At 32.7% G+C, this 72,089-nt stretch overlaps 1 pseudogene; it reads right to left on the bottom strand.

Annotated features, from left to right (window-relative positions):
- Window positions 1-24,400: 24,400 nt before the first annotated feature.
- Window positions 24,401-49,432, bottom strand: LOC121391423 (annotated as a pseudogene).
- Between the last annotated feature and the right edge of the window lie 22,657 nt (window positions 49,433-72,089).

The raw sequence follows: 72,089 nt of genomic DNA, 5'->3' as shown, positions 1-72,089 counted from the left end.
TAACTATGTCAAATTATTCCTATTTTGTCTTCATAAAATTTTAATGTCATTTTACAAAACTTCATTAGGTGAAAGATATAACAACAAAAAATTTAATGTTAATCATAAATGCATTGAAAATATTTATTATTATTGACAGCAGCAACCTAGCATTTATAAAAATCAGCATTGTTATAATGTAATATATATATGACAATAACAGATACGTTGTTAAAAATGTAAGAAATATTTTTGAAAGTTTGGTCTTTACACAATTTCTTTCCTTGTATCTTCTTGACCATCAATATTATGATCATTAACAGATCCTACTGTTATCTCGTTAGACAGTTGGTCTTCACCCTCAGTCCCTGTCTTCACATAAATATTCTCTCCGTTATTGGATATGAGGCTTGTAAAAGAAATACTTTTGTGAGAGAAAGAAAGTATGTGTGCTTCTACGGCTACATTTTTTTCTAAGAGATCTGTAGCAAAGATTTAAACACGAATATCATTATTAACTTACAAGAATACTACTATTACTGAGACTATTAGGGCAGCAGAAACAATACATACTATAACCAGTAGCCAGCACAGCTATGTCACAAGAATCATTGCCTGTGTTTTAATAGTTGTATTATTTAATTATAATGTAATCAACTTACCTGCTGGAATAGGTGTGCTTGTAGTCAGTGCAGTGACCAAGAGGTGGTTGTGTATGTGATATTGTTGTAGTGAACTTACCTGCAATAAAGCTGGAATAGAAGGGTGTGCTGGTGAGTCAGTGCAGTGACCAGAGAGGTGGTTGATGTAGTTGTAGTGAACTTGCCTACAACACAGTTGGTATAGGTTTTTGTGTTTGTAGTCAGTGAGGCGATCACAGAGGTGGTTGGTGTATATGACACTGTTGTATTATCAACAAGGTGACAACCAATACTAGCAAATGTCACTACAGCAATCTCCTTGGATATAACACTGCCTATCACAGTAGCAGCCATTATCACTACACTTAAATCTAAATAAATTGTCACAACATCCATGATATCCAAGATGTAACAAAACACATGAACCTGAATGTTTAACAACACATTTTAAATATGCAAAGAAGGTATTGTTTAACTGACCATTAGAAATGCTAAAAAAAGTCTTTAAAAGTATCAGCAGAAGTAAATTTGATGACTTCATTATAGAGGTCTAATAATGAATATATTAAGATGTATCAACTATTGGTACATTTAATATATATATAAACCTTCTTGCCTTCTTTCTTGATACCTAAGTAGAATCCCACTCACTTTGCTTCTTGTCAATCAAAGCTAGACAACAAAATATGTTGTTTGAATGTATGTATGTACAGTAATTGTACCAACAGTCCTTCTTAGTTTAATGGATCCCAAACAAACTACACTGTCAAAACTGTAAAAATTGATTGGGTTTATTTAACCATAATTTTGGTTATACAGGTTGCAATTACAAACTTATTTTTGTTAGAAAAGTAAGCATAATACTGTTTTCATTACTAATATCCTACTGTTTATGTAGCTACATAACCAAATAATTACATAATACAGTAGTAATCAAAGTAGTATTAAGGTTACTTTTACATATGCAACCCACATAAACATGTATTGGTTAAATTAACTAATCAATTTTTACAGTGAAAACTGATTGGTTAATTTAACTGATACATTGTTATACAGTAGTGTGGATGCAAACAAGAAGATAAACATATTACAGTTTTTTGAATACTATTGCTCAATGGATTTTAATTGTTTGCAATATGATAATGTTTTCACTTTATTATTAGTTCTTACATTGTGTAAACAGTAAAGCCATCTATATTGGTAAAATCAACCAATCAGTTTTTACAGCAATATATGGAGGGTGCAATGATAACAATATAGTATATATTGCCGCCAACACTAACGTATAGTGTAGATGAAGTATTAGAAAAACATAAGTAATTATACTGCAATTTTACTTTTACATTGTACTCATTAGGTATAATGTGTTTTAGTTATATATTCAACAATAGAACAAACCTTAGAAGTGTTCATCAGAGTCATAAAGTCAGTTACATACCTCAAATACAAATATCATATGATGATCATTATTATATATATATAGTATCTATTGTGAATATTATCATGTCAATGCATCTTGTCTAAATAAATCACAGCACAATAACTCCTCATTATATCATGATCCATTTTCTTATCATCATCAATGTTTTCATTAGATCTACTATATCTATGAGTTCCTATCAACTCTTTTTACATCATGACTCTAAGAATGAAGTGACCTTAAAGAAAAGCAACTACATGACTTCTAGAAAAATTAATGTCAATACAGTCAATGGCTGTAGATGATGCTAAGTCTGTCTCTAAAGCTACATTATTAAAAGGAGTGTTATAAAGAGCATATGTCAAGTACTTTACAAACTCAACAATGATCTCTCTAATACTTGTGATGCCATCAGCTCACTATACTACAATCTTTTGGAGACTATATAGTAATTAATCTTGGAGGAGTATATACTTATTAAACTGTAGTGATACCAGTAACTACTTGAGACATATATCTTTAAGGATTCTATATAGCTATGTCAATTTCTTCCTATTTTGTCTTCATTTGAAAAATTTTTAAATATCATTTTATAAAACTTCATTAGGTGAAAGATATAACAACAGGAAATTTAATGTTAATCATAAATGCATTGAAAATAATTCAATGATATTGACAGCAGCAGCCTAGCATTTTAAAAAACAGCATTATTATAATTATAATATAATATATGACAATAACAGATATATTGTTAAGAATGTAAGAAATATTTTTGAAAGTTTGGTCTTTACATAATTTCTTTCCTTATATCTTCTTGACCATCCATATTATGATCATTAACAGATCCTACTGTTATCTCCCTAGACGGTGGGTCTTCGGTCTCAGTCCCTGTAATGGCACAAATATTCTCTTCTTGATTGGTTATGAATTGAGGTTTGTAAGAGAAATACTTCGTGAGTGAAAAGAATAAGTACATCTATGGCCACATTTTTTTTTCTAGGAGATTGTAGCAAAGACTTAATTATGAATATCATCTTAAGGTACTTACAAGAAGAATACAACTGTCACTGAGATTATGAGGGCAACAGAGACAATAGATATTATACCAATAACCACTGCAACTATGCCAATAGAATCATTGCCTGTATTTTTAGTAGCTGTTGTTGGTTGATCAAATCAAGTACTGTAACATTATTAAAACCAGCACTTCTATAAATACCTTGTGTTATGCCACTCTGTATATAAAAAGAATGATTAATTCAAGTAGTATTCACTTAAAGTATACTTTAATGGCTTCTTTTAGTGCATTAACAGACAGAACTGAAGTTTCTGTTAGTTGTACATAAAGTGAAATGTTGATTCCACCATTAATTGCATTATTGACACTTAGTATAATTGCATTATCAGCTGTAAGCAATGTCCATGTGCTTCTAAAAGGGTAGAGTGTGATGTGAAATATTGTATTATAGTTGGTTTTTTTTAACTTACTCTTTTTCTACTAATAGAGATACCAATACATATGTCAGTATGTGAGTGACAGTAAAAACATTGCAGGAGTTAATTATAGCTTGTTTAAAGTTTAACAGAACATCTGCTATAAACTGTATATACAAAGAAGACAAACCCTGTAATCAATAATAAATTAATACTTACTGTCTCCTCAGTATAGTCATTTACATTGACTACAAGTGTATTATCAGTTATTGCTTTAGGAAGAGTGGTAGGCTCCACTTCAAATGTAGTTCCTATTGATGTGGTCATGTCAGCTCTCTTTGTAGTAGATGATGGTATACTTGATGATAATGATGATGGTATACTTAATGATAATGATGATGGTATACTTGATGATAATGATGACGGTATACTTGATGATAATGATGGTATACTTAAAATAATTGATGTACTAATGAAAAATGGATGACATTACAATAGATGTAGTATGATAGATACGATGACGTTGAAGTTGAACCTGATGGAACAAGAGAAACAAAGATGATATTAGGTTGATGTACTTTTGAAGTACAGTGAAGTGATCAGAGTAGGATTAAGAGGGGAGTAATTAACAAACAATTTCGATAACAACCGATACTAAGCAATGTCACTGCAAACAGTTTCCGAAACTTGTGACAACTCTGATCACAATAGCAACCATTATTGTTACATTAGTTGATGTTGTGTGAAATGAATCACAACAACCAGAATAATTGAGGATCAGTGAAAAGGCATGAACCTAACATCACAAAAACATGTTGATACAAGACAGTCATTAAATATAATAGTGAACTTGCCTGCAGAAACAGTTGGAGTAGGTAAGATAGTACCCATTGAAGTGATCAGAGAGGTGATTGGTGTATATGACACTGTTGTAATACCAACAGGGTGACAACCAATACTAGTAATGTCACTGCAACAGTCTCCTTGGATATAACACAGCCTATCACAGTAGCAGCCACTTGACAACTACACATAGCAATCATCATACATTGTTACAAACAACCAGAATAGTCAGATTCAATGAAAGACAAGAGCCTAGAATGATAAGAAATGATATATATATTTCTCTAAATATATAGTGAACTCGCCTGCAGTAACAGTTGAAACAGGTGTGTTTGTAGCCATTGAAGTGACAATATGAGCTGGTTGGTATAATAGGTGACATTGTTGTAGTCAATTTGCTGGCAGAAACAGTTCTCCAATAGAACAGCCTATAGGTGTGCAGCCATTATACTCATAGTCAATGAAGTGACCATGAGAGCAGTGAAAGACAAATATAAATGAGACATATATTCAACTATATGAAACGTGCTAGCAGTAACAGTTGGAGTAGTGTGCTTATAGTAGGTGCAGTGACCAGAGAGGTGGTTAATATTGATGTATATGATATAGTCGCAGTGAATTTGCCTACAGTAATAGTTGGAATAGGTGTGGTAGTAACTGTTGAAGTGACCAGAGAAGTGATTGGTGTATATGACAATGTTGTATTATCAACAGGTTGACAACCAATACTAGCAATGTCACTGCAACAGTCACCATGGATATGACACAGCCTATCACAGAAGCAGCCATTATCACTACATATAAACATCAATGAATAATCACAACATCCATGATAGCTGAGATTAAGTGAAAGGCATGACCCTAAGTTTGTAAAAATGAGTAAGTACCTGTATCATTAATCATAATAAGCATACAATGACTTTACCTGATGGTAAAGGAGTTGGTGAAGAGGCAGTAAAGCAACTGATATTACTAATATCACTGCAACAGTCTCCAAAAGTGTGACAACTCTGATCACAATAGCAACCATTATTGCTACATGTTGATGTCTGTGAATAATTACAACAACCAGAATAATTGAGGTTCAGTGAAAGGCATGAACCTAAACAATAGCAGTAGCATGTATTAACTACTACAGTTAAATCCTCAATAAATTGTTACAACATCCAGGATATCCATTGTTGTATGTGAATTGCCTACAGAACACATGAAATAGGTATGGTAACAACTGTTTAAATATGCAAAGAAGGTATTGTTTAACTGACACATTAGAATGTTAAAAAAAGTCTTTAAAAATAGTAGCAATGTCACTGCAGAAGTAAATTTGATGACTTCATTATAGAGGTCTAATAATGAATATATTAAGGATGTATCAACTATTGGGATACTTTTAAGGAAATACATGATAAACCTTCTTGCTTCTTTCTGTGCATACCTAGGTATAAATCCACTCACTTAGAAAAAGTCTTGTCAATCAAAGCTAGACAAGAAAATATATGGTGTTGAATGTACGTATGTACAATAATTGTACCAACAGTCTTCTTAACTAATGGATCCAAAACAACCTACACTGTCAAAACTGATTGGTTGATTTAACTAATACATGGTTATACAGTAGTGTGATGCAAACAGAAGATAAACATATTACAGTTTTGAATACTATTGCTCAAAGTATTTAATTGCTTACAATGCTTATGATGATAATGTTTTCCACTTTATTATTAGTTCTTACATTGTGTAAACAGTAAAGCCATCTATATTGGTAAAATCAACCAATCAGTTTTTACAGCAATATATGGAGGTACAATGATAATATAGTATAGTATATATTGCCTAAAGCCAACACTAACATATAGTGTAGATGAAGTATTAGAGAAAAAAATAAGTAATTATACTGCAATTTTTTTACTTTTTACATTGTATCACATTAGGTATAATGTGTTTAGTTATATATTCAACAATAGAACAAACCTTAGAATGTTGTCAAAGTCATAATCAGTTACATACCTCAAATACAAATACCATGTGATCATATTTATATATATAGTATCTATTGTGAATATTATCGTCAATGCATCTTGTCTAAATAAATCACAGCATGATAATCAACTCCTCATTATATCATGATCCATTTTCTTATCATCATCAATGTTTTCATTAGATCTACTATATCTATGAGTTCCTATAAACTCTTTTTACATGATGACTCTAAGAATGAAGTGATCTTAAAGAAAAACAACTACATGACTTCTAGAAAAATAATGTCCAATACAGTCAATGGCTGTAGATGATGCTAAGTCTGTCTCTAAAGCTACATTATTAAAAGGAGTGTTATAAAGAGCATATGTCAAGTACTTTACAAATTCAACGATGATCTCTCTAATACTTGTGATATCATCAGCTCACTATACTATAATGTACAAAGTTGCAGTTTCTATGTTTTAATGTTTATATGTCTAATTTTAATCTTTTGGAGACTATATAGTATTACTTATAACTGTAGTGATATGGTAACTACTTGAAACATATATCTTTAAGGATTCTATATAGTTATGTCAAATTCTTCCTATTTTGTCTTCATTTGACTTCATAAAATTTTTTAATATCATTTTATAAAACTTCATTAGGTGAAAGATATAACAACAGAAATTTAATGTTAATCATAAAATGCATTGAAAATAATTTAATGATATTGACAACAGCAACCTAGCATTTATAAAAAACAGCATTGTTATAATTATAATATAATATATCACAATAACAGATATATTGTTAAGAATGTAAGAAATATTTTTGAAAGTTTGGTCTTTACGTAATTTCTTTCCTTATATCTTCTTCTTGACCATCTATATTATGATCATTAACAGATCCTACTGTTATCTCCCTAGACAGTGGGTCTTCGGCTCAGTCCCTGTAATCACATAAATATTCTCTTCTTGATTGGTTATGAGATCAAGGTTTGTAAGAGAAATACTTCGTGAGTGAAAAGAATAAGTACGTCTATGGCCACATTTTTTTCTAGGAGATTGTAGCAAAGACTTAATTATGAATATCATCTTAAGGTACTTACAAGAAGAATACAACTGTCACTGAAATTATGAGGGCAACAGAGACAATAGCTACTATACCAATAACCACTGCAACTATGCCAATAGAATCATTGCCTGTATTTTTAGTAGCTGTTGTTGGTTGATCCAAATCAAGTACTGTAACATTATTAAAACCAGCACTTCTATAAATACCTTGTGTTATGCCACTCTGTATGTAAAAAAGAATGATTAATTCAAGTAGTATTCACTTAAAATATACTTTAATGGCTTCTTTTAGTGCATTAACAGACAGAACTGAAGTTTCTGTTAGTTGTACATAAAGTGAAATGTTGATTCCACCATTAATTGCATTATTCACACTTAGTATAATTGCATTATCAGCTGTAAGCAATGTCCATGTGCTTCTATGAGTAGAGTGTGATGTGAAATATTGTGTTTTTTTTAACTTACTGTCTTTTTCTACTAATAGAGATACCAATACATATATCAATATGTGAGTGACAGTAAACATTGCAGGAGTTAATTATAGCTTGTTTAAAGTTTAACAGAACATCTACTATAAACTGTATATACAAAGAAGACAAACCCTGTAATCAATAATAAATTAATACTTACTGTCTCCTCAGTATAGTCATTTACATTGACCACAAGTGTATTATCAGTTATTGCTTTAGGAAGAGTGGTAGGCTCCACTTCAAATGTAGTTCCTATTGATGTGGTCATGTCAGCTCTCTTTGTAATAGATGACGGTTATACTTGATGATAATGATGATGGTATATTTGATGACGGTATACTTGATGATAATGATGACGGTATACTTGATGATAATGATGACGGTATACTTGATGATAATGATGACGATATATTTGATGATAATGATGGTATACTTAATGATAATGATGACGGTATACTTGATGATAATGATGACGGTATATTTGATGATAATGATGACGGTATATTTGATGATAATGATGACGGTATACTTGATGATAATGATGACGGTATTCTTGATGATAATGATGACGGTATATTTGATGACGGTATACTGATGTTAATGATGACGGTATACTTGATGATAATGATGACGGTATACTTGATGATAATGATGACGATATATTTGATGATAATGATGGTATACTTAATGATAATGATGACGGTATACTTAATGATAATGATGACGGTATACTTGATGATAATGATGATGGTATACTTAATGATAATGATGATGGTATACTTGATGATAATGATGTATACTTGATGATAATGATGATGGTATACTTGATGATAATGATGATGGTATACTTGATGATAATGATGACGGTATACTTGATGATAATGATGATGGTATACTTGATGATAATGATGGTATACTTAATGATAATGATGATGGTATATTTGATGATAATGATGATGGTATACTTGATGATAATGATGATGGTATACTTAATGATAATGATGATGGTATACTTAATGATGATGATGGTATACTTGATGATGATGATGGTATACTTGATGATAATGATGATGGTATACTTAATGATAATGATGATGGTATACTTGATGATAATGATGATGGTATACTTAATGATGATGATGGTATACTTGATGATAATGATGATGGTATACTTAATGATAATGATGATGGTATACTTGATGATAATGATGATGGTATACTTAATGATGATGATGGTATACTTAATGATAATGATGGTATACTTAATGATAATGATGGTATACTTAATGATAATAATGGTATACTTAATGATAATGATGGTATACTTAATGATAATAATGATGGTATACTTGATACAGTTGTAACAATGGTAGATAACACAGGTAGTGATGTTGAATGTGTAAAAATGTTTTGAACTTGATACAGCAATAACATTGGATTTGGAACTGGTTGTAAGAGTGATGGAATTATTGTATTTTGTAGCAATGAGTATACTTGAAATAGGTGATTTTGTAGTTAAAGTGCTTGTACTAATTTTTGGAGCAACAGATGTTACAATCTGATTTGATGACACATAACTGATCATAGTAGCACTTGAAAGAGACGACATTGTAGTAGAAGTAGTAGAAGTACTCAAAATAGATGGTGTTAATGTAGCAATGCTTGAAGACATAGATGTTACAACAAGTATGGTTGATAATACATTACTGCTTGCATTAATAGGAATGACAAAAGTACTTACAATTAATACAGTAATTGAAGGGGTTAAGGAAATAGAACTCTTTTCAGGAGTAACAGAGTACACTTGACATGGCTATGGATGTACTTGAGAATATAGGTGTAATTGATGTTGAAATAATGGATGATGGATTTGAGGATATCAGTATATCAGAGGTTGACAGGATGATATTTGATATCGCATATCTAGAGCTTGAAAAAATAAACACTGCTTGTAGCAGTAAAAATGGATGACATTACAATAGATGTAGTAACTCTAGATATGATTGAAAGAGAAGTTTGTGCAGTGGATGGAATAAGAGAAGTACTCAAAAAAGATGATATTATACTTTGACTTAAAACTTTTGGAGTACTTGCAGTAGGAATAAGTGTAATTGATTTTGCAATGGATGGAGTAATTGAAAGAGACAATTTTGATGTTGTAGATATTGCTACCATTGAGGAGGCAATGGACATAGGTCTGGTTGAATAAGCAGGTGTACTAAAAATTGATGATCGTGAAAGAAAAGGACTTAAAGATGTAGAAACAATATGTGTGCTTGACATTAGTGTGACCATGTTTGATGATATATCATAGAATGAGTATTTGAAATAGAAGACAATACTGTGAATTGACTTGAGGATATAATACTTGATATAAGAACACTGGAAGAAAAAACATCCAATACTGGCAATATCACTACAACAGTCACCATGGATATGACACAGCCTATCACAGAAGCAGCCATTATCACTACATGTAAATGTCAAGGAATAGTCACAACATCCAGGATAGCTGAGATTAAGTGAAAGGCATGACCCTAAGTTTGTAAAAATGAGTAAGTACCTCTATCATTCATCATAATCAGCATATAATGACTTTACCTGGTGGCAAAGGAGTTGGTGAAGAGGCAGGAAAGCAACTGATATTACCAACATCACTGCAACAGTCTCCAAAACTGTGACAACTCTGATCACAATAGCAACCATTATTGCTACATGTTGATGTCTGTGAATAATCACAACAACCAGAATAATTGAGGTTTAGTGAAAGGCATGAACCTAAACATGACAAAAATGATATATTCATTAAATATGATAGTGAACGTGCCTGCAGTAACAGTTGGAGTAGGTAAGATAGTACCCATTGAAGTGACCAGAGAGGTGACTGGTGTATATGACACTGTTGTAATACCAACAGGGTGACAACCAATACTAGTAATGTCACTACAACAATCTCCCATGATATGACACAGCCTATCACAAAAGCAGCCATTATCACTACATATAAATGTCAATGAATAATCACAACATCCATGATAGTCAAGATTCAATGAAAGACAAGAGCCTAGAAATGAGAAAATAATATATATATTTCACTATAATATAGTGAACTTGCCTGCAGTAACAGTTGGAATAGGTGTGGTCATAGCTGTTGAAGTGACTGGAGAGCTGGTTGGTGTATGTGACATTGTTGTAGTCAACTTGCTAGCAGCAAACAGTGTAATAGGTGTGCTCATAGTCAGTGAAGTGACAAGAGAGCTAGTTGGTATATAAGACATTATTGTTATAAACATGCCAGCAGTAATAGTTGAAATAGGTGTGGTAGTAACTGTTGAAGTGACTAGAGAACTGGTTGGTGTATGTGGCATTGTTGTAGTGAACCTGCCTCCAGTAACAGTTGAAATAGGGGATGTACTTGTAGTCAGTGAAGTGATCAAAGAGGTTATTGGTGTAATACCAAAAGGATGACAACCAATACTAGCAATATCACTGCAACAGTCTCCAAAAAATATGACAAGTTTGATCACAATAGCAACCATTATTGCTACATGTTGATGTCTGTGAATAATCACAACAACCAGAATAATTGAGGTTCAATGAAAGGCATGAACCTAAACATAACAAAAATGATATATGCATTGAATATGATAGTGAACTTGCCTGCAGTAATAGTTGGAGTAGGTGTGCTTGTCAGTGCAGTGACCAGAGAGGTAGTTAACAGTGATGCATATGATATAGTTGTAGTGAACCTGCCTGCAGTAACAGCTGGAGTAAGTGTGCTTATAGTTGGTGCAGTGACCGGAGAGGTGGTTAACATTGATGTATACGATATAGTTGTAGTGAACATGCTTACAGGAACAGTTGGAGTAGGTAAGATAGTAACTGTTGAAGTGACCAGAGAGGTGATTGGTGTATATGACAATGTTGTAATATCAACAGGGTGACAACCAATACTAGCAATGTCACTGCAACAGTCTCCATGGATATGACACAGCCTATCACAAAAGCAGCCATTATCACTACATATAAATGTCAATGAATAATCACAACATCCATGATAGCCAAGATTCAATGAAAGACAAGAACCTAGAAATGAGTAATGATATATATATTTCACTATAATATAGTGAACTTGCCTGCAGTAACAGTTGGAATAGGTGTGGTCATAGCTGTTGAAGTGACTGGAGAGCTGGTTGGTGTATGTGACATTGTAGTAGTCAACTTGCCAGCAGCAACAGTTGTAATAGGTGTACTCATAGTCAGTGAAGTGACAAGAGAGCTAGTTGGTATATAAGACATTATGTAATGAACTTGCTAGCAACAACAGTTGAAATTGATGTGGTAATAACTGTTGAAGTGACCAGAGAACTGGTTGGTGTATGTGACATTGTTGTAGTGAACCTGCTAGCAAAAACAGCTGAAATAGGTGATGTGCTTAAAGTCAGTGAAGTGATCAAAGAGGTTATTGATGTAATACCAAAAGGATGACAACCAATACTAGCAATATCACTGCAACAGTCTCCAAAACTGTGACAACTCTGATCACAATAGCAACCATTATTGCTACATGTTGATGTCTGTGAATAATCACAACAACCAGAATAATTGAGGTTCAATGAAAGGCATGAACCTAAATATGACAAAAATGATATATTCATTAAATATGATAGTGAACGTGCCTGCAGAAACAGTTGGAGTAGGTAAGATAGTAACTGTTGAAGTGACCAGAGAGGTAATTGATGTATATGACATGTGTATTATCAACAGGGTGACAACCAATACTAGTAATGTCACTGCAACAATCTCCATGGATATGACACAGCCTATCACAGAAGCAGCCATTATCACTACATATAAATGTCAATGAATAATCACAACATCCATGATAGTCAAGATTCAATGAAAGACAAGAGCCTAGAAATGAGAAATGATATATATATTTCACTATAATATAGTGAACTTGCCTGCAGTAACAGTTGGAATAGGTGTGGTCATAGCTGTTGAAATGACTGGAGAGGCGGTTGGTATATGTGACATTGTTGTAGTCAACTTACTGGCAGCAACAGTTGTAATAGGTGTGCTCATATTCAGTGAAGTGAGCAGAGAACTGGTTAGTGTATGTGACATTGTTGTAGTGAATCTAACAGTTGAAATAGGTGATGTCTTTGAAGTCAGTGAAGTGATCAAAGAGGTTATTGGTGTAATACCAAAAAAAAACAACCAATACTAGTAATATCACTGCAACAGTCTCCAAAAATATGACAAGTTTGATCACAATAGCAGCCGTGACTATTACATATTAAGTCTGTGAATAATCACAACACCCAGAGTAGCCAAGATTCAGTGAAAGGCATGAGCCTATACAAATGAGAAATAATAATATATTTAACTATAATATAGTGAACTTGCCTGCTGTAACAGTTGAAACAGGTGTGTTTGTAGCCATTGAAGTGACAAGAGAGCTGGTTGGTATATGTGACATTGTTGTAGTCAATTTGCTAGCAGCAACAGTGTAATAGGTGTGCTCACAGTCAGTGAAGTGACCAGAGAGCTAGTTGGTGTATAAGACATTATTGTTATAAACATGCCAGCAGTAATAGTTGAAATAGGTGTAGTAGTAACTGTTGAAGTGACCAGAGAAACTGGTTGGTGTATGTGACATTGTTGTAGTGAACCTGCCTGCAGTAACAGTTGAAATAGGTGATGTACTTGTAGTCAGTGAAGTGATCAAAGAGGTTTGGTGTAATACCTAAAGGATAACAACCAATACTAGCAATGTCACTGCAAACAGTCTCTGAAACTGTGACAACTCTGATCACAATAGCAACCATTATTGCTACATGTTGATGTCTGTGAATAATCACAACAACCAGAATAATTGAGGTTCAATGAAAGGCATGAACCTAAACATGACAAAAATGATACATGCATTAAATATAATAGTGAACGTGCCTGCAGTAAACAGTTGGAGTAGGTAAGATAGTAGCTGTGAAGTGACCAGAGAGGTGATTGGTGTATATGACACTGTTGTAATACCAACAGGGTGACAACCAATACTAGCAATGTCACTGCAACAGTCTCCATGGATATGACACAGCCTATCACAGAAGCAGCCATTATCACTACATATAAATGTCAATGAATAATCACAACATCCATGATAGTCAAGATTCAATGAAAGACAAGAGCCTAGAAATGAGAAATAATATATATATTTCACTATAATATAGTGAACTTGCCTGCAGTAACAGTTGGAATAGGTGTGGTCATAGCTGTTGAAGTGACTGGAGAGCTGGTTGGTGTATGTGACATTGTTGTAGTCAACTTGCTAGCAGCAACAGTTGTAATAGGTGTGCTCATAGTCAGTGAAGTGACAAGAGAGCTAGTTGGTATATATGACATTATTGTAATGAACTTGCTAGCAGCAACAGTTGAAATTGGTGTGGTAGTAACTGTTGAAGTGACAGAGAACTGGTTGGTGTATGCGGCATTGCTGTAGTGAACTTGCCTGCAGTAACAGTTGAAATAGGTGATATACTTGTAGTCAGTGAAGTGATCAAAGAGGTTTATTGGTGTAATACCAAAAGGATGACAACCAATACTAGCAATGTCACTGCAACAGTCTCCAAAAATATGACAAGTTTGATCACAATAGCAGCCATTACTATTACATATTACTGTCAGTGAATAATCACAACACCCAGAGTAGCCAAGATTCAGTGAAAGACATGAGCCTATACAAATGAGAAATAATAATGTATTTAACTATAATATAGTGAACTTGCCTGCAGTAATAGTTGGAGTAGGTGTGCTTATAGTAGGTGCAGTGACCAAAGAAGTGGTTAACATTGATGTATATGATATAGTTGTAGTGAATTTGCCTACAGTAATAGTTGGAATAGGTGTGATAGTAACTGTTGAAGTGACCAGAGAGGTGATGGTGTATATGACACTGTTGTAATACCAACAGGTTGACAACCAATACTAGCAATGTCACTGCAACAGTCTCCGTGGATATAACACAGCCTATCACAGAGGCAGCCATTATAACTACATATAAATGTCAAGGAATAGTCACAACATCCAGGATAGCCAAGATTTAAGGAAACACATGAGCCTGAATGTTTAAGAACATTTTTTAAATGTGCAAAGAATTGTATTGTTTTAACTAACTATTAGAAAAGTTAAAAGAAGTCTTTAGAAGTATCAGCAGAAGTAAACTTGATGACTTCATACTTCAGGTACAATAAAGAACATATTAAAGACATATTAACTATTAGGACATTATAATACCTTTTTTCCTTCTTCACTAGATATGTGTGAGTAGAAATCCACTTACTCTAGCTTCCTGTCCATCACAGCTAGACAATGTGTGGAATGTACACATGTATGGTAACTATATCAATGGTTTTACTATGAACAAATCACAGAAGTACAATAATAACAATATAGTGCTTATAATATGATAATGTTTTTACTTTTTATAAATAAGCATTATTAGTTCTTACATTGTGTAAAAAGTAAAGCCATCTATATTGGTAAAATCAACCAATAAGTTTTACAGTGATATACGGAAGTGCAATAACAACAATAATAGTATATTGCTATGTAACTCAATTCTAAAGCCAACACTAACATATAGTGTAGATGAAGTATTAGAAATCAAAAAAACAAGTAATTATACTACAATTTAATGGTTTACATTGCAAGTACAGATTACATTGTATCACATCAGGTATAATGTGTTTAGTTATATATTAAACAATAGAACAAACCTTAGAATGCTGTCAAAGTCATAATCAGTTACATACCCCAAATACAAATATCATGTGATCATATTATATATATATAGTATCTATTGTGAATATTATCATGTCAATGCATCTTGTCTAATAAATAAATCACAGCATGATAAATCAATAACTCTTCATTATATCATGATCCATTTTCTTATCATTATTTTCAATGTTTTCATTAGATCTACTATATCTATGAGTTCCTATCAACTCTTTTTACATCATGACTCTAAGAATGAAGTGGCCTTGAAGCCAAACAACCACATGACTTCTTAGAAAAATTAATGCCAATACAGTCAATGGCTGCAGATGATGCGAAGTCTGTCTCTAAAGCTACATTATTAACAGTAGCATTATAAAGAGCAATTTCAAGTACTTTACAAATTCAATGATGATCTCTCTGATACTTGTGATGCCATTAGCTCAATATACTATATTATACACGGTTATTAGTGTATTTTGTGTTTTAGTGTATTATGTCTAATTTAATCTTTGGAGACTATATAGTATTACTTATAACTGTAGTGATATGATAACTACTTAAGACATATATCTTTAAGAATTCTATATATTATGTCAAATTCTTCCTATTTTATTTACATTTGACTTCATAAATGTTAATATCATTTTCTAAAACTTCATAGGTGAAAGATATAACAACAGAAATTTAATGTTAATCATAAAAAGGCATTGAAAATAATTTATTTTTATTGACAGTAGCAGCCTATCATTTAAAAAAAGGAGCATTATAATATAATATATGACAATAACAGATATATTGTTAAGAATGTAAGAAATATTTTTGAAAGTTTGGTCTTTACGTAATTCTTTCCTTATATCTTCTTCTTGACCATCTATATTATGATCATTAACAGATCCTACTGTTATCTCCCTAGACAGTGGGTCTTCGGCCTCAGTCCTGTAATCACATAAATATTCTCTTCTTGATTGGTTATGAGATCAAGGTTTGTAAGAGAAATACTTCGTGAGTGAAAAGAATAAGTACGTCTATGACCACATTGTTTTCTAGGAGATGTAGCAAAGACTTAATTATGAATATCATCTTAAGGTACTTACAAGAAGAATACAACTGTCACTGAGATTACGAGGGCAACAGAGACAATAGCTACTATACCAATAACCACTGCAACTATGCCAATAGAATCATTGCCTGTATTTTTAGTAGCTGTTGTTGGTTAATCCAAACCAAGTACTGTAACATTATTGAAACCAGCACTTCTATAAATACCTTGTGCTATACCACTCTGTATGTAAAAAGAATGATTAATTCAAGTAGTATTCACTTAAAGTATACTTTAATGGCTTCTTTTAGTGCATTAATGGACAGAACTGAAGTCTTTTGTTAGTTGTACATAAAGTGAAATGTTGATTCCACATTAATTGCATTATTGACACTTAGGTATAATTGCATTATCAGCTGTAAGCAATGTCCATGTGCTTCTAAAGAGTAGAGTGTGATGTGAAATATTGTATTATAATTGGTTTTGTAACTTACTGTCTTTTTCTACTAATAGAGATACCAATACATATATCAGTATGTGAGGGACAGTAAACATTGCAGGAGTTAATTATAGCTTGTTTAAAGTTTAACAGAACATCTACTATAAACCTGTATATACAAAGAAGACAAACCCTGTAATCAATAATAAATTAATACTTACTTCTCCTCAGTATAGTCATTACATTGACCCACAAGTGTATTATCAGTTATTGCTTTAGGAAGGGTGTAGGCTCCACTTCAAATGTAGTTCCTATTGAGTGGGTCATGTCAGCTCTCTTTGTAGTAGATGATGGTATACTTAATGATAATGATGATGGTATACTTAATAATAATGATGATGGTATACTTGATGATAATGATGACGGTATACTTGATACAGTTGTAACTATGAAGAGAGCACAGGTAGTGTTGAATGAGTAAACATTTGAACTGAGATACAGCAATAACATTGGATTTGGAACTGGTGTGTAAGAGCAATAGAATTATATGATGTTATAGATAGACTCGAAGATATGGAATTGCCTCTAATAACAGTGAATATAATTGAAATAGATGATTTTGCAGTTAAAGTGCTTGTACTAGTTGTTGGAGCAACAGATGTTACAATCTGATTTGATGTACATAACTGTTAATAGTAGCACTTGAAGGAGGTGACATTGTAATGGCAGAAGTAGTAGAAAGTACTCAAATAGAAGATGTTAATGTAGTAATGCTTGAAGATATAGATGTTACAACAAATATAGTTGATGATACACTACTGCTTGCATGTATAGGAATGACAAAAGTACTTACAATTAATACAGTAATTGAAGGGGTTAAGGATATAAAAACTCTTTTCAGGAGTAATAGATATGCTTGACATAGGTGTAATTGATGTTGAAATAATGGATGATGAATTTGAGGATACCAGTATATCAGAGGTTGACAGGATGATATTAGATATGCATATCTAGAGCTTGAAAAAATAACACTGCTTGTAGCAGTCAAAATGGATGACATTACAATAGATGTAGTAACTCTAGATATGATTGAAAGAGAAGTTTGTACAGTAGACGGAACAAGAGAGGTACTCAAAAAAGATGATATTATACTTTGACTTAAAACTTTTGGAGTACTTGTAGTAGGAATAAGTGTAATTGATTTGCAATGGATGGAGTAATTGAAAGAGACAATTTTGATGTTGTAGATATGCTACCATTGAGGAGGCAATGGACATAGGTCTGGTTGAATAAGTAGGTGTACTAAAAATTGATGATTGTGAAGGAAAGGACTTAAAGATGTAGAAAACAATATGTGTGCTTGACATTAGTGTGACCATATTCGATGATACAGCAGCATGAGTATTAGAATTAGAAGACAATACTGTGAATTGACTTGAGAATATAATACTTGATATAAGAAACACTGGAAGAAAAACATCCAATACTGGCAATATCACTACAACAGTCACCAAGTATATAACATTGTTGATCACAATGACAGTCATTATTGCTACATATTAGTGAGAGAGAGTAATCACAACATCCAGATAGTTGAGGTTAAGTAAAAGGCATGAACCTAAGTTTGTAAAAATGATTAAGTACCTGTATAATTAATCATAATCAACATATAATGACTTTACCTGATGGCAAAGGAGTTGGCAAAGAGGCAGGAAAGCAACTGATATTACCAACATCACTGCAAACAGTCTCCAAAACTGTGACAACTCTGATCACAATAGCAACCATTATTGCTACATGTTGATGTCTGTGAATAATCACAACAACCAGAATAATTGAGGTTCAGTGAAAGGCATGAACCTAACATGACAAAAATGATATATTCATTGAATATAATAGTGAACTTACCTGCAGAAACAGTTGGAGTAGGTGTGCTTATAGTCAGTGCAGTGACCAAAAGAGGTGGTTAACATTGATGTATATGATATAGTTGTAGTGAACTTGCCTACAGTAACAGTTGGAATAGGTGTGATGGTAACTGTTGAAGTGACCAGTAGAGGTAATTGGTGTATATGACACTGTTGTAATACCAACAGGGTGACAACCAATACTAGCAATGTCATTGCAACAGTCTCCATGGATATGACACAGCCTATCACAGAAGCAGCCATTATCACTACATGTAAATGTCAAGGAATAGTCACAACATCCAGGATAGCTGAGATTAAGTGAAAGGCATGACCCTAAGTTTGTAAAAATGATTAAGTACCTGTAAAATTAATCATAAATAACATACAATGACTTTACCTGATGGCAAAGGAGTTGGTGAAGAGGCAGGAAAGCAACTGATATTACCAATATCACTGCAACAGTCTCCAAAAACTGTGACAAACTCTGATCACAATAGCAACCATTATTGCTACATATTAATGTCTGTGAATAATCACAACAACCAGAGTAGCCAAGATTCAGTGAAGGCATGAGCCTATACAAATGCGAAAATCATAATGTATTTAACTATAAATACATAGTGGACTTGCCTGCAGTTACAGTTGGAACAGGTGTGGTCGTGCAGCCATTGAAGAGACCAGAGAGCTGGTTGGTATATGTGACATTGTTGTAGTCAACTTGCCTGCAGTAACCAGAGAGGTGATTGGTGTATATGACTCTGTTGTAATACCAACAGGGTGACAACCAATACTAGCAATGTCACTGCAACAGTCTCCATGGATATAACACAGCCTATCACAGTAGCAGCCATTATCACTACATATAAATGTCAAGGAATAGTCACAAACATCCAGGATAGCCAAGATTTAAGGAAACACATGAGCCTGAATGTTTAAGAAACATTTTTTAAATGTGCAAAGAAAAGTATTGTTTTAACTAACTATTAGAAAAGTTAAAAAAAAGTCTTTAGAAAGTATCAGCAGAAGTAAACTTGATGACTTCATACTTAAGGTCCAATAAAGAACATATTAAAAGACATATTAACTATAAGGACATCATAAATTAAGTACCTTTTTTCTTTCTTTACTAGATACGCATGAGTAGAAATCCACTTATCCGAGCTTCCTGTACATCACAGCTAGACAGCAATATAATGTGTGGAATGTACTGTACACATGTATGGTAATTATATCAATGTTTTACTATGAACAAATTACGGAAGTGTAATAACAACGATATAGTATATTGCTATGTAACTCAATTCTAAAGCCAACACTAATGTATAGTGTAGATGAAGTATTAGAAATCAAAAAAAAAGTAATTATACTGCAATTTAATTGTTTACATCAATGTACAGGTTACATTGTATCACATTAGGTATAATGTATTTAGTTAAATATTTAGCAATAGAACAAAACCTTAGAATGTTGTCAAAGTCATAATCAGTTACATACCTCAAATACAAATATCATGTGATCATATATATATATATATATAATATATATATATATATACATATATCTATATCTATCATCAATATTATCATGTCACTGCTATTAAAATAAATCACAGCATGATAAATCAATAACTTTATTATATTTTGAAACATTCTCTCATCATCATCATCAATGTTTTTAATCTCTAATAGACTAAGCGGTCATGTGGCTGTTTGGCTTCAAGGCCATCATTCTTGGAATCATGATGTAACAAAGTAGAGTTAATAGAGACTCTATTAACTGTTGTTAATTCCAAGTATGATGCCTTGAAGCCAAACAGCCACATGACCGCTTAGAAAATTTAACCCCAATACAGTCAATGGCTGTAGGTGATGTAAGTCCGTCTCTAAAGCTACATTTTAAAAGAGGAGGGCACTAAATACTTTAAAGAACACGACCTAGACATTGCAGTGAAATATTACACTCAAGTTAGTGGGTATTATAAGTCCTATTTGTGAACAAAATGTACTGTATATCTTAGGCTTTGTTCTTTGCTCCATATCCTAGTGAGATAGTAGACCAAACACTACAGGAACTAGTAGACTCGTGTGATCCATTCTTAAGAGATTATCTACAACATGATCCATCATTAACAAGAGTTGAAGATCCTATCTTACCTCATTGCTATGGCAACAGATCTGCTGCACTATATGAACTTAAACAATATAAAGTCAGTAATAATACTATCATTATGTTATCTGATGTCTATTTCTATAGGAGTGTTTAGTAGATATTGATAGAGCACTTACTAGTGGATATCCTAATACCACTATCTTTAAACTATATAAAAGACAAGCTTTGTGTCTAGCGCATCTAGGTAGAAATAATGAAGCAATATCAGGTACAGTAATAATATTAGTAATACATTATATCTTTATGTGGATAATGTTATAGTTATTGAACTTTGTAAGAATAGAATTATCAGTTTGTCATAAAAAGAGAAAGGTATAAATGATATGATTATTGTTAGATATAATGAAAGTTCAGATACACTTCAAAGGAAAGTTCAAGATGTTATAAAAGAAATCAAACAAATTAAACACAACAACATGTTAGAGTATATTTAATTAATAGATATGATTTGATGATAGTTTATGTAGTAATGAGAAGCCAAATAATGAAGAAGAAGGACACTATTGTTCATCTTCCATATATGTTCAATCAACTCCAGACAAGAAAGAGGTTTATTTTGTAGTATAAATTTATTATAATACATAGTGTATGTATACTGATATATTTATGTGTGTTTATATTATGTAGGCAAAGAAGGACTTGTCATTTGGTGACTGTGTTCTATCAGAGACACCTTATGTTGCTCTACTAAAGAGAGAATATCTATACCTCATTGTAGTTATTGTTTTAAGAAGTCATCTAATCTTTTACCGTTAGCATGAATAGATAGATAGGCAATTAATTGATACATTTTCACTAGTTGTCCTCTCTGTGCAGTGCTGGATACTGTTCAATGAGTTGTATGCAAATAGCGTGGAGATCATATCACTGGTTAGAATGTAAGAATATTGACGATTGAAAGAGGTAAGAAAAGTGTAAAAAAAAATCGAAACTATTTATATTTTCATAGATACATTGGTTAGTTATGTTAGCAATGAGGATTATATTAACTGCTCCAAGAGATGACATTATAAGTAAGTTAGCTGGGATTACAATCTTTAGTAATAAGAACTTTAGTAACAAAAAAACAAAATTTATATTAATTGAGTAATAGTATAAACATTTTATTAGTTAATTGATATTGTATTCATGCACATAAATGTTATTTGTCTCTCCAATTTTGTAGCCATTATAAAAGAATGCCAGACATCTTCCCTTACCAGTGTTATCCTTACCTTACTAGTCTAGACTCTACTGATATCAGTGGTACATCTATGTAATGTACTATATATAACTTTGTACTTTCTACAGATATATATCAGACTGTTCTTCTGCTTGAGTCACACAGTGGAAATTATAGTGACGAGGACCAACGTCAATATATTGAAAAAGTACAACACAATAAGTACATGTACTTTATTATTAATAATTATTAATTATACAGGAAGCATGGAAAACAGTTAACTGTGTCCACATTTTACAGTCATTCCTTAAGTATTATGACTTTGATAATTCAACACTCGATTCATTTTGAACTCATTAAATATCACATGTTACAATTTCGAGTCAATGCGTATGCTTTGAATTTGTGGACTACCATTGAGGGAAGCTGGCAGAGAACAGGTTGAAGAATTAGTCGAACATCAATTAGGGTCGAGCTCTCTACCTCACTGGCTCTTTATTCAACCACTCTTGTGACCCTAATGTAGTCTTCAGGTTTGGAACATAAACAAATGCTTCATATATATATATTATTTATATAACTTATATACTAAGATATGTCATTTTAATACGTGTTATATGTATATAATATTGTACATGTATATATCAGGAGATCACTTTTAATTATTTTGTTTTACTTTTTTTAGATTTACTGGTAACAAAGTTGTAGCAATTGTTTCTAGTTCTAATGTGAAGAAAAGAGATGAATTATTTTATTGTTATGGTAAGCAAAGAAAGTTTTTAAGTGCATGGTTTGTATTAAATAAAGGTCTCAAGTTGGCAGAATGAAAAGAGCTAAGCGACTTGACATTTTGAAACATGGATATTTGTTTGACTGTACCTGCAATGCTTGTCATAAGTAAGTAAGAGTATAACTTAAAGATTTTTACCTTGTTAGTGCTTTATAGTATAATGAAGTGAATTAACAAGCTACATTTAATGAAATATCAAATATAATGATTCTCTTTCTTTGTTCAATATAGTCCAGACAAGACTCTGATTTATCGAGAACATGCTTGGGATGGATGGCTTGTCTCAAATGTCAAGGTCTTCTTCCTCTTCCAGAGACAGGAAAGATCAGTCAATGTTTAGACTGTGGACGGCTCTACTGATTTAGCCATCATCTTGAGGTATACTTATATGAAAGATGATAAAAATGGTTAATTTGGTCTTTCTTTCATTAGATAAAATGTCTAGCAGATCAACTCTATATAGAAGGCAAGACAAGTAAGAAATCTGCTATTATATAGCCTTGTATTATAATCTCAATTCAAAAAAGCTTCATCAATAACTCTTCTATTGAAATGTTATAAAGAGCAGTCTCGAGTGCTTTTTAAATTCAACCAAGAATTTGGTCGTACATGTAATGCAATAGCTTGTGCATATGCTCTACAAAGTTAGTCTTCTATTTTAATGCAAACATTTGAAAACTTTTTAAGATAATTACTTCAGCAGCAGTTTCTTACTGTCAACAGAGCTGTGATGCTATAGAAGGTGTCTATGGTTCACAGAGTATAGAACTAACACAAGAACTGCCAAATTTAGCAGAGTTATTGCTTCGTAGGTAAGATATATATGATATTAAAATTAATAGCATTATAATGATCATTTGTTATTCATCTAGTGAAGATGTACGTGGAGCTGTCGAAGTAGCACATAAAGGTCTACCTTTAATGAAATTATTTACGGAGCTGATCATAGTGATACCGTCCAGTTACAAAATTTATTGAAAACATTCTCTAGAATGTTCTAGATTACCTCAACCTCACTACTTATTGGTTTAGTCAATATATGTACCTTCACTAACTCATTATTATTACATTGACAGAGTTAGTGCTGATGTAGGAATTATTAACAGTAACTTATAGTGTTATATCAACACTAACAAACTAAAAAACAGAACAATACTATCATAAGCGAAGTTAAAAATTGTTAATTTCGATAATGTAATAAATAATAATCAAGCTTGTCCCATTGGTTTTAGATCTGTAGATATCTATACAATAAAATGATAGTAATATACATTTACTATATTATATTACCTCAAATGTACACCCTGTAGCTGATTAAAAATCTTCAATACTGACCCCTTCTGAAATTTCTATCAGCTTCAGACCCTTCTCAGGATCAACATCAAATACACACTATACATGTACACATATTGGGTTACCATGACAACATATATATGTACATGATTTATATACCATTTCTGTAATTATTCTATTAACACAATTCTTTCTTGTTAATGGGCAGAGTACACTCATCTACTATCTTGTGACCACCTCCCTGAAAGAAAAGAGAAAAGAGAGAGTCAATAATCATCATGTCCCTTACCTTAACAGTATGCTGCATTGCAATGACTTACTTTAATATCATCATTTGACACCAGATCCATAGCTCCGCCCATCCCTTTTACAATTTTCCCCTAGATTTCAAAAAGCCATTAACTGTAGTATAAATAATGTGATCATTACTGGTATCATCCAGTTGGCAAGAATCACCACACTTTGAGACTTGCATGGCACCCAAAACAGTCAGCTCAGATGGCCACTATCAAATAAAGGAACATAATTAAATTAAAATGATGTTTGATAAGGGATTACCCTCTTATCATAGCAAATGACTCGTCACTAGAGAAAAAGGACCCAGATGGTAGAATAGTGACAGTCTCTTTGCCAGCATTAATTAAATCAGCATCTTCTTCACCTTCATATGGATATGGCCCCTATAATAATAAGGTCACTATAAAATAGACATTGTCTATATAAACCACACCCACCAGTCCTAAGATACCATTTTCACTTTGCAACCATGACATTCATCCTTTAGGAATGTAATTACTGGCCAACATTGGTATCCCGATTCCCAAGTTGGCTGGATGGATAGGACTCAGGATATGTAACATCAAAAATATTAAGACTATCTAACATATTTCCAAGGATACCATACATGCCATCTTTAAATTCCAGAGCAACACGTCTTGCAATCCTCTCTCTGATAATAGCTCCTTTTACTAGGAACTAACTTAGTATCTGCCTCCTCTCTCTTTCGTACAGTTCGATGCTAAGCAATTAAAAAGTATAGAACTAATAATTATTATATAATATAATTTAGTTACTTCAATTCTTTTTTCAGATTTCTCTCCTTAATGACACGATTTACAAAATACTGGGTACATGGATATCTTCAGGTGCAAAAGAACCTATGTCAACAATTTCTTCAACCTAAAAAAATTGGATACATGATTTGTGCAAAGTATCACAAACTATTTAAAAATAATCTAACCAAACAACATTATTCATAACTCCTAGAACTATTATTCATGATATATAAACATTGTAGCATTCCATACATTCCAATGGTGCAGTTGACCCTCCTCACCTCATCAAAAAGGAGGAGGGCTAGCACTTTATACATACATACCTCTGCTATTGTAATAGGACTGGCTTTGGCCATAGGGGATATTAAAATTTTTAGCTGCATTTTGAACACTAAATTTCCAGCTCTGGTCAGACTTCCATGCTTTAATGAGAGAATAATCACCAGTAATGGCTTCCTAAGTACATAATTACGTCCATTAAACATTCGAGACTAGCGAATAAACAAGGGCAGATTTAATGAATGGACTGATTAAGAATTAGAAGAGATATTACCTCTCGTGGTTTGCTTTGCAATTTCGATATTCCTTTTTGCTATCATATTTATTGGGGATCCTCCATGATGAATTAGAGTACCATAAGCTGTTGGAGTGTAGAATGCTGGTATCCAGCACCTCCGCACGAATTCTCTCAGCCAAATTCCCTTGAGGAGTAAGTTCCACCTCTAGTTCACCAGATAAATATTGCCGCTCGAATTCAGCATTCTCTCCAACATAGGATGATGTCATATGTTTATTTGACGAGTATATAAAAGCAGACCAAGACCAAAGGTGTCAATACTGTTTGTGAGAGAGAGCCAGAGAGAGAGAGAGAGAGAGGAGAGAGAGAAGAGAGAGAAGAGAGAGAGAGAGAGAGAGAGAGAGAGAGAGAGAGAGAGAGGGAGAGGAGAGAGAGAGGAGGAGAGAGAGAGAGAGAGAGAGAGGAGAGAGAGAGAGAGAGAGATCATCACATACTAGTGTTGTTTTAGTTTAGCTTCATATAATTTTAGTTAGTTATAGTTAGTTTTTTTCTGCCTGTTGAATAATTTTAGTTTATTCTCTGGCTTTAGGAATAATTTTAGTTAGCTATAGTTGAGAAAAGTTAGTTAAATTTTATGCGTTATTAGACTAAAGATATTGCTGTTTTTCTTAAAAGTATTTTATTCTTTAAGTATGTATCTGTCAATCGGTTTCATCTATCACTTGATTCATACCCAGCCTTGGAAGGAGAATCTTGTTCCATCACTTGATTCATACCCAGCCTTGGAAGGAGAATCTGTTCCATTACTAAATCACAAAACTCCTGGTTTTCCACTATAATTGTTGCAACATTTGCACTACCAATTAATGTAGCTAACTTCTCAGTTATTTTCTAAATTATTTGATGTAAGAAGATTTATGCAGTATCAAAGCAAGGCTTAGTTGCCTGGTGTCTTTTACCATTACAAGTAGCTTTATTATCCTTAAGATTCTTTTTCTTTCTCCAATAACTACCTATAAGTATCATTTGCTCGGGTACTGTTTAAATTGGTTGGATTTTTTTCCTTTTATTTTATTCTCACATTCAACCTTTTTTGAGGTCTCAATCTTGCAAACATTATTGTTTGGTGCTTCATTATCGTCAAAAGTATTCCCCAAATTGGGTTTGCTTTGGTCTTCCAGTTGACATAGCAGACATAATAGAAGTTTCAACTTCCTGTCTTTTTACTGTCTACTGATGTATGCCCAGCACACAGTTGTATTGTGCATTGTGATAGCTTATTGTGTAGCCAAAGTGAAAGATATACATGTGCTGTATTGAATTGTGCTATCTTTCATTATAGTTAGGTTTTGCCATTATTGCATTAATTTTAGTTAGTTTTTGTTAGTTTTCTTGGGTTTCAAAAAACTTTTAGTTAGTAATTGTCAGATGAAAAAGATTTAGTTAGTTATGTTATTTAACTAAAAGTAAAATAGGCTAAACTAAAAGGGTTTAGTTTAGTTTAGAGTTAACTAAAACAACCACTATCACATACATTATATTCTTACCCAGCAGTATCACTGACTACAGTCAGTTCAGTAGGACCAGTCTTAATTAAGGCTCAATTAAATTCCCTCTGGATACCACATAACCCAAAACCTATAATAAAAAACAGTAACGATATACATCATAATGACATCATATATATTTAAGACCTCATAATTACATCATATTAATACATACCTCTACTAGTAATTTGATCCCACTTTTAATATCTTTAACAGCTTCTACAGAGCTCTCGTAAAACTCACCTGCTTTCCACTACTCATGGATATACAGCGAGACTGTGGTAATGGTTTGGTATCATTAAATCAAGTCAGTGCCTATAGGTCCAAGAGGAAGACCATAGTATGACTTCCTACCCAGACTATTGGCACAGTTCTTAAAATCAATTCCTACAAGATCAACTTACATGAACTCAACTCATATGAAATCAGCTACTCTTTTAAGGTTAAATTTAATTCGATATCAAATTCCAAGCAAAATCTAACCTCAAGAATGGTAATGTAATTCATAAGCTATTGAGGACCACAAGAATGTTTACATGTAGTAAGATTCAAAGTTTAGTATCAAGTTTTTAATCCATGCAACATGTCAATAAAAATAGTTGCAAAATCTACAAGAGATCATCAAACAAAGGATTAATACAAATATTCTACAAAATTCATCTACACTTAGGTGCCTGAAATTGTTTGACAAATGGTCTCAATTCACAGGAATACCCACACTACTCTTCTAAAAAAAGCTTCTAGAAGAAAATCTTCCATCAATCATTATTGAGGTTTCAGAACCAGAGAAGATTATAAAAGGAAGATTCCAATGATAAAAAGTTTGATCAAATATCTTGAGTTTAACAGAAGTCACAGCAGTCATTTTTCTTATATACGTTTATTATTAAGTAAGAATTCGTATCAATATTACTAGAAGAAAATTAATTAATTTCCGTCTCGAGGTATTTATGCAACTTACAACTATACTAATTAATATTCATTATGCTGGTAATCCTATAACCTTAAATAACAATACACATTGTTTTGTATAAAACACTACTCCATAAACATGAACCCTTAACCCTAAGCTACAATCTTGAATCCTATGTTTAAAGGGCACTAATGAGAGTTTCGTTTGTGAAGTTGATCCGCGTATAGACATCATAGTAACTGAGGAACATTATAACATTAAATACTACTTACTTGAACAATAACAAAGTAGAGATGTGTCGGTCTAAGAGCTCGTAGCAAACCACCACAAGATAATGCAAAACGGATAAGCATAACTTGTTTAGAGTAAAAAGTGGTAGCCACGCCCATTCATTTAAATATAAACAAATAAGGTCACGTACATGCATGAACTTTGACAGGTCAAGATGCAGATGCTCCGACAGGTTCAAATGATCTAGAAGGACATACATGCACGTTCTTTGACAGGGCGACCTTCGGAGAGGGAAACCTGGGGAACTTTCAAGTGTCAAAAGGCAATGTCACAGCAGAGAGAAGATGGGAACCTGACTAATGAAGCAATAAAAAAAACTACATAGAAAATTGAACTTATGCCTCAGATTGTTCTGCTAACAGTAAAGAGAAGTATTAGGAAAAAGGCTGGCAACTAGCATTGAGAGAAGAAGAATATGCTATGAGAAGAAAAGTCGGGACCAGTTTGTAATATTTTTTTCAGTTTCTTTTTTATTGTCTTACAAAAATTATAATAATGTTTTCAGTGGGGAGGTATGTACAATCAAACACTGAAAAAATTACAAATGTGCGGTTGTTTGCCATGTTGACCCAACATCAGGATGTGTCTGTGTCGTTGATCAAGGAAGTAAAAAGATGGGGTCAATGTCACATGATATTAGTGATATCTCATGTGCAGTATCACCTGGTTACTCTATCACTGATTTTAATATTACTTAAATGTCTGTTAAAAAACCAAGGGGAAACAATCTTATGTAAGTATGAAACCACACCCACTACTATACACAATCTACCAGCAAAACAAGAAAATTGTAGCATTACAAGGACATTGAATTATAACTCAACCTGATTTACAAGGTAAACATGTTTGTTATATGTTCCATCTCTCTGTTGCTATCTCCCCCCCCCCTCTGTCTCTGTATCTCTCTCTCTCTAGACACTGTATGATATCCTTTATAGGAGAGTTGTCCTCCCATTAGTAAATTATAAAGTGTTGGTAGAAAACAAATGTCTTGACTGTAGACACAGTAAAAGAAAGTTTTATATGTGGCTATCATGTGATATGAATCATGTGATCCATGTCATGTACAGGTTGCGCAGCTAAGCATTATGCTATGATATCTTCTTATAAATAGACAACTGGTATTGTCTTTAACATAATTCACATAAAAGATATATTAAATGGTGCTGTAACAAACTTAAAAAAGGAAAAACTGAAGTAAGAAACCTGGACATAATGGATGGAGGAATAGTTGAATCAATAGATGGATATAGAGGATCAAGAATTCATTTATGGACAAATAGATTTATAATTGAATATAACTATGACAAACCTATTATGTCATATTGTTATCTAGGCCTCATAATTATAGGAGGTGTGATAGCTATAAATCAAGTTTGTGATGAGCTGAAAAACTAGGGTCCCGCAATCACCTAGCGAGAGTTGTCATGACAACAGATGTAACTCTCAATTAGGATAAAAAAAGGGTATTGTTAACATTTTCACTGTAAATAAATGAGAAACTGATATTCTAATTATCATCTTTCATTGATATTTAAAAGACAACAATATACCTTTTCATTTGTTAACAATTGAGACAAATTTAATAATAAAATAATTTTCATTTTTAAAAGAAATTGGTTTAAATAATATTGATTATATTAAAGTTACATTTAAGTGATAAATGTAGACATGATGTGGGCTTTACTTTGAGAAGACTTACATCAGAAAACATAGGTTCAATTTGAATCATCTTAAAAGCTAACTGATTTAGAACTATTTTTTAAAACTTAAAACAACAACAAAAAATGAATAAATAAAAAGGTTTAAAAAGTAATGGAATATAGGTTACTAATTATCTAGACATGGGAATGATCGGACAGGCAAAGGTGATCCAAGTCAGGATGGTTGTTCTTTTAAACATGTTTGGTATAGAGGGGACTGTCAAGTTTTATACCAAATAAAAACATAACAACATGAACATTATAATTGAGGTATATTGACATAAGTAATCCTATTTCGGAAAGCTATATTAATCAATTAATGAAAATTTAACCATATAGTTTTTTTTAAAAAAAAGATATAATATGATGAAATTAAAGAATTGTTTCTTGTAAAACTAACAGGAATAAAAATGATGGATAATGTTATGTTGTAATAACAATCAGCATAATTTATAATAATACAACAGCAATGGTAGGATAAACTGATTGTAGTTGGCTATTAAAGAAGTAATACTAAAGATAAAAAATATTACAGTTTCAGGTTTAAAGATGTATTACAGTTTGAAAAAAGTTACCAGTTTCAAAAGAAATTGAATTTCTAAACTTATTCAAGAAATTCAATTCTAATGTGAATTGTATAATAATTAACTTAATATCTTTGAAAACTAAAGTTACAGATTGACTTTAAAAAAATGTTTTTTTAAAAAAAAATTAATACCAAAAGATAAAAGAAAAATAAACAAAACTAAAAAACAAGCTATAAAAGAAATAAATAACAAGCTATAAATGAGAGAAAACAATATATAACCATACAAAAGAGAAAATTAAGAAAAAAAAATATAAAAAAGAACAAAAAACTAAAAAAGAAAAATATTTTTTAAAAAAAAATTGAAAAAAAACTTTTTGAAACTAAAGTAAGATTGACTTATTTAGTGAAACTGTTTTTTTAGAACAAACTATTAAAAACCTTTGAAAAAAAAACCTTTTAAAAAATAAAACAAAGAAAAAATATATTTAATAAAAGAAACTGTACTGCACTGCCCGGGCAGTGCAGTAGTTTCTTTTTTTTTTGAACTGTGTGGGTTGAGTGGGGCCACAGAAATACAGCAAGTACAATAGTATGGTAGAAGAATGGTCTAAGGGGATGGGGGGGAGGGGAACAAGAGGGAGGAGCTAATACAGTAGATGCAAAGACATACAGGACTGGACTGACTATGGGCATTTAATTGAAAATGAACTAGTGCAATAGTTCAATTAGTTCAATAAAATCAGAGTTTAATTAGGAAATAAAAAAATTGAAGTACAATATTCAATAATTAGCAGTTTTTTCAACATATAATGGTACTAAGTTGGCGCCAACATAGGGTTTTAAAAAGCACAAAAACAACAGGGTGTAATCAGATTTTTCTAAAATGTGCTAAACTGGAATCTTAGAAGAGCAAAGATGGAGTATATGCAACCTGAAGCTGTGAAGAAACAGGAGGATGTTTGAGGATAACAAGATGCTGTCTCTGAGAAGAGTTGCACTGAATATTCTTTGCTCAGATGATTTCTGGAATATCCAGACAAATATCACTCAAGAGAAGGTGTGCAAGCTTATGCCAAGGTGATGAAGAACCACCTTGCCTATCTCAAGGTTCTGGACAAGAAAAAGGGGAGAAAATTGATGATCCAGATGTGAAATACTGAACCGTCAACTAGTCAAATGGAAAGAGCTAGGGAAGTATGCAAAAAGATTGCCAGTGAAAAAAACTTGAAAAAAAATAAAAGTTAAGATCTGACTTTTTTAGTTGCAAAACTGTTTTTTAGAAACAAACTATTAAAAACACCTTTGAAACTAAAGTCTAAGATTGACTTATTTTAGTGAAAACTGTTTTTTAGAACAAGGGAACTATAAAAAGACAAAACTATTTAAAAGAATTAAACTATTTCTTAAGAAAAATAAAACTATAAAAAAATTCCAGAAAAAAAACAAATGAAAAATTAAAAATAAAAAATTAATATCTCTGTAGTTAAAGCGTCCCAAGAAGTCCAGTGAAGGTCTCTAATCCACCAAGAAGTCCAGTGAAGGTCTCCAAGTCACCAAGAAGTCCAGTGAAGTCTCCAATACACAGAAGTCCAGTGAAAAGTCTCCAATTCAACAATAGTAGGGTGAAAGAGAAGATGGAGAGTTCCCAAGAGTCCAGTCAGTCTGCAGTTGAGAACATAGAGGGAAGAAAAGAGAAGATAACAACTGGATACTAAAGAATGGATGAAAAGTGGATGGATGAATGGAAATGACAGGAAACCCTTTTCATCAGTGCTGCCTCCTGCAGGAAAGAAAAGAGAGTAGTTATGAACTGATGGTGACAATGAGTGGATTAGAGAGTGAAGATAGACAGAGGAAGTGAAAAAAGGACCCACCAACCTACACACACCACTGCACCACACACACGCACCCTAGAAGATCCAAGCTGCCCCCCCGCCACTCGCGGCCTGAGCTATTAAAAAAAAATTTTTTTAGGCCCGAGCGGCAGGAGGGAGATAATTTTTAGGATTGTATGAGTGTGTGTATGGTGTATAGGCTGAATAGCCCAAAAAATAAAATTAAAAAATAAAAAAGAAGAGGCAAAGAAGGCTTGAAGGAAGTAGAGAGAGAGAGAATGGACAGGAGAGCACTCATCTTTTTCACAAGATAGAACATCAGAGAATTCGAATGAGAACAATCAATCATCAATGAACTGAGAAGAATCAAAAATCAGTGAACTGGACCATCAAATATTGAAAACAATCAAATCCATGAGAAACTGAACAATCAAAAATATCAGAGAACTGAGAACAATCAATCCGGAACGAGTGAACTGAACTGAAGAATCAAACTATCAGTGAAACTGGAACAATCATGAAAACCATTAGGAGAACTTTTTTTTTTCAACATTGGAGAAATCAAAAGCATATCAGTGAAAAAATAATCAAGGAACTGACAGCAAAAATGGAGAACTGAACAATCAAAATATCAAACTGAAAGAATTCAAAATCAGTTAACTGGGAGAACTGAACAGTGACAAATCATATATCAGAGAAAAAAAGAACATCAACTGAGGAACAATCCTAAGAACTGATCAAGAATCAAATATCAGTATAAGAGAACTGAAACAAAGCTAAGCAATCCAATGGAGAATCAAATCTAGTATGAACTGAATAAGACAAAATATCATAGAAACCGAAAACAATCAAGTACAACCATCAGAGAAACTGATGAACAAGCTCCCCCCCCCCAAGCAAAATATACAAATTAACTGAAATAAACAAAACCCCAAGCAAAATATCAGAGAACTAAGAACCAAGGTAACACAAAATATTCAGAGAATGAAGAACAATCAAAAAAAAAAACATTTATCAGAGAAATGAGAACAAGCTAGCAAAATAAAAGAGAACAGAGAACAATCAAAGACATAAAACACAAATAGTAGCGATGAAGACCCACGGGGGTCTGATACCTTGTATAACCTTGAAATATGAAGTCTTTTATGTTATCAAGAGATCTCTGTCATGCTTCATTTTGACTACACAAGACACAAACCTGTGACCATTTCAATTTGGCGGGAAATTCTGGCACACTTAATTGGCTCGGTCCGGCGTGTGGTCTAGTAGTGGCTGATATTTTCCCGCAATAATAATGGTGGTCACGGGTTTCCTTGCTAGGCGTGTACACATGCTCTTGATATATTTTGTGAGCGGCTTTGTTAGCTTTTGCCAACATCTCTTTGTGGCAGTCAAACCCCAACACAATAACCTATTTTCAACATCATTAAGGGACCCCTTTGTCACTGTCTTGAAAATAAGACAATTAACCCATTCCCTGCCAGTGTGAAAAAAAAGAAAGCAAAACATGTGTTGCTGATATTAAATTTAGAGTATACTACAAATGTCGTCAAGCAGAAGGGAGTAGAATGATTAAGTGCGAAGCTGGAAAGACTGATATTATGAAGGATTGTGCTGATGTCTCAAAGAGCCATTTGGCAGACCAAGAGGCACATATCATGCATGGATACTGGCACTTGTGTAAAAACTCTTAATCATTACCTATATTATAATAATAACCTATAATTGCATAACATATGCTGCTTTATTTAGCTGCCAAAAAGAGACTTCGGACCATATTTTGCGGCCAAAGGTGGGCCTATCTCTGGGAACAAATTTTGCAGTATAGGTCCAAATTAGGCAGCAAAATGGGGTCCTAGGTCAAATTTAACTTGCTTAAATTGGACCTAGGTCCAATTTTAACTAGGAACAAATTTGCCATGACAGTTCCTTCAACTGATATGTGAGTATAACCCTTCTCATACTTGTGTTGTTGCACAACCAGTGCTAAAGGAATCAAACCTAATATAAAAGTTCATATTTGTGCGCTTAGCACAAAAGGTCAAGATGTTGTTACTACTGTTGTTTATCTGTCCATTGATCCATCAAATTTTTCTATCCATCCATTCATACAACCTTTATGTGGAAAGTCTAACGTCCATCAATCTTTGTCAAAATGGTAGTTGGAAAGAGTGTTCAATGTTAAATAAACGGGAAAAACGATAATGAGATGAACAGATAATAGATGAACAGAGGATGGATGGATAAATTGATTAGAAATATCGAATGAAAACTAAAGAATATTTGATTTATATTTTCATAATGTACTATTTGACGACTGTTCCATCATAAAGGTACTGAGAGGTTTAATGACGAGAGAGAAAATATACACATTGGTTTATATTAAAATGAAATCATTATTGTGAAACATACAGATTAAGATTACACTAATCTGGATGTAGTTCAAACTTGTAGTAGTGTTATATTATTAAACAATACGACCAAAGTCTAAACCAGTAGGACAGCAAAGGTTTTCCCTCTTCTCTCTCTTGCCAAGTTAAAAAAGAAATCATTTTGTACCATTATACATGCAGGGCTAAAGGATCATCCACTGAATTATTGTGGTTATTTGGGAAAACATGATTTCCACTATATTTAGTGTGTAAGGCCATAACTAATAGAGAGCAATAGCACCATCATATAAACCTGAAGTTTCTATGGAAGGTTATATAGTTTATAGAGGTAGTGTAATTTTACTATTATGTAGTTCCAAAGCAGAAGAGAAAATAAAAGGCCACGTATATTATGTATCTTTATCCCAGTAGTAGTACTAATGATAGATCTCATGTTACCAGTTGAAACAATGAGTACTTGCAGAGCTAGAAATAATTGGAAATGTCACAAAGACTGACAAGAATATTCATTTACAATCTATAAACATTTAAATAACTATTTGCTCATGTGTGCATTAAGTAAAGATTGTAGGCTTGTATTTCTGGAAGGCGCGACTATAAACTTCTCGAACAATGTTGTATAGATAATTAACTGGCTTCTTTGCTTCTAATTCACTCTACCTGCTCTTCAACAGGAGAACAAGATAAGTGTTTGCACATTAGCTATAATTAGGACCCCTCCCCCCTATGGTGAAGAACATGTTCACTGCACATGATAAGCATGTAATTACCAACCGAAAATTTAGAGTGTATTACTGTTTTGATATACGTTAAAATAAACACAAAAGGTACAAGATGGCCAAGCCTCAAGGTATCGCTTGTATTATATGATTTTAATGTCCTTTTTTTGGTCAAACCAAGCTACGTCATCTTGTATTTAATATCTAAATTCCTTCGAGTCGTAGATTTTTGTAGATCAGGCGAGACTGAAGAGTCAAGTCAGATTTTCATGGACTTTGATACGTTGAAGACTAGATGAAGACATACTTACTCTGATTAAAACCTGAGTGACCCAGCGGCAGATAAGATCATTTTTACTGTCTTTTTTGGTTAATATCATTCTAACATCATTTTCTCATTGGATATGTAACCTGGACTTTTTACATGTGGCATACATTGGTAAGATCTAATGTTAAAATAAGAGATTCATTGATCCGGGATGGTAGTAGTACCTAGTTTGGTGTTGATAACCCCGAACATCCTCTCTTAGTTCCAATATTAATTTGGGGTGTGACTAATATCATGATTGAAAGTTTTTAACATCCCATGTAACAAAATAAAAAAATTTATCATCTCTAATTTCTTTTATTTAGGAGACAATAATATTAATTTGCATATCGAGGTGTATACATATAAAAAAACTCGTCAGCCATTATTTTTTATTTCGATTTCTGTTACTTTGCAAACACCTCCTTCTCTAATCTATCTATGGTTACCATGGACACCAAATGGAATGTTTCCAGGGATATTTGTATTAACAAACGGTCCTTTATTATGCTCCGTGTTACTTACACGAAGTCAAGTAGTACCACACTCTGTGGATAAACTGACGTCATTGTTTATTCCATATGTCACCCAGCTTTTACAACTTGGGGAATAAGATGGTAATACTAGTGTTAATACCTAATATTAGTAATTATCATAAAATTGTAGGTTTTTCTACTCCCAAGCAAAACTTTGTGCTATGTTCTGAACAAATAGAGCCTGGACCGAGAGATGTGGCACAGAAGTATTATTGGCCTGTATCTTTTGGCAAGAATTAGTATTGTTTTTTTTTTTTTTTTTTTTTGCTGGTTTTTTTTTTTTTTGTATTATTTGGTCTGGTTAATTTTATATGTACTCCTAGTAAAATAAATTAGTTATTATACCAAATGAGTATGGACTGTTTCAGGTAATGAATTTGGCGTAGACAAAGAGTTATTGAACAGATTATATGACTATGCTTCAGATTTGTTGAAAGATCTAAGAAAGTTTATATATCCAAACTATGTAACGTGTTTGGAACAAAATATTTTGGACTTCTTTTCTTTCTGTGCATACTATCTTGCTATTTTACATCTATTACAACATCGTACTTAGTTTTCATTGGTAAGTTTCTTCATGTGATTGCACATGATTTTTATATGTTTGTCCCATTAGAAGGAAGGTCATATGCTAATGTGTCTAATAGTGTTTTTATTCATAGGTTGTTAAATGGTGCCACATTCTACATTGATGTTTTTTTGACCAGATTATTATATTGAAAATAGGAAAAAAATGATAAAATAAGAGCCCTATGCTGTTTTTATGAAACATGAAATACATATATACATAATAACTATGTTACTATTTTTTATACTATCAAATGATTTCTTTTTAGAGGATATTATTCCTTGTAAAATAGAACACCTGATATCAACCATAATCACTGAGACAATAATTACAGTTAATGTCACCTCACAGCAGAGGCCTAGCTGTGAGTTTTTAGAAGCTGGTCAACTATTTAGTCATTTCTTAGTAACAAATCTATGTTATAATTATATTAATCAATTAAATTTTTTTTAATAGAGTGGCAACTTTTACAGTGATTTCATAAAACTTCATAACTATTTACAGAATATGACTCAAAAGGACAATATTCTAGCACAAGTCAGTGTCTCATTGTCCATGGTCTTTCCTTAGCTTGATGTTGTGTGATAAGCTTTTCATTATTTTCTGTGAAGGCAGTAATCCTTGTGGTGCACCGCCTTCACACGATTCAACTTGTCTCTTTAATACCAGAATCATACTCATCAAAAAAAATCTCCTTGAGGGCCTTCTCCTTGTTTTCGCTTACTCCCTCTCTTAAATTGATATCATTCTTTTCCCATCTTTCTTCTCTCTTCTGAAGAGCTAAATCTACATGATGTTTAAGTATAGCTAACTTGGTATCTTCTGCCTCTCTATAAGGATTTTTGAAAAAACGGATCCAGGTGTGTGCTTCAACAACATACCACTATGAATTTTACTAAGCTGAGGTAGAGGAAAGGTTATCATCTACTCGACAATTCTGAATGGAAGTTTCTGATTCACCTCTTACCCTTGGTCTCATTAGCGGTTTAACAGGAGGATATCCTCTTTGCACTTGTTTCAGAGCTACTGTCGTTATCGCTTAGTTGGCATCAAAGAAACTTCTACCAGATTCTTCATTGACCTCTTTATTCAAGATCAATATTTTTCTTGATGGTGTTAATAGTCAGGTGATTTGTTTCCCTTCCCTTTTTAGTAAGATCTTTAGGTTGTGGTCACATTTATTCTTGAGTGTTTTTTCAATTTCCTGAATCACTCATCAACCATTAAGAGTCAGTATCATATTCTCCCAACAAACTACGAGATGTTGCCATTTTTGGCAAAAGATAACAGTCATATCTAAAAAGAGCGAGTCTTAGAGAAGAGATTTAACCATTGGAAAGTAGTTTTGGAGATCAAAGGTTGCTATAGGAATATGTTCTATTGGTTTAGTATGAAAAGATAAGTCCTAATTTTGAAGATCCAAATAACTTCTTTTCTTTCCCTTGTCTTTGCCCTTTCCTTTAGAAGTGCCACTCCCACTGGGTTGAAGGTAGTGATTCCAATCAGCAGCAGTGAAGGCGTCAAGCATACGAAGATGCTGTCCTTTTCCTGAATGCTAAATTAACTAATCTCGCTTCAAACTTTTGGTCCAATTACTTTACTGAAGGTTCTGTTAAATAATTTTTAATCCAGTTTACAATAAAAGCAGATGAATGATTCCTTTTTTAGTTTCGCAAATTCTTACAATATTGCCTTTCTTAGGAGATATGGAACGAGCTAAATAGAGGAAAGAATTGGAGTTGTGAATATGGAAATCAAGTTGATATAGTATTGTTTAATAAAAACTGACATGAACGGTAAGAAACGAATTACTTACGTCCTTTTTTTAGGTCCCACCAACTTCTGGGATATTGTATTTGTGCATTGGTCTATTTTGGAGGGAAGAGATGAATTTGAAGTCATTGCTCTCTTCAGCCCTTGAAGCCATAGTGATGGGCGTGGTCAAAATTTTCCACGTGCATCTTCTAATGCTGAGTCGTCCCCATTCGTTCCTCTCCTCTGTCTTATCCTCATAAAGCTAAACTAGCATGACGCAGGCTATGAAAACTGGCGATGACAGGACATATGTTAGTGTAGCAGAGCTCAGTCGAAGCGTAGGTAAGTGATATCTGGGTACCACCCCCAAATATATCTAGATGTTAACTCTAGTGTTAGTATCAAATTCGGTGTCCCTAATGGGATTAGAATATTTCTGTTTTTAGCTGATTAGGCTCCCCCTTGTCTAACCAAGAGAATATTGACAAATAAGACGTTTTTCTTTGAATTGAATGAATGTTTTTAAAATTGTTATCTCTTTTTCTTTAAAGGTTCATTACATCACAAAACATTATGTAAATATTCTCACTGTGAACATTAATTGATCACATGCTTTTGTCTACCGTGGTACAGTTTCTTATAAAGCAATTATTGCATTCCTAAGCATGACAAACCCAATCCACACACGACACCTCTCACACACCCACAAGAATCTAAGGTAAAATTTCAGCTGTCATTGTTTCAGATTTAATTGACTCATGCTAAAGTGTTTTAAAACTAAAATTCACCAACTTTTGCTTCTATATTCAGAGATATAAATATTATAATTAATATTATTTTTATCTGTAGAGTTAAGTATTCCATTATTGAAGCTTTGTTGAAATTATGAAAATAGTTATGCCAAAGATTCAAGTGGCTCCACCCATTCCCTTCCCCTCTTAATACATGTTATTCTGTTACCACAATTAAAGGGAAGACCAGCATTAGAAGTATTAAAACCTGAACAATACAGAATCAATTTCCACGTTTTCCTGCTCGTATTGATACCATGAGGAGGGTGGGAGTCCCTGTATTAAAAAATAACTATATTTGGGGTACTCCTGGGATTGTTAAAACACAAAATGGTAAGATACCATTCATTATCAGTAGAACCCTCTTATTATAAGACACAAAGTAACAATTTTAACTATTGTTGATAGTTTTAGTATTGTTTAGTTTACTTTTTTGCTTTTTAGTTAGAATTAGTTTTTGGGCCTTAAAAGAATATTTTGGTTAAAAACGATTATAGTCGTATATACTTATCTGTATTGCGGATAATTTTGTTATCTTAATGATGTTTTCCTAGCATTACCTTTTCTCCAAAGTAAGGAGCTTTTATTGTTTTTGGACTGAGCTTCAGTCAGTATCGTATTAGCGCTAATCCCTTAATTAAGATACTGGCACTGAGACTACGTTCAGTCAGTATCATCTTAGTGCTAACTGCTTCAGTTAATATACTGGCACTGAGACTACTTCAGTCAGTATCATCTTAGTGCTAACTGCTTCATTAAGAAATACTAGCACTGAGACTACTTCAGTCAAGTTTATTAGAATAGGAAATGAGAACTACTTTTAGTCAATGATACAGTTCTGTTTCATTACTAGTAACAATGTCATGACCAAAAACTCCTTATTATGTTCCACTGGTGTGGGTAGGGTTATGGGTGACTGTTTATATGTGGGTGACTGTTTATGTGTGGGTGTGGTACTGTTTTTTATCTCGTTAGTATCAGTTAGCTGTAGATCCTACTATTACCGTGTCATTTTGGTGTGTGGCATGAGGGTATTTATATTGATACTGAGGGTAGGCTTTTATCACTGAGAGAGTTGTTACAAGATAGCTAATGCTACAGTCAGACATATACAGAGTGTAGCAGACAGCACAGGTGATCAAGGTAAGTGCGGACTGGATAATTTGGAGCAAATAATATTTTTTTTGCAATTAATATTTAAATTTTTAAATATCTTTTTTTGTTAGCTCTAATAGATGAAGCCAGTCAGGTACAACTCTGGAACCATATTAAAGAGAATCATTATTATCGTTGTCATAGTTAAATTCAATTAATAGCACCTATCAATTTTTACATCAACTGTAGCACAATGTGAGAACAAGGTGAGTACTAAATTACAGTGACAGGTGATAGGGGACTATTTATGTGAAGTGGGTGGGCTATTGAGGTTGTGGCAATTAATGAAATAAATAACTGAGAAAATTGTAGGATAACCATTTTGCTATTAGTTTTTTATATTTTCTGTTAAAATTTTTAAAAAGATATTTTGTGATTTGTATTGTAATGGTGACTAACATCATTTTACACTTAACATTACATTAAATGTTAAATGATTAATCTTACTGCTGTCTACATAGCTTTGTATTATAAGAGTACTAATACAGAATATGAACACTTACATTAAAGAAAGAGAGATCTGGATAATCACTACATCAGAAAGATTGTAAGAAATAGTTCATTTTTCTGTACAAATATTTAAAGAAATATATACATCTTATAAACTATAAAATTTAAACCATTTCTTTGAAAGATTGTTTATTCTTCTCTTAATGGCTCAGATGAAAAACAAGAAAGACTTTATATTTTTACTATGTCTGGTTATAACTTGCTTATAACAAGTTTATTGAGAAATAGTCATATCAATCAGATTGTCTTTAACAAAGTGTTTGAATCAATATAGGATTATACTGTATTGGTGTTGTAATATTATTATGTATTGTATATATCACTAATAGTATTATATTAATAGATTAGACGTAAAGTAGTCCACATTCTTTTGCAAAAGCAATAGTAAAAATCAAAAGTATAAAATATTTTTACACATGAGTCCAATACACACCATCATTGAGTAATTAATTATCCCTTTATATGCTCCTGTGATATGGGTCATTCTTGTGGTTTTGTGATCAATACCATATTTGGTCAATAACTCTAGAATAATGATGTCAACAGCTGCTGATTTTAGTATTGGCTATATTATATTACTACAGAACAGCTCTAATGTAATGATCATAAAAGGTCATATGTTTGAGGCCTGACTGGTGATGTTTTAGCCTCCTCCCTGCAACAAATGTACATATTTGAATCATTTTCTATTATATTATATACATTTGTATTTAATGCAATGATAATGATTCTGTACTTTATAAATGAGAATAGATCTTGGTCAATTGTAGGTACTCGCATATTATGTTTAATGTAAGAGCCTCTGCATATCATATTGAAGACTGGCTAAGGGATTAACTTGTATAGAACATGACGCTTTGATTACATTGACAATATAAGGTATCATTTAATTTAGTTATATTATAGTTTATAGGCTATACATACAATAGATAACAATGTGCTATGTGTTCAAATTGGTCTATTATGTTTCCCATAAGAATCTTTCTAATCGGTCTATTAGTTTCAATAGTATCTTTATTAAACATTGGCAAGTGAGTGTTTTAAATAACAGACAAATTAATAGTAGCCAATCTTCCTTAGTTACTGTACTATAGGATGATTTGGAATGGTCTTTGTTGTCATGGCAACATTTGAACGTCATGTGTATGCAAACTCATTAAGTAAATAATGTAAGGCAAAATAGAATATTAATTTTAAAAACATGATTACTTTATTGTAAATATATTTTGATGAGGAAAATAAAGTGTTGTATATTTAACATTTACTCATATTTTTATTGCTACATTGTTTTACTGTTTGTGTTTTTTATTAGTTTATATTTCTTCTTCTAAATTAAATGTAGTCACACCCACCAATTATTCAGGCTAACTATCCAATATTGTTATAGTAAAACTGTATTGTACTAAATCATGTTCCTATACAATACATAGAAAATATATTTAAAGTTGTCTTTTTGAGTTTGGTATAACACAAATGAATAACATTTATTGAAATATTCTCGAGTCTAGTCACTAATGTTATCTTGATATTAACCCCTTTGTGACAACACTTTGACGGTATATATAAACAGCTGACTAGCTAGCCAGTCCAATACACATACTATATGATGACACATGTACTTATATGTAAATATTATATGTTGTATATGGCATTAACTGTCCATATTGTATTATAGGGTGGTTTGGTGTTGTTGACAGCATTGCTAGTCCTTTTTAGACAAGGTTTCAAAGACAATGGACAACGTAATCGTCTTCTAAGTGGCTTAGCTCAGAACTTTATCAAGCTAGCTACTGATCATGATCTGGCTGTATGTTGTAAGACATCACCAATTCTTTAAATATTACATATTTTTTGTCATGTTTGAAGCATTTGAAGTATTTTTGTATTTTGTTTTGTCAACATGTCTCCTCCACCTTCCATACATACATTTATTTGATATTTAATTATCCATTCATCCATCCATCCATCCATCTATCCTCCATCCATCCATCTATCCATTAGTCCATTGATTTGGTCCATTAGGTGATTCTAACCCAACCAGCCGATGACAACACGAGTACATGGAAACAATTCTTCTCAACTTATTCCAGCTCTTGGTACACCACACACACACCCACACACACACACATTATAGCCTTGATCTACTCTACTTTAGGTGAGAAGCTGGGGTCATGCTAGTACTATTCGTATCATATTGTATTGGGAAGGAACCGATCGTTTGGCTCTTCTTTACAAATCTCCATCTCATTGTGAAACTGTCGTCCCCTATCTATTACTGTAAGATTTGTCATTCAAATTATATACCTACCAATTATATTACATGTAATCTGTTTATGAACACACATATATACATGTACATGTTTAATTACCGCCAAACTCCATTGTCTTTTTTTTAGAAGACGGTATAAGAGATGTACCAGAAAAATTAGTGACTCCAGTGGTCTTAAATCTTTCTCAGTTCACTTGTTACTTCTCAACACTAGAAGATGAACTCGCTCTAGAAGAGGAAGATGACCATCATCTTGTGAATTAATACAACAAAAGTCCCTGAATATTGGAACACGATGTCATTTAGTTAGTAATACTACGGATGCAGATAAGAATACATGAAATACCAACTTGTAAAAGACTGCGTTCTGGAGAGTCCATAAAAGTTGGATTGTAGGACTATGATGACATTAAATGCTCACTTAAATAAATAAAAATTATTTGTCATTTTAGTGTTCCAATGAAGATACAATGATACAATAAAGAGATGGCTATATACTTGTGAAAGGAAAATGATTTTAGTTGTTCATATACAGTAGTTGGACACATTATTAATTAAGTAGGGTACGTTCATATTAGAATTTTTATGGCACAAATACAAGTTCTTTGATTGTGGTCAATTTTTTATTAATAGCTATGAATATTGTTTCACCACCTCCTAAATAGGCCACCGACATATTTAAGCCGCAAGCCAGACAAGTAGAACCAGTGTAACAGTTCAAAGGCCACTGCGAGCAGAGAGAGAAAAGTTTGAGAGCTATGGCGTCAGATTACAGTGATATGGACGAAGTTGCTCTGAAAGAGCTGGTAAGTTTGTTTACATTAAAATACATTTTGAAGAACCCAAGGATCGAGTTTAACCTTATTTTCTAGTATTTGCACAGTGGCCACGATAAATTTATAAGTATGTATTCTATTTTGTTAGCATAGCGTTTAGGGTGTTTGTATTGAGATTAAAGTCAGTCAGTTGTGATTCTTCTAGGAATAAAGCTAAAATTATATCATCACTCTTGTAGACACTACTAAATATAGTCATAAGCCCCCAAACAGCTATAATTCATTAGAGAACTACCGAGGGAGACTGACAAGTGTTTTGTGTAGTTAGTGTAGTGATCTCATATAGCAGAGGTCATGTATTGTCTTTATAAAAAGCCAATTTTTATGATTTTAAAATTGACTGATCAACTATACTGTTATCAGCTGGTTGGTTTTTAATATAGCATTGTTTTGTTTATTTCTCATTAAAAGTATAAATATAAAGTTGTTATTGAACACTCCAATTATAAATAGAGTTATTAATTTGCATTTAAGTTTGATAAGCTCATTCTTTGCGATTAAAATTTATAAAATTGTGTCCCTTTTTTCAACTATAGCTTGAAAAGGCCCGATGATTAGGAAACTCGTTCCAAAAATTAGAGCTGCTATTTCGAGAGTTTCAAAAGAAATCTGGACAAGGTATCAGACGGACAGACTGCAGCAGTCAATATCGTCGACCTGGGTTCCAAGCACCACGTTTGGTAACCATTTCCAAACCGGTGACGGGTAATGTACTTCCATCACGAGTGTGCAGATGGTAAACTCTTTTCAACCACCTGACAAAAAACATCCTGTCCATTAGCTATTTTAAATAGTAAAAGTGAAAAGTCACCAGTTAGAAAATCTAGCAAAGATTGCTTCCCCAAGTCATACTTATGCCTCTCAGTTTACCTCAGAGTTCAACCTGAAGACAACTGTGGAGAAAATCACATGGGTCTAGCATGTCAACAAACACCCACTGAAACTCCTGAACCAAGAGTGAGTTATTCTTTTTCTAGTTCAATTGTCTACTAAAGTGAAAATGAACTAAGTGATTACACTTATTATCACTACACACGAACAGGCTTCTTAGGCTTAGTTGTTTCTCCTATTAACACAACACATTATCTTATTTTGTTCCTTGTTGACACTTGTTATACAGATATTATATACCAAAAATAGACAAAATATAATATAGATGAATAGATTATCCAATTGGCTTGAACTAACTAACCAAGTATAGCCAGCTTATAATAGTTGCTATTGTAAACGATTTTTAGTTCTCTAAACCATTGAAGATGTATTTGTTATTGTAATTTAACTACATAATAGTCATTATTTGTAGTACAGTAGTAATGTAGTTAGTCTTGTAGCAATGAGGAAGGTATACTTCATAAAGTGTTTCTCAAGTAGTTTTCAAACTATTATATCTTAATTGAGAAATGTATTTGCATTTAACAAATGTTTTTTGACAGAAAAAAATGAAATTTATACAAGAAATTTAAGCCCTGTTGTTTTTCTTGTTTACACTAGTAATTTTGTCTAGTTATCGTTTCCTGCCTTATATAGTCCAGACCACGTTGTAATAAGTAGGAGACAACATTTCCTTTACAATAAGTTCCCACTGTAGTTTATATACACACCACTCTCTTGTTCCACTGTAAACAAAGCCTGGTAATATACTATTTAGTATGGTGAGTATTGGTGTTTATGCAGTCTAGTTCATCCAACCTCCCCATGGTACTCGGTAAATTTCTACCATATTAACATTACCTGGACACATTAGAGCATTTAATGTCTGCTTTGTGGAATCGAGAGAGAGAGAGAGGGGGGGGGAGAATCTAACAGTTTGAACTTACATGTCTGATGGGCAGACAGTCTGGTTTCTATACAGTTTTCATTTTAACTTGTCTTTGATCTGTGTGTAGCAGGTGCTATAGACTAGATGTTAAGTATTACATCATATTTTACCCTTTTAGTGTTGAAGCATGAGGTCTTTCTTAATATACAATTTATTTGTTCATAGTATACTCTTTATTTGTAGTAATTTTCATTATTATTGTATTTCACTACAGGGAACTGAAGATAGACGGTCATCTGAGCGTCATCTTTCAGTAATGTCAAGTTATCATTACTAATAATGTGTATCATTGAGTGATGCTTGTGTCCTCCTCCTAGTATTGTTTGTATGTATTTAAACTACATTTTATTTGAGTGTTTTCCTTCTTTGCATTCCTTGGTAATGTGTTAATTATAATATATGTATATCTCAAGTTACAGCTGGTTTAGTGCATTTTTAACCTTCAAAGTGTAAAGTAGTTTACAGAGTTAGATTATACTAGAATATACTGAAATATGCACTGTAGTTTACAAAAATATACTCAATATGCTACAATGTATGAATAGAATTGGAGTTATAATTTCATTGCAGTTGTATTGGAAATGAGTAACATGTTTTTTGAATTGTTTTTGTTATTAAAGTTGCCAGACCACTAAACCACTAGGAAGATGATCTAGTATTTGTGCATTTTTAGGTTATATTCTCATATTATGTGATATGTTTAGGCCAATACACAGTCTGAGCTCCACATGTCATGTTAGTAACACAGTCTGAAATCCATGTTAGGTTAATAACACAGTCTGAGCCTCATGTCAGGTTAATAACACAGTCTGAGGCCGCTGTTCAAAATTAATAACAACAGTCTGAATCCTATGTCATGTTAGGTAATAAACAGTCCTTAACTCCATGTTAGGTTAATAACACAGTCTGAACCCCATGTTAGGCTAATAACACAGTCTGAAACCCCATGTTAGGCTAATAACACAGTCTGAACCCCATGTTGTTAGGTTGATAACACAGTCTGACCCCATGTTATGCTAATAACACATCTGAACCCCATGTTAGTCTAATAACACAGTCTTTAACCCCATGTTAGGCTAATTGTTGTTACAACCCTAAACCCCATGTTTAGGCTAATACCAAGTCTAATCCCATGTTAGGTTCACTCTATTATGTGTCTATGTTTGTTAACATAATTTAGGTATCCTATTTGTATGTTATCAAATACTGTTTTATTAGTTTTACTTTATTGAAACAAATACTCCAGTCTATGATATCATATCGATTATAGTTAGTCTATGGTAATAATGTTATCACCTACTAACATTAGTAGTATAGTTTATTGAGTAACAGAACCTACTCCGTCACTGACTACATATTAGATGTATCTATCTCACTTACTATACTGTCATTATATCTAACTGCATGTAAAATAATTAGTAACTTGTTTATTTAGTACATATACAGTTTATTGTACATCTATTAAGATATATTCTCCTATATTATAGCTGTCATTATTAGATAATATAAGTGATGTAAAATAAGTAGTAATTGTTTATTTAGTACATATAAGTTATTGGCTATATTAATATATATATCTCCTATATTATAGCTGTCCTTATATTAGATAATACGTGATATTGAATTGATGTAATTTTAAAATTCCCTATTGTAGTCATGACTGAAATGATTCTCACATTCTTTGGCAGTCATCTATAGCCACAGTGTTCTAATTGTTATGATATGATGTTAAGAGAAGTTACTATTATAACCTATTAAGTCACTTATTCCATAGAGAATAACACGTGTTGTTGTAGTAGTACAGTGTATTCCTATTGATGGTAATGAAGACAACAGTAGAATAGAAATAGAAGAAATAACTATAAAGAAAAATTACACCTTGTGGGACTCAAACTCTTCCCACATTGGATATTGTAGTACATACTAAGATAAAAGTTGATGGTAGACAAGTTCATAATTCTCAATGTATCTTGGCAAAATCATGATTTTTTAATAGTATAATTTGTAAATATTATTATTATGTTTATTATGATATATTGTATTATATAATAATATTTGTCCTATTATTACATTGTTGTAAAAGGTACCAATCATGTCACTGTATACTCAGTTTTCTTTCATTTAAACTACATAATGAGCTTACAGAAGCAATGATATTACAATATTGTCTTGGTAATGGCTACTGTATTTTTCTCTGAGTAATATATGCATGTATGTAGTTTGACCTCTTGTATCAACGATATTATGAAACTATTACTATATAATTGTGTTCCTGAACTGATGGTCATTACTTTTGATGTATTACGTAACGTGTAAAGTGATTTGTCATCTGTACTAGTTCTAAAAGTATCTCAACCATCTGTGTTGATTAATGTTGGAGTTATTTGTATTGTAATGTGATTATGTCTTTAGTTACTAGAATACATTTACACACACAAACCACACACACACACATGCACATACATTGACTGTAAGCTTGGGAATGCTATAAATGTACTATATGCCTCTAACAGACCACACATGACATGTGTATCAGTAAACTACTACTCTTCAATTATCAATTTATGTTTTCTCTCTTCAGACTCACACCAGAGAGACATTTGAGCCACCTCCTCCCAGAGAACGCTCACCAACACCTGAACCAAAGAGCCAACTCCAGAACCACCTAAACCTCGTACACCTACACCAGAACCCCCAAAGAACCAACACCTACACCAGAACCTCCAAAAACCAACACCTTCTCCGGAACCCCGAAGAGAACCAACTCCTTCTCCAGAACCTCCAAAGGAACCAACCCCTTCTCCGGAACCCCAAAAGAACCAACCCTTCTCCAGAACTGAGAAAGAGCCTACACCTTCTCCAGAGCCTGAGAAAGAGCCTACACCTTCTCCAGAGCCTCCCAAGGAAGTAACCCCATCTCCTGAACCATAGAAGAAAAGATACCTTCTCCTGAGCAGTGGCTTTAGTAGAACAAACTCCATCTCCTCCTGTTGAATATCTACAGAACGTTCCTCTCACCAGAGGAGGAAGATGACTCAAGAGTAAGAAAGAAATGTAGCTATTAAGCTATTTTGCAGTGTTATGTACACACACCCACACACATATATTTGAATCACTGTTAAAACTGATTGTTGAGCTATTAAGCTATTTCCAAAGTTTTTGTATACATACATATCTATACATATATATATATATATGTATAGATATGTATGTTTATATGTATGTATGTATATACGTATAATATATGTATGTATATGTATAGAACAGAATTAAAGGACAAAAGAACAGAGCTCTCGCTGTGTTGCTGTTACTCTGAGTTTCACGCTGTCAGACGATCGCATAACGCGTGAAACTCGGAGTAACAGCAACACAGCGAGAGCTCTGTTCTTTTGTCCTTTAATTCTGTTCTAACCCGCTCTGTCTAAACGACATCGAGCACTCTTCAACAGACTTAGATACTTCAGTATGTATATATATATATATATATATATATATATATATATAGTACATATATATATATATATATATATATGTATGTATGTATAAATACTATTTCTGCTTTGTCATGTTGATATATCCTCCATTAATACCTCTTGTTGTTCTTATTTTAGTATTACAATCGTGGAAAATATGAAAAGATGAAGAGGAGTATTATGATGAAGATGATGATGAAGATGAGGAGCTACGACGTTTAGAAGAGAGAGAGTCTGAATCTGGGAGAAAAGGAAGTGGGAACATCGCTGTTGTACCTGATACTTGCTCAAACAGAAACAGGAATGGAAGAAGATAAAGACTTCCGAAAGAAACTTCGTCATACTGAAGATTCTAATATCAATACAGCAGCAGCATTTCCCACTCGTCGTGCTGCTCCAGAACAAGTAGACTTCGTAATGCTTCTTCGTAAAATGTACAGGCCCTGAGAGAAAGGACTTTAAAAGTGGTTCTAAAGCACAGTTGGATTTTAGGACTAATTTAAAAACCCAAAGTATGATACTATTAAGATATCAATACATTCTATTTGGACTAATAGCTAGTCTATGTTTGATAAGTAAAACATGTATATTGTTTTGTTTGTTTTAGGACGAGAGAGAAAAGAAAGAAGGAAATGTAGAGACACCTCCTCCTCCGACTAAGGTAGAAGTTGATACTAAAGAACCCAAAAATGAGAATGTGTCAACGAGCCTAAACCTAAGTCTCCAGTTCAGACTGAGACTCGTGTCGATAAAGATGAAGAAAAACGTGAAGAAAAGAAAGAGTTGACTAAAGAACATTGGATGATCCTTATGAAGCAAGACGTGAGCCAGAAGACGAGAAGAGAGGAGAGACGGAAACAACTTGATGAATAAGACAAGAAGAGAAACCATCAACAGATTCAAAACAGTTGAAAATGGTACGGAAGAAGATTCATATGAAGCACGTCGAGAAGCTCGTCCGCAGGGCAAGAGAAGAGAGACACAAAAAGGCACTTGATGGTATAAAGTATTACATTGGATAAAATAAATTACTTTCTTAATTTCCGTTAGAAACTAGCGAGCCCAGGTTAACGTACAGAGAACGAAAGCAAAAAGAGGAAGCTAAGAGAAGGGAAGAAATGAAGGCAAACAAGCAAAATGGGCTGAGATGGACCAAGCTAATAATGGTGAAAAGTAAGTCAGGCATTAAGATATACTTAATAGCAGATGCTATCATATTTTCTTATGCAGTGCTGGTAAATCTCCTTTGGCCAGACAAAAAAAGTCAGGGCTCAACGTGGACCACAAACAGTTTGCTTGCCTGGTGTCAACACAAGACAAGATACTATGAGGTACACAGATGTTCTTGACTGCTCATCCATCCATGTATTCACTCATCCATTCATATACAGTCCATTCACCAATTTGTTCATCATCCATTCATCAATTCATTTACATTCTTTGTTTTTCAACAGAACGTGAAGTCAAAGATTTCCTAGTAACATTTGGGCTAATGGTTTAGCTTTGTGTGCCATCCTTCATAGTTTTTTACCAGATGTTATTCCTTATGATGACTTAGTCCTGATAACCCTCGTAAAAACTATACCATTGCTTTACAAGCTGCTGAGTAAGAACCTTGAGTTGAACCTAAATACCAATGTTTTATTGAAATAACTAATCCTTATGAAAAATATAACTATTTTTTATTATTACTTATTTCTGTGGTTCTTTAGGGACGTTGGCCTTGGACATTTTTTTGATGTGGACGATATTATAGCAGTGGTTCTCCTGACCCAAAGAGTATGATGACATTTTTGGCCACTATCTATACCACTTCAATGAGTTGGTTCAGGTTATATGGTCATTTACCATATAAGGTCATCCATCTTTTCTTTTGTTACTATATACTGAGTTCCAATCACATTTAAATGCCCCTTCAATAACAACAGTTACAAAAATCATAACTATTTTCCTTGTACATGTTGTTTGTTTATATCTTTTCTTCCAATTATTTTGTTGATTGTTTTATTGTAGTTTTATTTCTTTGACTATTTTATAATGTACCTTATCAATTATGTTTGGAAGGAAGAAATTGTGTAGTTCCTTTTTTTATTAATAGAATAGAATTTTATTTGCGATGTGGGTTCCTTTGCTAATAATAGTAAACATGATGCAATCGTGTTGTAGTAATATTCTAATTTTTAGAATTAATAATATCGTATTCTATTTTTAGAACTTGGCTCTAGTCTTAAAGGCCATTTATGATTTGATTTTAATACAACAATGACAACCTCTTTCGAGTGGATCGTGTACAATCAGCTACATCTAGTCTGCCTTCAGCAGAAGACTGGGCAAGAACAATTGCAGGACATTGTGGAAACTATCAACTAATTCCAGAAGCTTTTGCTTTACCAAAGAATGGGTACACTCCATTGGATGGTGGATTGACGAATGGACTTGTTGAGGCAATACATATATCCTATTCTTATCATTATCCATTAGTTCTCTCTCCTGACCCATATATGGATGTGTATTGCTCAAGGATTTGCTGCTCATGTTAATCAAAATGCGGAAAAACTACGTCATTTATTTGTGGAACATAAAGAAAGAAAAACTATTATAGTCCAGAGGGATGACTTTGTTAAAGGTTCCCCACACAATCCATGGCCAGAGAGTGTTTTCTCTGTTGTTCTCTGTCCAAATTCGTAGCCATATTGGAGGAAGACTCATGATCTACTCACTCCCTATGCTTCACTACTACTGGTCCTGTTGAGAAGGCAGCAGAGAAATTGTATAATGGATGCTTTTAAAGAATGTTTTGATTATAAGTTTTTATACTCTTTGTGGTATTCCACAGATCACATTGAGGGCACAGTGGATGACTGGAAACAGCTACGAGAGAGAGCTCTAGGTCTCGCCCAATTTGATCTCTAATGGTGGATTGACCGCGCTCAAATCATCTTAGATCAGTTTGTAGCTGCCATAGAAGGCCATGTAAACAAAGACTTTGGTCAAGTATCTATAAAGTAGACATGGTTTCTGGAGGTCCTTTGTTAGTGGATGGATTATTGGGTTGTTTCCTTATATTGAAGATGGAAAAAAACAAAGCAAAATTCATTGCTAACAAAGAGCCGCTATAAAATTAAGAATGGTTCCATTTTTTTTTTGCTTTTAAAGATGTAATAACAACCGAACAATTAGTTCGTGGTGTGTTGCCACACCATTTTGTATGGAGTATAGGACAAATCATTTGATATGCACTTTTTTGCTGGATTTATGGAAACCTGTCAAGATCCTATGTCATTGGCTATTTCCATTTATTGGATGGGCTGTAGTGAATGATATTATTGTCTCCACAGCTAAGAGGTATTAATAATACTGTATCCTTTTGGGTCATGTATAGACAGACCTTTAATTAACTTTTTTGAACTAGTTTTATTGATGTAAAGTTATTTTTGAGACTGATATCACTATTTTCAATTTGTATCAATATAGAGATTCATTTACTATAAGTTATGTTTTAAGTTGTCAAACAACCCTTAAAATGATATGTAGTTTTTTATACAAGTAATATACTGTTGTATAATTTTATGTTTTTGTATTGAATTGTGAGCAACAGATGCCATAGACAGTGAAGTCATCACTTTACCATCTATAAGGGGAATATCTATGATATATGTCATATACCATTTCCAAACAACACCCACTCATAATGCCTTACTTGGATCTGTTACATGCAATGGTAATGTCTTCTATTCAATTTAAACGCATTCTTCAAATTGTTATATGTTACTATAAATTAAAAAGTAATGAAAAACAGCGGCAACAACAACATTAATTAATATAATACTTAATGAACGTAATTAAATATAAATCTCAATTAACAATCTACATTCAAATCTACATACAGAATTCAATTGTTGTAACTAAAACCATCTGATGGTGGATTTTTTTACTTTTCTCAAGTTCTTCATCAGTCACAATAGCCCAACCAATCTCAGAATGAATACTACGAGTCATAGGATCTTGACTGGCACTATAAAATCCAGCATAAAAGGCATCTCAAGCTCCTGTTCTAAATATTCCCAAAAAAATGGAGTTGTAGTTACTCCTGGAGGAAACGAGTCAGATTTAGCACTATGACCAAACTGCTTTCAGTCATGTGAGATTTCCAATCCTGCCAACTATATTTCAGCCGACGTTTCTTTGAAAGTATTCATATATGGAAAAAGAGTGACAATCCAGCCTGAAATAAAAGGACCTCCCGAGCTATTATCCTTCTTGTAAATGCTAGACCAAAAGGATTTATCTACATGACCTTCAACTGCAGCCACAACTGATCAGGATGGGTTGAGGGGATCAATCCACCATTGGAGATCAAATTGGGCGAGACCTAGGGCTCTCTCTCGTAACTGTTTCCAGTCATCCACTGTGCCCCTCCAATGTGATTTGTGGAATACCACATCTTGAATGTAAACAATAACTAAAATATTCTTTTGAAAGTATTCATTACACAATTTCTGCTGCTGCCTTCTCAACGGACCTGTAGTAGTGAAGCTAGGAATGAGTAGATCATGAGTTTTTCCTCTCAATATGACTACGAATTTGGACAGAGAACTCAGAGAGAACACTTCAGGCCATGGATTGTGTGGGAACCTTTAACAAAGTCATCCCTCGGACTATAATAGTTTCTTTCCGTCATGTTCCACAAATAAAATGACGTAGTGTGTTTGCATTTGCATTGACGTGAGCAGCAAATCCTTGAACAATACCACATCCATATATGATCAGGAGAGAGAACTAATGGATAATGTTTGTCATAAGCTGTATGAACAGCTTCTATGAATCCATTTGATCCGGAACAAGCTACAGGGATTCGCCCATTACTTGAGGTGATTGAGCTTCAATTTTAGCTCTGTTACAAAATTAGACACCACTATTTCCCCAATCCAGGGACTGTAAAGGTTCAGCAGCATGTCTCGACTTCATCAACCGCAAAAGTAGCCATTGCCTGAATGACTGCTACGCAACGACGAGCGATCATAAATCTCCCCTTTCATATCTTACTTACAATAATTATGATGTGATTGGCATATTCTTTTTAGAAATAATCCTACTGGATTTATGGTACCTTGTCAAGATCCTATATGATGGACCCCTTAAAATCATCTTGGATTCAGTTATAGCTGCCCATAGAGGGCCATGTAAACAAAGCTTTTAATTGGTCAAGATCTATAAAGACCTTTATATACTTTTTTGGAATCAGTTTTATTGAGGTAAAGGTTTATTTTGAGACTGATTTTTTTTATCACTATGTTTTATTGTATCATATAGAGATTAATTTACTATATAAGTAATCTTTAAGTGTCAACACCCAAACTTAAATTTATGTAGTTTCTTAAGACAAGTAATATATTATTTGTATAATTTATGTTTTTGTATTGAATTGTGTGTAAACAGATGCCATAGATAGTGAAGTAGGGGAGATATAAACCTAATGTCATACACCATTGCAAACAACACCACATCATAATGCCTTAATTGAATCTGTTATATGAAATGGTAATGTCTTCTATTCAATTTGAAACACTCCTTCAAATTGTTATAATGTTAAATAAAATTAATTAAAAAGTAATGAAAACAGCATTAACAATATCATTAGTAATATAATAACTTAATGAAAGTAATTAATTGTACAATCTCAAATAAAAATCTACCAATAATTCATTATTGTAACGAAACCGTGTTGAGAGTGGATTGATTGGATTCTATTACTTTTTCCAGTTCTTCATCAGTCACAATAGCCAGCCAATTTCCAGGATGAATACTAAGAGTCATAGGATCTGACTGGCACCTATAAATCAGATAAAAGTGCATCTAAACTCCTGTCCTAAATATTCCCAAATAAATGGAGTTGTAGTTACTCCTGGAGGTAATGAGTCAGATGTAGCACCATGACCAAACCGGCTTTCAGTCATAACGGGACTTCCAATCCTGCCAACTGTATTTCAGCAACGATTCTTTTGAGTATCCATATATGGGAAAAGGGTGACAATCCATCCTGAATAAAAGGACCTCCAGAGCCACAGTTCTTCTTGTAAATGCTAGACCAAAAAGAGTTATCAACATGACCTTCAACTGCAGCACAAACTGATCCGGATAGGTTTGAGGGGATCAATCCACCATTGGAGATCAAATTGGGCGAGAACTAGGCTCTCTCTCGTAACTGTTTCAGTCATCCACTGTACCCTCCACATGTATTCTGTGGAATACCACAGAATGAACATAAACGATAACTAAAATATTCTCTAAAAGTATTCAATTAACACAATTTTGCTGCTGCTGCCTTCTCAACAGGACCAGTAGTAGTGAAGGTAGGAGTGAGTAGATCATGGGTCTTCTCCAATATGACTACGAATTTGGACAGAGAACTCAGAGAATACTTCTGGCCATGGATTGTGTGGGGAACCTTAACAAAATCATCTCTTCTCATTTAATGACTTTTTTCCTCATGTTCACAAATAAATGACGTAGTTTTTCTGCATTTTGATTGACATGAGCAGCAAATCCCTTGAAACAATACACATCCATATATGATCGGGAGAGAGAACTAAGGATAATGTTTGTCATAAGCTGTGTGAACAACTTCTACAAATCCATTTGATCCGAAACAAGCTACAGGGATTCGCCCATTACTTGGAGGTGATTGAGCTTCAATTTAGTTCTGTTGCAAAATTCAGACACCACTTTTTTCCAATCTGAGAAGGTAAGGGTTCAGAAACATGTCTTACTTCATCAACCGCAAAAGTAGCCATTTTTTGAACAACGGGGCTACGCAACGGCGAACGATCATAAGTCCCTCCTTTTATATCCATACTTGCAATATTATGATTGTAATGACATATTCTATTATTAGAACAATCCTAAGCTAATAAAGAGAATTTATAAAAATCGTACTTATCATCATTATACTTCATTCGAAAATATTCTGAATATCTGAGTGAATCATAATGAGAACGTTCAAAGTGGATTGTGTGCAACCAGCTGAATTAAGACTCCCTCCAGCACAAAATTGGGCAAGAACAGTTGCTGCTTGGACAGTTGTAGAATTGAGAAGTCCTACCAGAAGCCTGTTAACTTCCTAAGAACGAATACATTCCACTGGATTGATAAATGGGCTCATAGAAGCAATACACAGATCCTATTCTGATCATTATCCATTAGTTATTTCTCTGATGACATATGGATATGTATTGCTCAAGGATTTGCTGCTCATGTCAATTTAAATGAAGAGAAATGTTGGTCATATGATTGTGGACACAAAGGAAAGAAGAAGATTATTGTACGAAGAGATGATTTTGTTAAAGGTTCCACATAATCCATGCCAGAAGTAATTTCTGAGTCTCTGTCTAGATTCGTAGTCATATTGGAGAGACAGACCCATGATCTAATCACTCCTACCTTCACCACTGCTGGTCCTGTTGAGAAGGCAGCAGCAGAAATTGTGCTAAGAACACCTTTAAAGAATATTCAGCTTCATTTGCAAAACATCTTGTGGTATTCCAGAAATTAAAATTGGAGGGTACAGTGGATGACTGGAAACAGCTATGTGAAAGAGCCCTAGGATTGGCTCAGTTTGATCTACAATGGTGGATTGAACCCACTCAAAATCATCTTGGATCAGTTTGTAGCTGCCAAAGAAGGCCATGTAAACAAAGACTTTTGGTCAAGTATCTATAAAGTACGACATGGTTCTGGAGATCCTTATATTAGTGGATGGATTATTGGGTTGTTTTTCCTTATATTGAATGTAGGATTACTAAACAGAATCCAATTTTAGCAACAAATAGTTATGAAATAAATTAAGGTTCCATTGCATTTAAGAATACCCTTACAACCGATCAATATCTTCATGGTATTGTGCCACATCATTTGTATGGGAGTATATATAGAGAAAACATTTGATATGCATTTTTCATGCTGGATTTATGGGAGCTTTGTCAAGATCCTATATCACTTGCTATTCATCCAGTTATTGGATGGGCTGTGGTGAATGATGTTAGCACTTAACTATAATAAATTATTATCTCAAAAATATGTATCAATAAGATCTTTTTAAAATTTGTGATAATAAATTTTAAGTTCTAAAGAAATTTTCTTCAGCGCAATCATGTCATATTTTATAACAAAATAAATGTTTTAAAATGGCTTTCAGTTTAATGGCATTCTATATGATAATAATACATGGGACATGATTTGTAATAAGGGACCACTTCTAGCAAAATATTTGTGACGTGATTTGTGTAAAGAAACTACTGTATCAAGTTTTGTATACATACAGTTGCTATATATAACTATTCATGGTAATTGTATGTATACAAAATTGTTCTAATAGAGGTTCCTTTCAGAAATCATGTAACAAATGATTTGGCAGAAATGGTCCTTTATTCCAAGTCAGGTCATATATATAAAATAGAGTTTGCACAGTGGTTTTACTTTGAAAAAAAAATATATGGCAGATATTTACTTTACACATACAAATTGTCATAAAAATTGAAAAATTCAAAGTTTGAAAGCTTTGTTAAAAAAAAATGGATGTTTCTTCTTCTTTACTTTCTCAAGTTTTCATCAGCAACAATACTCCAGCCATCTCAGGATGAATACTAAGAGTCATAGGATCTTGACTGGCACCTATAAATCCAGCATAAAAGTGCATCTCAAGCTCCTGTCCTAAATATTCCCAAATAAATGGAGTTGTAGTTACTCCTGGAGGTAATGAGTCAGATGTAGCACCATGACCAAACAGGCTTTCAGTCATACGAGACTTCCAATCCTGCCAACTGTATTTCAGCCAACGATTCTTTTGAGTATCCATATATGGAAAAAGAGTGACAATCCATCCTGAAATATAAGGACCTCCAGAGCCACCAGTCTTCTTGTAAATGCTAGACCAAAAGATTTATCAACATGACCTTCAACTGTAGCCACAAACTGATCCAGGATGGGTTTGAGGGGGTCTAATCCACCATTGGAGATCAAATTGGGCGAGACCTAGGGCTCTCTCTCGTAACTGTTTCCAGTCATCCACTGTACCCTCCAATGTGATCTGTGGAATACACAGAGTGAACATAAACGATAACTAAAATATCTTTAAAAGCATTCATTAACACAATTTCTGCTGCTGCCTTCTCAACAGGACCAGTAGTAGTGAAGCTAGGAGTGAGTAGATCATGCGTCTTCTCTCCAATATGGCTACGAATCTGGACAGAGAACTCAGAGAATACTTCTGGCCATGGATTGTGTGGGGAACTTTTTAAAAAGTCATCCCTCTGGACTATAATGGTTTTCTTTCCTTCATGTTCCACAAATAAATGACGTAGTGTTTCTGCATTTGATTGACGTGAGCAGCAAACCCTTGAACAATACACATCCATATATGATCAGGAGAGAGAACTAATGGATAATGTTTGTCATAAGCTGTGTGAACAGCTCTAACAAATCCATTTGATCCGAAACAAGCTACAGGGATTCGACCATTACTTGGAGGTGATTGAGCTTCAACTTTAGCTCTGTTACAAAAATTAGACACCAATTTCTCCCATTCTACAGGTGGTAGGGACGTAGAAGGCGTCTGAACTTCATCAACTTGAAAGTAGCCATTATGAACTGTGCAATTTCGTATATACCAGCCCCCTAGGCCTAATAAAACAGGAAAAAGGAGCTAGCTAATTGTATAATTAGAGCCACGCCTCATATAAAATAAAAATGTCTGTCAAAAGGAATAAAAGACAGTCCATCATCTCCAGGCAAGTTCTATTTAGAAAGCAAAATCATCAAGTTACGAACACATCACAGGAACTTAGTGGTAAGTATATATGACCAGTTCTCAACTTGTACTGTATAATTGTTGTACTATGTCTGTTTGTATATTAGATGAAGATTTAATAGTTAATTTGAAATTCATTTGCTAAAGACAAGTTTCAACTTTGGAGGGTACAGTTATTGAGATATTTCCATTAGATGACCGGCTGTCGAATGAACGAAGGTAGTGTCCATTATTGTAATGTCATACTGTGTATTGTTCTTGTAATATAGAAGCCATCTCATTTTGGAAGTGAAAGATGTCTCTCTTGATGTTCAAGCTAAAGGTACCTTATATTATTTGTTAGGATATTTGACACTTTAAGTTGTTTGAAACTCTGGGAAGTGAACACAAATCATACACTTGCTGCTGTTTTCCATATTATATATCTACTAGTATAGTTAGTTATAATATTGTGATTTCTCTACTTGTTAAGCATACAAAACTAATATAATAAATTGACCTGAATACCTTGTCTATTAATATGTTATGTTAACACCTGGTAATATTATTTGATGAGGTCATTATTACACGATATAGGTGGTCCATTAAGTATTAGTCAAGAAGTAGCACAGGCTTTTAATCTTAATGGACTCAGAGAAGTATGTATCAGACGAGTTGACAAGCAAGTGGTTGCTTTGGACTTAGTAGAGTTTAGATTTAAGGTAAGAACTAACATATCCTTTTCTTTAATAAATGAATAATTATGATAAAGTTAATATAATAATCATATTATCTAAAATGTAAAAGGGTGTGTATGATATAGTTTATATTCTATATTATGTCAATAGTAATAATGTAGTAATCTATTATATTTAGGATCAGCTTTAAGTAGAAGTGATATGTGGAGATTTACAAACAGTTTGGTATGTCACTATAACTGTACTAAACATCTTAAGTTATAACTTGTATATCATTATAATAGACATTATAGTTGTTGTCTTGTATTATCTAGATTGGTAAAGGAATGTATGTATCTAGAAAACTACAGTTTGCTGGTATGTTATTGAGAGTGAGTGGTCTTTGGGCTCAGGGAGATAAAGTGATGAGTGGAGCTGTTGTAGACACTACTAGAGTAAGAGAATATTGTGTATATATGAAAGTAAAGTTATCTTTGTTGTTTATTGTAGGTTGTGTTCAGGTCATCATCTTCTCAGATGTTCCTCTTCTTCAAGTTAGTTTTGAAACATGGAGTTTGATCCAAATGGTTAGTAAGTATATAATATGACAGTATTGTATGTAACATATATAGGAGACTTATATTTTGATAAAGGAGTAGATGGATTTCTTAAGGACCTCTTCTCACAATGGAAGGTAGGTCACTGTTATTAGCAAACATAATTTATTTCTTTGTGATGATAGGAGAAAAAATGTAATCATGAAGTAACACTTGTTTTATTTGCAAGAAAGTACTACCAGTCACAAGGTAGGTTATATTGTTCCTATTATAACATGATCTATGTACTATATTTTAAGATACCACTGATGGACGAGAGAAACATATCATACAACAAAGATATATGTGGTAGATGGTATCAAGATTACTACAAGTATGTTATATACCTACATACTAATAGATCCATTATTGGTTTGTTGTTATTTTAATATCAATGTGAAGTGAAAGTGAATATACATTTTATAATTAGTACATGAAATTTTGTTATTTTGTAACAATATAAATAGTCTTCACTGTTATTGAAGGTTACAATAGTAGGTTTGTATTGGGGGGGGGTGACTCCTGGCAAACTTTCAAACTTTTTTTATAGAACTATTTTATTTTTATTTAGAGTTATTGTTCAGAGAGAAAGTCGTGATGATTGGTCAAGTGCTATTATTGAAGTGAAGAAGAACTTCCAAACATTTCAACAAGTCCTTAAACCTGGAATTAATACAAGTCACCTAATATATGGTATATAATATTATAACTATTAATATACGGTATGTAATATTATAACTATTAAAATTATTAATATGTAATAGTGTCATTTGCAACGTTACTATATTTTCAGAGGGAGACAATATTGATGAAGAACAAGATGAATGGATATCAACAGCTGCTGAAGGAAATGTTTTAGAAGCTATTACTTAGCAATAAATGGTATAACCACTTAGTAATTTAACAAATCTTTTAAAGTTTATCTCACCCCTATGTCTTTCTCTCTCTTCTCTCTCTCTCTCTCTCTCTCTCTCTTAGTATTTGAGTCTCAACACAAAGACTGTAGTTTTAATACAACAGGTCAACAAATAGTCTTGATATCTCCTGGAGTAGGAGTATTTGAAGTAAATAATATCAACATGTTTGTTAATATTACATGTACTATATTATTAGGTGGATCATGAATTAAGTAGATTAACTAAAGAGAGAATTATAGATCATGGTAATGGTAAATAATAATAATAATAATAATAAATAATAATAATAATAATAATAAGAATAATAACTCATATCCTATATTATATCTATTAATACTAAGGTATTGGTATTGACTTGATTTGTCTCAATGAACAACCACTTCATGCTGTCCCTTTATTTAAGGTATTTTATTATTATCATTATATTGTGAGTGTTTTCTCTCCTATAGTATTATCATGGACTAACTCTACCAGAGGAACATTATCACATTCCATATTGGATTAACTATAGTTTTTTACAATCCTCCAAGGCCATGGACTAAATATAGATTTCAACCTAGAGTGAAAATCTCTGACCATTTAGTAAGTAAAGAGGCAGGGAGAGGATTAGTAATTGATATGATAGAATATTTAATATGTTTTACTGACATTAGGTCAATAAACACCTCAAAATAAGAATGGCACCACGCAGCAGTCTTAAAAATGTCCCAAATGAACAGCTTACTAAACAAGGTAATATAGAACAATGTTAACAATTCATTTGTTAGATGTAATTTTTATACATGTATTTACTGTATATCCTTGTGTTTCAGACCCTTCTCCATTATTGGATCCTAATGACCCCCTATCTCGTATGGACTATGATGAATATGATGCTAATATCTTTACATCAAGACCAACTACTGCTAGTACTACTTTTAGGAAAACATATAGTTTTAATGAAGATATTGTAGATGGACCAGAATCTGTATCCTAAATTTTTTGCAAGTAATTTGAAATGTAACAATTTTATTAGCTACATGTTAATGTTGTCTGTCTTAAGGAATGACTTGGAATTTTTTTTTACAAAAACCTCCAGTTTTATAGACTAATGTTACATATTCTCTGAATTGCTCAATATTATTGTTATAACAAAAACATTTTGTTAATATTATTATAACTATTTTAGTAAAGTTGTTAAGTATAGTTACCTTAACTTACTATTAGTATTCTGAAGATGTAGAAGCCTTTGAAATGAAGTCTCCATTAGAACCTAGGTAAGGAATACTCTATTAGCTGTGAATTGATATATCATTCTCTTTTATAGAACAAGTCCAGTATTTAATATTGGAGAGAAAAGAGAGGTACAAAATAATACATTGTAAATACTTGGTATAATCTTAATTCGACCTGCTTTATATGTGTGTGTGTGTGTGATGAAGAGAACTCTAAATAACTTACCAATACACTTACAAAGTATAGTCTTGGTTTCTATAGTGGTTTCATTAAAGTCTATTCATGTTTATTTTGACCTTATAAATCACTTTAATGGCTTCATATTTATAATACACAAATTTATATGCACCTTATGGCTAACATTGGAACCTTCAAACATATTGACTACAGACATGTGCTGTATTAACAGGAAGTACTATTAGAGGAATATGGTACCTTATAATCAGATGTTGAACAACAAAGGCAAAGTTATGATAGATAAATAAAAAAGGTCAAAGTTAATATGATCAGACTTTAATAGTGTTTTGTTATAATAAATAGACCAGTAATATCATATAATGTAAATGTACTTGTATTGTTTTGTTAACTGATAATTCATTCATTGTTATTTGTTATATACAGTTGAAACAAAGACTATCAAAGGAGAGTGTCCTATCTACATCATTAGGTCGTGGAGGAAGAATTCCTAGTGAGTTATAGCTGTTGACTGATATTCTCATTATATCTATAATATTAAAGGGACACGTTACTTTTCTGACAATTATGAGAACCAGGGTTTGGAAGATGGAGTTATGAAGAAAGTTGGAAGTGCTGAGAATGTACATCCATTATCAGGTCATCCCACAACTGGTACTCCTGTGTTCAGACGTAAAAAATCATTTATTAACCCTTTTGATCCTACAAAAGTTCACAATGAGAAAAACTCTCATCTTTGTCGTTGGATGCATACATTTCCTCGTGACTCTTCTGGACGTGCTTTTCAAACTCACCATGTAGTGAAAAAATTAGAACCAGTAGATGAGAATAACGAATTCAAAATGGACTCAGATAATAGGAGCATTCCCTCATTAGACACAACATCATCTGACCATCAGACATCAGAAAGTTTACCAAATGAAAACAGCTCCACTTCATTAGTATCAGTGGGTGGAACAGCTTCACCTCTTAAAAAAACAGTAGTGGAAAACTTTGCTTCTGTTCGACGAGCTGGTATGGATTGGACGTCATTAACAGAACCAGCTTGTCTACCGATAACTACTGATTATTATCCTGATGAGTCATCTATTAGTCGTGATTATTTATATTATCCTAGTTCATTAGTAGTTAATAATTTAAATGAATCCAGTAAATCTAGTAAAGTGACTAATGGTTGGAGAGCTAATCATCAAAATATGACAACTTATCAAGCTTTTAAAGAAATGATATCACAACGTTTGTCACAAGTATGAATGAATAGATGGACAATGGATGGATGGATGGATGTACAGATAGATGGATTGATAGATGTATAGATAGATAGATAGATAGGGTAGATGGACAGATGAGTGGACTGATGGATGATGAATGATCATTTACAAGATGTACTATTGATTTCATTTTTATGTTATAGGGTTTCCAGTTAGTTTTTCATAATGGTAGTTTGTTTACACTTCATAAAGACTTGGCAGACTTGGAAAACAAGAGAAGAAAACCAGTTAGTCAATAATACAAACAATAATGTACATGTGTATTATAATATAAAATATATAATATCATTAATATTTGTTAACTACACACTATATATATACATGTACTACTGTATTTAAAATTATTTTGTGACTTCTTGTTTTGTAGAAAAAAGTTGAAGTCAAGTTCAGTTTGGGTCGAGTATTTCAAACAATTGATCTTGTCTATCCAGACATGTCTACTCATGTCTACAGATCAAAGTATTGTATCAATACATTTTGTAATAAAGCTATCTTTTGATGTTCATCTTTAGGACATCATTAGGAGTAAAACCCTTTACTTATCATTATAAATTAGTCTCTAATAATGACCCTAGTGATGATGGTCATGTGACATCATGTACTATTGGACATCAAAGACCTGAGGGCTATAATTGGAACTATTTAGATCAACATGTTTGTGGACATGATGAGTTTGAAATATATCAAGAGGTAAATAAAGAAACTTTATACAAAAATCACACACATAGAATAAAAAAAAACTACAACTCTCTCTCTATATCAACTCTTATCCTATCAATACTCACTATAAACTCATTTACATGTACATTTATAACATGTTATGTTTTAAGTATATAACTACATGTAGACTATAGTGTAATTGTACTGACTTTATTAGAAATGTGAGATGGAATATATTTGGAATGTGAAGAATAGTATGTGTGATATAAGATGACAAAGTTATTTACTTTCTTTAAGGTCTTAAGTCAGTACAATCATACTATAATATCTTCTATCATTGTTAAGTGTACTAAATACTTTATATTATATTAATGTATACACATATACATATATACAATGTAATGTTGATATATTATTATATTTGTTGATTTCTAGTCTCACAAGTACTGGAGATGTCGTATGTTAGTTCTTCCCTCAACTCCACCTCCTCATGACAGTCCATGTGAGGAGAGAAACAAATGGTCACTAGACAAGATTAATGGATTTGTTAGATTACTTGAATTATTTAATAATATCAAAAGAGGTCATAATGGATCAGGACAAAACAAGAAAGAATTTGTAAGTATTATATAGACCACAATGTATCTTAATTGTATGAACATTTGTTCTAGTCCCTCTTTGTAGAGCTCAGTAAATGCTAAGGAAATTTATATATATGTTTTTTTATAGCAAAGTTCCACTATGATATACTTTGTAACTAAACTCTGTTTGGTTGGAGTTTGTATAATGATTTTTAACCTTTACTTTACTATTCACAAAGTAATTGATATTTTGATTTTCTAAATATTCTTTTTGACAATCCTCCATTATGGCTCTATATAAAATTTCCCATAAGTAATAACTTCTTTCTGCTAATTCAAAAAAACAAATACTAGCACTTACATTCATAATATTTTAATTGAGTTTTTATTTTATTCAAATTCTTACCCTAAACATACATGTAATAAAAGACATAATTCCAGAAACTTTATAAACTTTGTCAATTCATTTTGTCCTAGAGAAAAATTGTAATAATGTTGCATGGTTTCTTAACTTATCAAAGTACCTTGAGCAAAGCAATATCCAAGTCTGTCCGATAAGTCTTAGGAAAAGGAAATGGATCAGGAATGTCATCATCATCTGATGACTCAATTATAATCACAGGTGGGGATACATGATGTTGGTCAGCTAGCTTGAGGTTTTCAGTCACATTCAGACATTTTTTAGGAGGAGTTATTATACTATAAATCGTAATGTATTCACTGATAAAAACAATTGTTGTTCTAGTTTTATATATTAATTATTATAACAAATAGTTTCTGATTTATAGTATAATCATCTTTTGTTGATGCATTTTTATTCTTTCTTAACAGAATCGTCTCCACTCTTTACCTTCCTGGTCTCTCTCATCACAACAAAAACCTGGTCTCTCTCATCACAGCAAACCTGGTCTATCTCATCACAACAATCCTCTCCCTGTCCCTCTCCTTCACCCACACCCCCAAGACGCAAATCCTCAGACAGTGACTACCCTCATGACATCAGGAGTCAGTCAGTTACACCTATTCGCTCCATTACATCCCCAGCAATGACAATGTCTGCACCACGTCCACCAAAATATGGATCCAAGACACAGGGAATACGTAAAGCAAAGTCTAGAGAAGACGTCTCTATGGGACATCATATTAGAGAAGGAGAGAGACAACCTTACTTATCACCTTCTGATTTAGAATCAAAAAGTCCACAACAATCTCTCTCTAGTAGATTTTTGAGACGACGTAATAGTCAAGAGGTTATCAAAGATTTAAAAGTGTTGACAGTACCATCAGGACGTCGTGCTGTTAGTCCTAACCCCACAAAAAAAGGAAGTGGTCAAATAAAACTGATAGGACAGAGAATCTCCAAACATCTGTAGAAGAAGATGATAATGATTCAGATTCTTTACATCCTCCACTTCTTGTACCTCCTCCTCCAAATACAAGTTCATCACATTATGATTATCAAGAAGGAGAAGAGGATTTAGAGAATCCTATAGATTATTCTACTCTTGAAGAAGATACTCCACTCACTATAGACTCTCCATTACATCTTATTTTACAGGCACTCCTTAATAAAGAGTATGTATAATGCTTTGTACTCAGATTGATAATAGATCTAAACTAAATGTAGTTATACAGACAGACCCAGTAATTACTTCTACCATAAACTATTTCAGATCCATTCCACTGACTACTATAAATATATTGTGTCAGAGATAAATCATGTCTTTTAAATGTACAGTTTGTAGTACAATAATACTGGGTCTAGTTTCTGACTTACTTTTATATTTTTGACTAGTACCTTTTTATTATTGTAGTGATGGAATAGATATAATGAACCAACCATCATTAAAGACAAAATGTTTTATTTCAATGGAGGCTGTAAAATGGTTACAAGAGAAACTAGATGGAGAACCAACTAGAAAAGACATTGTGAAAACTATGCAGGTAAGAGGAAGAATTACTGTTAGTACTGACTAATTTGTTGTATTATTAGAAAATGATTAAGAATGGATTACTACTACATGCTTCTGGTGATCATAGGATACCATTTATTGATGGTTACTATTTCTACTATGCTCCTGAATGTAAGTATATATCTAATACATTACATATATCATATATAATTGAGGTAGATGTATATTGTATGTTCATACTGAATTCATTGATGTTTGTAATGATTTATTCAATCATTTTATTCATTAAATATTTTACATCTGTCTATGACATTTTTAATTTACTGATCAATTCCATTGCTAAAGTACATGTATAGAAATATTGTCACATTTAACTTGGTATAGTAAATTTAGTTTAATTCAAGTATTAACTGTTTATCTTATGTCTTTCATTTTCTCCATTAGATCAGTCCTTACCTCAACCTCTACAAGAAGAGGAAGATTGGGATTCCTTTAGAAAGAAGTGGTTTGAAGTAGCTATTATACATCCTCTAGATATCTTATCACAAAGTGGTGGAACTGAATCTGTTAGTACATCTAGCCACGCCTCCTCATTTCAGAGTTCTCCTTACTACATGCATCATGAAGAACAAGTTAAAAGTATGTAATAAATCAATCTACATGTATAATGTATATATGTGGGAGTGTATATGTTAAATGACATTCTCCTTGAAATTTATAATTAGTGTAATTGAATTTCTTTGTGTAATTGGACTGATTTTTCCTTTAAATAATACCTCTGAATGTTTATGAAATCTTGTGATTTTTTATGCCAATTTATGATCAGAATAAAGATTACTGTTCTACCTGTCCAAGTATCACCTGTCTTTGATATCAAATGACCTGTGTCTCTCTCTCTTTCTGTAGTTCCTAATGATATATTTTCTCGTTATGTGGAATATAATCCTGATCTTCATGGTCTCTCTGATCGTCCTGAGTGGTGTTATATTCAATATGATCATACTTATAATCCAACACAAGGTTATGAACTAGAGTTTCAATGGATGGCATGTACCATCTCTTTATTACATAAATCAGTAAGTACTTAGTACAATAGAACACTATATTTCTAATAATATCAATTAATAGAATATGAATTGATATATTAAAATCTAGTTAATTAAGACATGACCTACTTTCTGGATATATCACTTAACTTTATAAAAATATAATAATTTCCTCAACATTTTCTGATATACTCTCTCTAGATTCAAAACTGGGCTCACAAAGCAGCAATGTGTGGTTTCAATATAGTACCTGTCCATCATTGGGTACACTAGGATTAGTAGATAGTACTATAGACACACCTCATCCATTTCTACGTCCTGTTTTCTTACCACTAGAACTTCCTCAGGAATTCAGAAACCACCTTGAAAGTAAGTCAATCAAAGATGAGTTACAATTAGACACCTTGATCAAGTAGTTGTTATTAATACTGAGTATCCTCTAAGTACATATATACACACATTAATATCAGTATTGTTGACATATTATTATAGATGTGTTATAACAGTGTTCATTTGTTTTTATAGAATCTAATGAAGACTCATCCACTAGTCTCATGTATCTCTTTCAAACTATTGTAGACAAGTAAGCAGTAAACTCCACATTAACAACATGTAACTATACTACTAGTGTGATATATTATGTAGTTTAATGACTTACATTCTTTATACCACATACACTGGATATAAAGTTCTGTTTTGTCTTTCATCAGGTTTGGATTCCTTGTTGATCCCTCAAGTGTTTCAACTGATATAGATCTGTCTGATATTACATGGAAACCTCATCTCAATCATTTCTTGTCACATGTTTTTATTCATCATTCAGGTTGTGCTCTATTACAACCAGTTTATGATAGTCAGAGGAGGACAGGTGCTTCTCCTTATAAGGAAGGTGGTTTAGAGAGCAAGTTTGAGTGTGGTTTTAAATGGTTTTGTAATAGTTATTATTTAAGGCAGAAATCAACTGAACAAAGTATATTACTCAAATATGAGGAATTAGTAGAGAGATTTAGTTATTTTCGTACAACTTGTAATGGAGAATTAGCTGTATTGTGTAATAAGATACTACAAACAGTTTAACAATGATTATGTGATAATGTTTTTGTAATATTAATAACATCATTAAAAGTAGTAACAAAATCACAGTTTTTGTAACAATAATGGAAAATTAACTATATAGTGAATAAGATACTAAATGTGAATACACTCTAATAATGTTTATAATGAACTAAAAATAGTGATTATAATTTTTAATACAAAAGGACATAGTAGAAATGTAGTCTAGGAATAAAGTGTGAACCAACATGAGAAATTATTACAATCCTCCAAGACAATGGACTAAATATAGATTTCAACCTAGAGTGAAAATCTCTGACCATTTAGTAAGTAAGAAGGCAGGGAAAGGATTAGTAATTGATATGATAGAATACTTGATATGTTTTACTGACATTAGGTCAATAAGTACCTCAAAATAAGAATGGGACCACGCAGCAGTCTTAAAAATGTCCCAAATGAACAGCTTACTAAACGAAGGTAATATAGAACAGTGTTAACAATTCATTAATCAGATGTAACTATTTATACATGTATTTACTGTATATCTTGTGTTTCAGACCCTTTCTCCATTATTTTGATCCTAATGACCCCTTATCTTGTATGGACTATGATGAATATGATGCTAATATCTTTACATCAAGACCAACTACTGCTAGTACTACTTTTAGGAAAATATATAGTTTTAATGAAGATATTGTAGATGGACCAGAATCTGTATCCTAATTTTTTTGCTAAGTAATTTGAATATAACAATTTTATTAGCTACATGTTAATGTTGTTTGTCTTAAGGAATGACTTGGAATTGTTTTTTTACAAAAAAAAACATTTTTATAGACTAATGTTACATAATTCTCTGAAGTGCTCAATATTATTGTTATCACAAAAACATTTTGTTAATATTATTATAACTACTTTAGTATAGTTGTTAAGTATAGTTACCTTAACTTACTATTAGTATTCTGAAGATGTAGAAGTCTTTGAAATGAAGTCACCAGTAGAACTAAAGACGGGATACTCTACTTGGTGTGAGTTGATATATCATTCTCTTTTATAGAGCAAGTCCAGTATTTAATATCGGAGAGAATCGAGAGGTATAAAATAATACATAAATACTTAGTACAAACTATTAGAAAATTTTGGTACCTTATTTTATAAGACTGGTTATAACTTAACTTGAACATGCTTTTGGTATGGCAAAGTTATCATGATGAAAGCTCCTCTAAATAACTTTGACCAATACACTTCACAAAGTATAGTCTAGGTTCTATAGTGGTTTTATTAAAGTCTATTCATGTTTATTTTGACCTTATAATCACTTAATGGCCAATTAATATTATATCATTAATGTAAATGGACCAATATAACTGGATATGGTTTATATGCTGAAGAACAGGATATGGAATAATACTTATAATGGGATTAGACACAGAAATAGTTTTATGGATAATCCAAAGTCCCAGATGAGCATCTACAACTATGTGTTATGTTAATATTTATAATGTATGGTTACAGTTAAATGGCTGTATTTTATAGTGAGAGATAGTGTTCAACACTTCACAACTTTACACAAAGATCACACATCTAAAACAAAACAAATTTCTTGCCCTCCCTTTTATTTATACGAACCTTGTTTGTCCACTACACTACTCAACATTGATAACCAAACATTTACTGCCCTATATAAGTTACTCTGCTATACTTGTTGTTCTAAGGATAACATAATGGATGTTTTAATTACTAATAATACGGATATTTAGTAGCCTAACCATAATTCCATGTAAATTAAGAATGCAAGAAGTAGAACATGTTTAGAATGGCAGAGTAGTATCTGGGTGAAATAACTATGACAAAGTGTATTTACTTTCTTCTTAAGGTCCTTAACATGTCAGTTTTTAACTATAACATTATTTTTTAACATCTTTTAATCATTGTTAAACTGTACTAAATGGACATTTATATTTGGAGAGTATATTAATGTATAACAAGTCATTTAAACATAATACAATGTACTATTGATAATATATTATATTGTAATACTTGTCTTTAATTTATTCCCTCTTTGTAGAGCTCAGTAAATGTTGGAAATTTATTATATATTGTAATTTTTTGTTTATAGGCTCAGTAAATGTCAGTAAACTTATATATACTTTGTTAAAAGTAATATATACTCTTTGTAATTGACTTCCTGGACATACGATTTTTAAACCTTACTTTATTATCACAAAGCAATTGGTATTTGTAAGTATTCTTATGAATA

Source organism: Gigantopelta aegis, unplaced genomic scaffold, assembly GCF_016097555.1.
Source record: "Gigantopelta aegis isolate Gae_Host unplaced genomic scaffold, Gae_host_genome ctg2387_pilon_pilon, whole genome shotgun sequence".
NCBI classification, from domain to species: Eukaryota; Metazoa; Mollusca; class Gastropoda; order Neomphalida; family Peltospiridae; genus Gigantopelta; species Gigantopelta aegis.
This window is presented reverse-complemented; position numbering and strand designations above follow the sequence as displayed.